This window comes from Adiantum capillus-veneris, chromosome 26 (genome assembly GCF_014529385.1).
Source record: "Adiantum capillus-veneris isolate H3 chromosome 26, ASM1452938v2, whole genome shotgun sequence".
Lineage (NCBI taxonomy): Eukaryota > Viridiplantae > Streptophyta > Polypodiopsida > Polypodiales > Pteridaceae > Adiantum > Adiantum capillus-veneris.
In genome coordinates this window covers 39164435-39236523 of record NC_140956.1, presented here as the reverse complement: position 1 = coordinate 39236523, position 72089 = coordinate 39164435, and the positions used below count along the sequence as shown (strand labels likewise).

Sequence of the window (72089 nt, the reverse complement as noted above, 5' to 3'; positions counted from 1 at the left end):
CATATGGTCTTTGACATGGGGCTTCTGCATAGCGTTAGGGCTATGTTTCCGAGTTGATTTTCGCGAGGTTTGCACCGAGGGTGAAGATCGAACCGAATCTTTGTTTTTTGTTTCCGTGGATGGTGCTTTTGGACGGGGTCCAAGTATATGACTTACAGGTTGCCCACAAATGCTAAACTCATCCATATTTTTCTCATTGGCTATTTCATAGTGCCTACCGTATTTGTTGACCACAATGACATCTTGACCTGATCTTCTACATTTGGCATTGTGAATTTCCGGTGGTCTCTCGTCTGGCTTGGCATCTTCCAATGCTTCTTGAAATTCCACTTGGGCTCTTGAAAAGGACACTGCTTCTTGTAAAACTGGACTTCTTAATCCCACTCTTGAAGAGATAGGGTCTCTTTGTTGAGTTTGAACCCCCCCCATCCGAGAGGGTTCCATATCTGATGTTTGCATCTGTTTAATGCTTGATGATATGACTTCTTGTGCTTTGTTAAGTAGCTCTTGAGACCGAGCTAGTTCTTTTTGAAGTTGTGCTATCTTCATAGCTGGTACTTCCGGCGTATTCCCTGTTTGTGCAATTTGGTGTGTTTGTGCTTTGTCCTGTGCTAGTGTGGTGCACGAGACTTGTGCCGTGTCTTTCCATGTTGTGCCTTGTGTTGTGCCTTGTTGTGTGTCATGTAGTGTGTCACTCATTTGTGCATTGATAGCTGTAGGTGTCAATTCTTCCAGGTGCGTAGTTAGAGGTAAACCCATGACGAGATGGTATACATTACCACCTTTAGACATGTAGTCTTATCCTTTTGAGCCAAACGCTTTTGCTGCAAAATAATGATTGTTTTCTACAGGAACTTCATGACTTATGATAGCCCTGTAGTATCAACCGTCTTCGTCTCCATAGAGGGTACCAATTTTCTGTTTTCCATCTTGTGCTTTGTATAGAAAACTACTTGGAGGATATGTGTAGATATCTGTAAGTTGATCTTTGTACAACATTTCTATCTCATTGTCGATGTATTTTCCGTGCCTCATGTAAATTGATCCCAGACATTCTTCCATGAAATCTAGATGTGGGTGTAGTACATTCTTCATTGTTTCAACTTCCACATATTAAGATGTCCGAGTTTCCTATGTATCTTTCTTTGTCTTGATGTAAAAATTCCGATTGACATCCTCATAGCATGGCAGTCCTTTGTAGTGGCCAATCAGATAGATCCAAATTTGCTCTCTTGTAATTTCTGTGGATGTACTTGAAGCTTTGTCTCGGCTGGTCTGATTCCTTTGAGATGTCATTGCTTTCGTCTTGACTCCCTTGTTGTACCTGTTCAGTGATAGCTCTAATTGCTTGCCTCAATGCTAATAAAAATTATTAGCACCCTTGTGTCGGTCTTTTTCGCTTGAGGTCCTTCAGGTTTTGTGGATGCCTTAATCTCTGAGTTTTCTGAACTAGGCTTTGCTTGCAATGCTTGAACTTCTTAGCTCCCTTGCTTGCCAAGGCTGATACTAACTTGTTTGGCTGCTTGCTTTGCCTAGAGCTTTTTAGCAGAGCTCGATCTATTGGAAGCACTGTGATAAGTTATGCAACTTACCACTATACTGCAATGATTTCTCCCTTCGTAGCGATTCTTGAGTCGAGCTAACCTGTGTTCACTTTAGCACACAATCTGCAAAATTCTATTTAGCTGGTAAACTTTTTCACAATGAAGCAAAAATTCTTGATGTGCCTTTGACAGCCACACCTATTCCGTGGGCTCCGAAGTGACTTCAATTTTACACTAGGCCGCGGTTTGCTTTTACACCTTCCAGCGGGTGACCAATGGTTTTTCCAAAAGATAATTTCAATCTGCTAACTTTAGCAGCCTTTAGTGGTCAATTAGAAGGCCTAGAGACCAAATCTGGTTTCAAATTTCAGCTTCCCGATGATGAAAATCTCACATGCACTCGTGTCCACTCTAGGTCGATTTGAGCGGTCTGTTCCAGAGCTTGGGTTGACTCTAGCCGATGACCTTGCTTATGGCTCACTAGCCCCTCTCCTAGGCAAAAGTCAAAACTATGTTCAAAACCGTGACCGTTTTCTCACAATTCTTTCAAACTGTCGGTTTTAGACACTCCTGACTTCCGGATGCATTTTGAGGCCTTAAACGATGTTTTTTTTTTCAAAGTTGACCTAAATGGTTGTCAAAGTCATACATTTAGTTCAAGTTTTGCTCTAAGATCTGTAGTGTCGCTCTCATGCTACGTTTTGATATAAAAACTTTTCCAATCCAATACCATTTGTCAAAGTTATGGCCAAAATAGTGAAATGCAGTTTAGATAGGTTAAAATGAGTCCAAATTCAATTTTAAAAGAAGAATTGGGATCTCTGTGACACTGTGAACACCCCTGTATGGTCAAAATTACAGTTGGACCCTAAAACTGGCCTGGAGACATCCTACGCCCAAATTTTTTTCTGCTTAGAATGAAGCAAGATTTGGTTTAAAGGTTCCCCTTCAGTCTAGCAACACAGTGGTTTGCTTAGAATTTCATTTGAATGTCAAAATAACTCCAAACAAGCAATTTATGAATTTTTCGCTTTCTGACTTCGCCTTTTGACTTTTGGACATAAAAAACATGGGAAAACACTCAAGTCAACATGTTCCTACGGTAAAACCTACCCTTTGAACACACTGGTGGTGTCAGAATTCCCAAATTCCTGCCCAAAAACCCCCTGGAGACATCCTACGCCCAAATTTTTTTCTACTCGGAATGAAGCAAGATTTGGTTCAAAGGTTCCCCTTGAGTCTAGCAACACCTTGGTATGCTCAAAATTTCATTTGAATGTCAAAATCACTCTAAACAAGAAATTTATGGATTTTTCGGTTTCTGGCGCCGCCTTTTGACTTTTGGACATCAAAAACATGGGAAAACACTCAAGTCAACATGTTCCAAGGGTAAAACCTATCCTCTGAACACACTAGTGGTCTAAGAATTCCCAAATTCCTGCCCAAAAACCCCCTGGAGACATCCTACGCCCAAATTTTTTCTGCTCGGAATGAAGCAAGATCTGCTTCAAAGGTTCCCGTTAAGTCTAGCAACACCTTGGTATGCTCAGAATTTCATTTGAATGTCAAAATCACTCTAAAAAAGAAATTTATGGATTTTTCGGTTTCTGGCGCCGCCTTTTGACTTTTGGACATCGAAAACATGGGAAAACACTCTAGTCAACATGTTCCTAGGGTAAAACCTATCCTCTGAACACACTAGTGGTCTTAGAATTCCCAAACCTGCCCAAAAACCCCCTAGAGACATCCTATGCCCAAATTCTTTCTGCTCGGAATGAAGCAAGATCTGGTTCAAAGGTTCCCCTTGCGTCTAGCAACACAGTGGTATGCTTAGAATTTCATTTGAATGTCAAAATCACTCCAAACAAGCAATTTATGGATTTTTCGCTTTTTGGCGCCGCCTTTTGACTTTTGGACATCAAAAACATGGGAAAACACTCAAGTCAACATGTTCCTAGGGTAAAACCTACCCTCTGAACACACTAGTGGTGTCAGAATTTCCAAATTCCTGCCCAAAAACCCCTTGGAGACATCCTACGCCCAAATTTTTTTCTACTCGGAATGAAGCAAGATCTGGTTCAAAGATTCCCCTTGAGTCTAGCAACACCTTGGTATGCTCAGAATTTCATTTGAATGTCAAAATCACTCTAAACAAGCAATTTATGGATTTTTCGCTTTTTGGCGCCGCCTTCTGACTTTTGGACATCAAAAACATGGGAAACACTCAAGTCAACATGTTCCAAGGGTAAAACCTACCCTCTGAACACACTGGTGGTCTTAGAATTCCCAAATTCCTGCCCAAAAACCCCCTGAAGACATCTTACGCCCAAATTTTTTTCTACTCGGAATGAAGCAAGATCTGGTTCAAAGGTTCCCCTTGGTGTGTTGAATCCCTAGGTATCCGCACTTTTTGTTTCTGACACCTCTAGGCTGGTCAAATGCTCAAGAATCTATTTCAAAAGGTGGATACTCTATCAGCTGATTTTTCAAGTCAAATGAGCTCCAAATTGGACCAAAATTGATTGGCAGGCTTATAAGATGCTATGAAACACTTTGGTATTGTCAAATGTTGGTCTAGGGTCCAAAATCATGCAGGAGACATCCTACGGGTAGGATGTCTTTTTGCTCAGAATTGAATAAAATTTGAACCCTAGATTCCTCTTGAGTCAAGCAACCCAATGCTATGCTCAGTTTTGAGTTTGGATGTCAAAAGACCCCAAAACTAGCTATTCTTGCCTTTTGTCTGTCCAAAAACGCTAAAGTTTGTTCAATCTTCACTTTCACTGACCCAAATGAGATGAAATTTATCACATGCACTCAATACAACATTTAGAACATGCCAATGGAGTCATCCTATGGTTTGGTCTCAAAATTAGGCCTTGGACACAATTTGGGTAGGATGTCTGGCAATTCTCGTCTTTTGGCTTTAATCTGTCAAAATTTGGTCAAATTTCCACTTTCCAGGTGAAAATAGGGTAGAACCTACCTTCTAAACACACTGGTAACCTCAGGTTTTCAAAAAAATGTCAAGATCACCCTATAGACATCCTACGCGTAGGATGTCTACTACTTTTTTTTTCAGACTAAAGTGTCCCTGATGCTTCCTTATGCTCTTAGCAAGTGCAAGTATACTTCACAATTGCAAAAACATGCAAAAATCACTCAATTTAAGCCTTTTCTGAAATTTTACGTTTTCTGACTCCGCCTTTTGGCTTTGGGTCAAAAAAATAGGGAAAAACACTCAAGTCAATATGTTACTAGGGTAAAACCTACCCCCTAAACACACTGGTAACCTCAGTTTCCCCAAATTCCCTGCCAAAAGTGCCCTGGAGACATCCTACGCGTAGGATGTCTACTGTCTTAAAATGCAAATTTTTTCTGGCAGTAGTACTCCCTATGCTCTGTAGAGCTCTCAACAATAATCACAGAAAATTTTGGACTTCAAATCAGCTTCCAAACACAATTTACCATCTTTCCTACTTAGCGTTTTCCACTTCTCTGATGAGCCTAACAACAAATAAGACATGCATAAAGTACTCTAGATCAGCAATCAAGATATCCTACTTACCCTACTCCTACTCATCATGAGATGGTGATTTTGATGTCTTGATTGCTTCCTGGCCTCACACGGACTCTCAAGTCAACCTACCACCACATCTACCACTCCAACTCCTACTCTCTACACCACAACCTACTACTACCTAATACTACCTAAGACGAAGGATCTAGGCGAGACACACGCTCCCTAGACTCCCTCTAAGACCAAAAGAGTCCACCACTCTCCAATCCTATCTAAAAGAATGAATATACTCTGGCAAGCCACAAGGATCTCTATCCTCAAGGACTAGTCTCGATCACCTACTTAGGGTCCTTGTCCCCGGCAACGGCGCCAATGTTGGCGGATACGCCGTGACGGACGTCAGCATAGCGAGAACTCACCTAACATATAATGTCAACTGAGGATGGAGCTCGACCCACAGGTGCGTGGAAGCAAGCAAAGGGTGTCAACCTCTACTCGACCGACTAATGACTACTTCCTACTGAGATATCAAATCTACATGCCATCGGTTCTGTGAATGTGAGAGTCTCCTATGATGCTACCTCAAGTCAAAAGCCCATTAGACATTCTTGAAATGTTACAAAACTTGAGGGATATCCTATCAACACCAATAGGCCACTCTCCCTAAGGTCCGTGACCCAAAACCCTATCCAAAAACACCCGGTCCACAATCGCGTAGGATGTCTAATAGGTTTTTGCATATCAACTTTAGAAAACTAAGATGCCTAATGTGTAGCTCTACTTGCTCTGATCGCGTGGATATGCTGAAATGCAAAAACGGACAACGTTTACTCACCGAAACTCCAAAAGTAGCTCGCGGGTGAATCTGTCAAAACACAGACGAACGCACGTGATGTAAGCATCAACGTGTAGCTCTCCTCGTGGGCAACACGCTGCTGCTCTCCGTTTGTGATTCCGACCACCGTAGCTCTTGTAGCACACACACACACACTCTCTCACTCTCGCAGTCTCCCAATCGACACAGAAGATAAGATTCTTAGAAGTCTCCTTACAACGCTTTAGGTTTTGGTTTATATACTAAACCTTAGAAAACCTAATGTCTGGCCAAAATGACTTGATTTGTCCCTAAGCTTCTATAGAGCTTAATTACAACATCGTGATTTGGCTTTGCTCATCCAACAAGCATCTGCAACCAAAATACAATTGCTGACTTAAAATATGAAGTTCCTATAAACATTACAAAAGTGGCCTAATGGCTCAAAATGATAATAACAGGATATTCGATGTTGTCCATGAGCTTGTATCTTCACATTACAGCATCCATCTTCATCTTCATCACGTCATCAGCATCTTCATATGGAATCTTTAGAGAATCTTTGAGGAATCTTCATGGAATCTTTGTGGAAGCGTTGTTGAAAGGTTGACCTGTCAACATTCTCCATCTTCATTAATATGCTATTATGTATGCTAGCAAGAAGAGTTATGATAAACTTGAGGAACTAATTCTTTCTCCTATGAAATGTTTCTTCTTCATCTTCCCTACCCTCATTCTCTGCTAGCCCCTCCACCTTCGAAGGTGTTTGAGGTCTTGGGACTGAGGCTTGGGATAGTTAAAGCTTTCTTCAAATTTTATGTTATGCTTGTGATGCATGAAGCTTTCAATCTTCATTGCATCACCTAGGTCACAAGGAACACAAAGATTGTATTGTAACAAGTCTCTCTTCATGGGAGAAATCATAATACAAATGCCTATTGGAGAGGGGACCGGCTCCACATAAATCCGGTCCTCAATTGTTTTCATGTTCTCTAAATTCTCTCTCTTGCAAAAGTATTGTTCATGCCAAGTTAACTAATTGCTATGTTTATGTTGCTATATTCAATTATGTTCACCCGCTATGCTCACAAAGTAATTTCTCAAAAGTACTCTCATTAATTTCCGCTACTCTCAAGTTGAATAGACCAATTCCATTACACTTTCTACATTTTCCACACTTCCACACATACTCACACACTCATCCTCCTCCTCCATCACCAAAACCTTCACCTTTCATGCCTCTTTCATCTTATTCACCATTTCAATCTCTCCTTTACTCCATAGCTCAAAAATTATCATCTCTACACATATATAGCTCAATTTCTCTCTCTAGAATCAAACTCATATTACCATAACCTCTTCATCCTTTCACAAAAAGAGAAAAAATCAGCAAATAACCAAGCTCAAGCTCTAAAAAATGAGGATTTTGATCATGGGGAATTCAACTTTTTCATGGTCACAAGAACTACACCGATAGAGTTCTACAACCGCTTCATTCATTGGAGGAGATAGTTGGAGAATTCCCTTTCCATTTTGTGGTTTTCATCAAATTGTGTATATTCTCATCCTTCTCTTACTTTTTATCATTATGTAAATCATGTAATGCACCTTGAGTACATATGCCATGTAATTTTATCCCATCCTACTAACTACAAACTACTAACACTAATGACTAACCCTTCTTGTAAATTGCACCCTCTACTATCTACTAGAGTAGGTACCTCCAAGTTACTCACCTCTCTCTCCTTTTACTCTCAATAATTCTTCCCCTTGAGCCCACATCCATGTGACTCAAGGGATAAGGAAGACCCACTCCCATTTTGCAAATCAAGAATATTTCATAATCCTTTGTATTGATAATAAATTTGATTAGAGCCCATTTCTCTTTGTAAAAGGGATCTCTACACTATTGCTCACTACTTTGAGCGTACCATTCTCCATCTTAGTTGTAGGGAGAGAGAGTGAGCTCTCTATACACCATTACTTGTGGTGTATAGGAAAGCTTCTTTGAGCTAGTTGTAGCATTGCAAGGGAGTGAGTGATTCATAACTTCCAATCAAAGTTGTACCTACTCTTTCACATCAATTGAATCAATAAGTTGGATGCAACCGTGGTTCAAAACTCTCTTGAGTCTCTCCAACTCACGCTTGACAACCTCATCTCGTTTGGTTTAAGGTGACGCTTTTTCATTTTGAGATTCTTGTGTAGTATTTGGTTTTATGTGACTCAAGAGCTCTTGTGTTTGTTTTGCTGCTTGAAAAAAACATTATAAGAGGGTTGTATGGTGAAAAGGTTCCCATAACCCTAAGATAATGTGTAGATCACAACATCATCAAACTTAATTGTGTCTCTTTACTGTCCTCTAAGCTGTTTTATACATCTGTATCAATCATTTAAATTGAAGCTTAACTCTTGCACAAATCTCTCTCTCTCTCTCTCTCTCTCTCTCTCTCTCTCTCTCTCTCTCTCTCTCTCTCTCTCTCTCTCTCTTAATGAGGTAGTTGGTCACGAGCAGTATATTGTGTGTGATGGCTACTCAGGTTACTTTCAAATAGGTATCACATTGGAGGATCAATTAAAAACAACCTTCATCACTCCTTGTGGTTGTTATGCTTTCAGAGTCATGCCATTTGGCCTGAAAAATGCTACTGCAACTTTCCAACGCTTCATGAACATGGTGTTTCAAGCATTCTTTGGAAAGTCCATTAGGGTTTTTATTGATGATTTTTGCATTATAGCTCAAAATCATTGCATCTACAAAAGGTAGAAGAGGGTTTGAAAAAACTCTACGACATGGGAGGTCAGCTCAACCCGACAAGTGCCACATAGGTGAGGATGAAGTGATTTTGCTTGGTCACAAAGTTTCTTGTAAAGGCATTGCAGTGGATCCTTCAAAGGCAAAGGCTCTTATTGAGTTACCATCACCCAAGAGTCTTAAGGAGGTCATCTCATTCATTCAAAAGGTGAAGTATATGTCAAGCTTCATTCACTTAGCCTCGGAGTTACTTCACCCCTTGCAAAAATTGACACAATAAGTCGAGTTTGTTGGTTTGATGAGCTTGAAGGATATTTTTGTAACATCAAAGTCATCCTGTCAGAACTACCAACACTTATGCCTCCTTGTTGGGAGTACACATTCTTTGTTAGCTCTAGTGTTGGAAAAGAGACAATTGGTGCAGTTTTGTTACAACAAGATCCCCACAGTACCAGAATGCGACCCATCTACTTTGCTAGTAGGGTCATGAATGCTTGGAGAGAGGCTACACAGAAGTAGAACTCATGATGCTTTCTCTAATTTTTGAAGTGAGACACTTTAGCTCCTATGTGCTACCAAAACCTTTTGTACTTCCCATTGCAAAAAATTTGTTCCTATGGGTGTCATCTCAAATGAATCTTAGTGCTAGGATCTCTAAGTGGATTATGGAGTTGCAAGAGTTCCAATGTTCTTTCAAGGTAGAAGATGGTGTGCATACACAATTGGCAGGGATTCTACCTTGTAGGGTGCATGAAAAGGAGATTAAGGTTCCTGAAGTAAATACCCTACCATTTTCACCACCAAAAAGTATTCCTAATGCTTTTACCTTGTTCTTTGATGGAGCTTTTTGACGAGCCACAGGAAAAGCAGGGGGAGGGCTAGTGTTGCGCTTAACCCAAGTGGAGAGGTGGTCATGAAAGAGAAGGTCAATCTACCAGGTTCAACTAGCAACAATGAAACAGAGTATGACATACTACTTCATGGTTTGAAGATGTGCATTAGTCAAGGTATACAATGTATCATGCTAAAGGGGGATGCACTTCTCATTGTGAAGAAAATCTTAGGCATTTAGGCATGCAAGAATGAAAGCCTAAGGACAAAGATTCATGTCAAAGGCTGATTTACTTGCACAACAAGCAATTACATGTGTTGAGAAAGAAGTGTAGGTCATCATGGTGGCAGCTATCAAGCAGCCAAGATACAAGGGATTGGAGTCATTGGCTCCCATTATTGGCTATATTTTGGAGGGCGAGTTTCCACAAGACTTCACAAAATCTTAAAAGAGGAACACTCCTATCGTACTAATCCTACCTACTCTCCATCACTCGAGTGATGAGGATCAAAGTAAGTGGAGGTTGGAGAGCTCAGTCGGTAGCTCTAAGGCTAAACCGCCATCCTCATCATCAAGGTAGGTGTAATCCTCTTTGGTAAGTCCATGTGTCTGGTCTATCCAATCACCATTATCGTCCTCGTCCTCTTTCGTGCGTGCATAATAGTATTAGGAATGTCACGAGGCGTGCATACTCAGCTGGGCAAAAGGGTAAACTTGGGCAATTGGAAAAACTTCCTAGATAGAATAGTGACCCATCGTAGTCAAGAGGCAGACCAGCCACTCTAACTCCTCAACATTTCTCTCACAAGCGAGTGTTTCAACCGAATCCCATTCATAGGAAATATGAATGGGATAACATAAATGCATTACTTGGGACATGTAAAACGAATATTCGTAAGAATCAGCCATATCTGTGAACACAAATAGAGGATGGTTAGGTGTTTGATGACATAGGTTTTTGTTTCAGTGTACTTGATATGACATGTGTAGGTCTGTTTGGATAAGTTACTATCCTCTTCTTGGATCCTGGCCATTGTGGATCATGACGATCTTCCTTGTTGGTTTCTTTCTTAGTGGTCGTTTTGGTCTCCATGGTTTCACCTGAATCAGAATCCTCTTCAGCGTCGTTCATATATACGGGGTCGTCACCAGTCCTTATGTTGGTCTTTGAACTGGGGTCTGACTTCGTTGCTTTTTGCGATCTCTTTCTTCGTGTTTTCTTTTTCTTTTGAGATTGGGAAATTGATGCCGTGTCTCTTTCTTCAAGAATATAATTTTGTTTTTGGAGCATTAATCGTGTGAGTACGTTTACTGGTACCACAAGTGTACTTTGTGATGGCTCCTTGGTAACCTCGATCAAGTTTAATGGCGTGATCTTCGGTGCATTTGGATTATTCGGACATTGGGCAATCAAATGATCTATGCCACATCGATTACACATGAATATCGGCATTGTAGACATGCTCGCTTGGTTGGTTTGCATTAGTGTTCCATTGTTTTGTAGCCTAATAGGACACTCGGCCGCACGATGTGGACCTCCACACTCATAGCATTGAAGAGGTGGTCTCTTGGCAGTGTAATTGATATTTTGGCCTCTTGCAGCAAGAGTAGCTACTTGATAGACGGGTTTGACTTGTCCCCAATAGTCCTCCATGTAGTATTGTGGACTTTCTTCAAGCGCATCAATCCCATAGGAAATATTAGGGTCTATAGCTTCCTCACATCCTTCCAAACAAGCAATAGATGACTCACAACTCACTTGATTCACAGAAGTGATTCTCGGATGTGGTGGTTGTGGTCCTAGCACTAGAGGTGGTAAGGGTTTTGTTTGAATAACATTTTGGGCCCTAGGGACCATGTATTGTGACGTTTGTTCAAGAGGTGGGTCCGGCATCAATGCATGCACTCGAGGTGTGTCTGTCCATGCTAAGGTTGGTCTATTGGCTATCACGCACTTAAATACTATGCAATCCTTAGCTTGATGACCATACCTCCCACAGGCATTGCGATTCCCATTGAATTTTACTCTAAAAGTAGGGCATTCACTGGTACTATGCGGACCATAGCATACTTAGCACCATTGTTGCTCCCTTCTTGGATACATATGATTGTTTTGCGGAGCACGATTGTCTCTAAGACTCTCTTGAATTGCCTTGGTGAGATCTGCTAAAGTCATCTTAGATATCTTTGGCTCCTTAGCAATAGGCTTTAGGGTCATTAGTTGATGCCCCGATGCTTGTGAGCTAGTGGATTTAGGCTCAACAGACACTATTTCTCCTTGAATCATTAAATTATCCTCCAATTGGATCGCATTGGTGGTGACTGCTTCCCAAGTGGTGGTGATACCTCTAATGACTAGGCCATTGTAGATATCCTCATGTCGTAATCCCCTAATGAATCTATCATTCAATTGATTATTATTGAAGCGCTTATTTGGATTACAACAAGAATTCAAATGCTTCAAGTGACTAATAAAGTCTCTCACCAACTCTCCTTCCTCTCGTTGGGCTTTTTGGAGCTGAGAGGCTACACCCCAAAGCACTCCCTCTTGTATGTATTCTTTCAAGAACAGTCTCCTAAGAGTAGAGTAAATCAACTTTTCTTCCACCCTTAGGGTTCTATACCAATCCCCAACCTTTCCACTTAAGGTTAAGCTTAAAGCATTACTCCTATGCAGGTCATTGTGTTCTCCTAGAGAATCACATATATGTTTAAACACTTTGATATGCTTTCTCACATCCTCGTCTCCACTAAATTTTTTGTGAGCTTGGCTATTTGTACTGCCTTACTTCTAGGCTCTCTATCAGGCATGTTACGCATATTCTCAGCAATAGATCAACCGATGGTTTGAGCAAATGCTGCCAAATTTCCTAAATAATCAGGTATAGTGGCCGCAGATGCAGGTGCTCCTGGAACTACATGTGGGATGGGAGTTGACCTTGGCCTTGGCATACGTGCGGTCCTCGGGTCCCATACCTCGTATGGTGGTGTACCACGTGGTGATCCAAAGTTCCTAGGTGTGGCCCTAGGCATAGCCGGTGCCGGATACGACATGTTATTGATAAATGGTATGGCCCCACTTAAATAAGAGCTTGGATAATGCCATTGTGGAGTGTGAGCCCTTGGCATAATTGGGGGCATGGGAGCTACATGGGCATGAAGTGCGACAGGTACATAGGCTTGATGCACACATGTAGGTATTGTTGGGGGCACTGTGCTACTAGGTAGCGGTGCAATGCTAACAAACAAGGTCCCACCAGAGTAGGTATCTATCCATTGTGCCTCCGAGAGATAGATGAGCTAGATTTGGAAAAGTAAAACTACTACTTGTGGGTTCAGACTGTACCGAAACTCCAGGCGACACAATATATGAAGGGTCCATTGGACTCACTAAAGGAGTTTCCACCTGTGATAGTGTTAGTTCTCTGGCCTTGCCCGTATCAAGAATCTCATAAGGCCCGTTGAAGGAATGTTAATCCCTCGGTTTTGCCTCTCCGATTGGATGATGCTATGGATGACATTGCAGACTATCTGTTGCCGCTCCTCTAGAATTGTGGCACTAGAAGTAGATTGTACAACTTCTAGCCAACCTATAATATGGTATGTGTAACCCGTGTACATGTCAGTCAAGGTTTCAGTTTTTAGGTCATATTCCCAATTTTCGTTGATAAATAACCCTTCTAGCCCCGGCGTACTAGAGGTTTCCCTTGAGGTGGAAGCATTGTTGTTCCCTACAGTTTGACCCACATTGCCTACTAACTCAGGAGCACTTGATTTCTTGATTGCTATGCCTGTTGTCCCAGGGGTCTTTCCCTTCATGGCTTGGCATTGTTCTAGGAAACTCTCCATTACCCTCTCCCTAGCCGCTTGCATATAGCGCTCAACTTCTTGCACCTCCGCAAGACTCCTACCATCGGGTAGTAGAACTTCGGGGGGTGATTGCTTTGCATGGTCTTCCATGAAAGCAGGGGACAGGATATCACCGTGGACACTCTTGGGGAGTATAGGCTCCCCCTGAGATACCAAAGGCGAATCTACCTCTCCCTCACCTTCGTTAACTTCACTAGCCGCAGGTTCAGAGCGAGTAGCTCTACTAAAGGTTTCTATAAAGCGACTAAACACACTAGATCCAGATTGTGGGGCCCAGACAGGTACATTTTTGTTTACTTGCTCAGAGTTTGGTGTAGGATTCCCTTCCATAATATTGTAGTTAGATGAAGAGTCACTAGCCGCTATGTTTGGATCTTGGGTTGTACTACTTGGGTCCTCGCCAAGGGTCGGTAACCTAAGGTAGGTGGGTATTGAGAACCCGTGTAAGTTGAAGTGCTCACTAGTTACTCGGCCTCTAGCACACGACCAGAGCACAGATGCATGTGCCTTTGGCACCCTACAAGTGTCGACGAATACTCTCGAAGGTTAACCGCTTGATTTTTTAGGCGTTTTGCATCCCATTTTCACTCGTTTTTTTTTTTAAATGTCTTTTTACTTTTGGTTTTTGGATTAGAACATGTGATATCTCAAAACGAGCGTATTGCTCAGGGGGTCGTGGTGTGCTTTACAGCACAGCATTCGGTTACCCGAAGCTCCGGTGGTCCTCAAAAGGGTCGATTTTTACTTAGGCGTGAGGATAAAATAAGTCAGTCCAAAGGGTGACTGAGGCCTGAGCCTAAGCTTGGGCTTGAGGAATGTTCTCGATCCCGGTCCTTTCTTTTAAATATATATATATATATATATATATATATATATATATATATATTGAGGATAAGGTCGTTGCGGTCGTGCCGCGCGCGCACACACACACCTAACCTACCTACTTGCAACTAACAGAGCTACTATTACACATTGTTTAACACAGTACTACAACAACTAATTAACTAACAAATCTACTTACTGCACCTTACAGATCTATCATTATAGATCTAATACCTTAATCTAACACCTTATGAACAGAAAACAGTACATTGCAACAAAAGGGTCGATTTTTACTTAGGCGTGAGGATAAAATAAGTCAGTCCAAAGGGTGACTGAGGCTTGAGCCTGAGCTTGGGCTTGAGAAATGTTCTCGATCTCGGTCCTTTCTTTTATATATATATATATATATATATATTGAGGATAAGGTCGTTGCGGTCGTGCCGCGCGCGCACACACACACACCTAACCTACCTACTTGCAACTAACAGAGCTACTATTACACATTGTTTAACACAGTACTACAACAGCTAATTAACTAACAGATCTACTTACTGCACCTTACAGATCTATCATTATAGATCTAATACCTTAATCTAACACCTTATGAACAGAAAACAGTACATTGCAGCAAAAAAAATCTAACACCTTATTAACAAAAAACAGTACATTGTAGAAAAAACAAAGTTCACAAATCCTTCTCAACAGCCACACACCTTCTTTCTCTACCTTTCCTACATCTCACATTGCACCACAAAGCAACATAGAGTGCTATTCGAGCTTAGTGTAGGGCCTCTCCCCGGAAGTGGCGCCAAAAATGTGTGCATCTATCGCACGTGTCAAAGCAAGGGACTTGCCGTACAGTGTGTGTGAGCCACAAATGGCTCCAAGCCCACAAACAGATTAATCTAGCAAGCTCAAGAAAGCAAGGGTGTTTCACTCATCGCCCTACGCTCGCCTTCGTGGTGGTGGAGGTATTCCTTGCCGCAAAGAAAAGGGGAGCTATCGCCGTGCCGCGCTCAACCGCCTCGCCGCCGTCATGCTCACAATGCTCTCTCTCTCTCTCTCTCTCTCTCTCTCTCTCTCTCTCTCTCTCTCTCTCTCTCTCATGCATACACACACACACACACACACAAGGAGATGAAGAAGAAGATGGAGATGGAGCAAGAGCACTCTTCAATTGCACAAATGAGAGATAAGTGATTTTTAGGTTTAGGTGACTTTTATATGAGCTCGTCGATTCACACTTGGACGCCCATGCTTAGCCAACTAACCCTTGAATGTTCTAGTTAGAGTGTGCCTCTTATCGACGATCACTCTTACCCTTTTCCTATTGGACCGACAAGCCCGGCCCATGACTACTAGAAGTAGACACCAGTGGCTAACAATTATATAAAGTACAGCAAAGGAGTTTCCATAAAACAAGAGAGAGAAGGTTAGCTCTATAGGTATGATTCTACCTTGTTGCCTCTTTTGTTTAATGCTAGTTTATGTGTGTGCGTGTGTGTGTGTGTGTGTATGTGTGTGTGCATGTGCAGTGGGTCCCGTATAAGTTGCTTCCTTGTTGTCTCTTGTGTTTAACGCTAGTTTGTGTGTGTATGTGTGTGTGTGCGCGCGTGCACGCGCAGTGGGTCCCATATAAGTTGCTTCCTTACTGCTAAAAGGAAGATCTTATGTAAAATTTTACAATGAGGCCTCCATATAAGTTGGGTTATGCTTGTTATTGCTTGTATCAATTTGAGCCATGTCAATATATACAGATAGCAATTGAGATAAGTGATATTGCAGATAGTGAGAACTACCTCTATACAGGCACTTGTACATAGTTGGGTTTAGTTTTTACAATGGTAATTATGATAGTAACTATATCAATGCACAATTAACAGTATAGACACCTATAAATAGGATTTACTAATTTCATTTTGGGGATCGCTATCACTCCATTAGGCTACCTTGAGTCTTTCTAAATTGTAATTGTTGAGTTGTTGCTCTTATTGCCAATACGCTCTATTGTAATTAGCACTTAGTGCCAATTGTACCTCTATTTCATCATCCAAAACTATCAATTCTAGTGTTGTGTGTCCACATATGAGTTTGTACTCTCAGTTCAATTCATATTTGATTTCATATGTTCATTTGAAGTTTGATTCTATTTCCTTTTTATTTGATCTAAGATCTGACTCTAAATCTCCAACTTGGAATAGCTGTAAAAAGCAACGAGCTCATTCCATTTTGGCAATCATGGTGGTAAGCTTAACCTCTTGACAAGAACCTATCTCCCAATTGGAATTTGGAGTTACCTGAACATCCACAATGCCGCCTAGATATTCAGCAAGAGGGAGGAGACCTACTACAATCTTTGTTGATGTGCATGACCATATCAACATGGTGGCTAAAGAATCAGAGCAGAGCTCTGATGATGGACCTGAATCCTAGATTGAGGAGACAAATTTCAATCCTTGAAGGAGAGGTAATGAGGGGCTTGGAGAATCTCATCATTTAATTCAATCGAGGAGGAGGAGGCATTTAGAGATGATTTGAAGGTGCTCTCATTTGCGTGGGTCTCAAAAGTGAGACCTGAAGGGAAAAGTGAAGGTTCAAACCAATCGTAGTGATGATAGCAAGAGAATCAAAAACTCAATACACATCAAAACCAAATCGAAGGAATGAACCGAACACTATAATTGAAATAGATGATCAAAATAATGATAGAGGAATGAGATAAACACTATAACTAAAATGGGTGATCAATATAATGACAGATGGGATGCTAATACTAACCATTACAACAAACATAGGCACAAGGAAAGAAAGCTTGATCATAAGAAAGAACCCAGACACACAGAATGAGACCAGATTATCACATGTCCATACCATGGGGAGAGATTGAATGACTTGGCGATCTCCTTTCTGACCGTTAAGGGTGAAAGAAAGGGTGATCCATATGTACATATGCAAGCTTTCAAACAATATGTGGATTTGGAAGATATTGATGAAGACACTTGGGGTGAGTACTTTCTAAGGACTCTTAAGGAGGCAACCAGAAAATGGTATTACCATTACCCAACAGGCAAACTTTGGACTTATAGCAAGTTGAAGAAGGAATTTCTTTTGGAATACAATGAAAACCATGGGGATGGAGATACTCTCTGTCTCCTTTTTGTGAATTGGACAAGATTAAGCAATGCAAGTTGTCGATGAGAAGCTATGTGGAAAAGATCAAAGAGATCACTAGAAAATTAGACGGACCGCCTTCAAGAAAGAGGTTGCATGCCTGGTTTTCAAGTGGATTCAAAAGAAGAAGCTTAGAGAGAAAGAGATACCATCACCAACTAAGAAGTTTTATGATAAGGAAGAATAAATTTAGGTGATAGTGAATCATTGATTGATGAGTCAAGTTCCAATTCCAATTTAAGTTTGTCTAAGAGTGAGTCATAGGATCAGGCAAAGACTAAGAAGAAGGGATCTTGGACAAAGAAGATAGAAGCAATGTTGAAGCAACTTTTGGAGATGTCAAAGCAGGTGGAGACTTGGTGTATAACGTGTAAGCTGAAAGAATGCACGTTAGATGAATGTTGCTAGTGCACTTATTACAAAGCACTCGGGCATTTTTGGATAATTGTAAGATTAGAATCCATCATTTTAAATAAGGCAAGGATGTATCTATGATAGCATTGATTAACCAAAGCTAGCAAAACAAGAAGGTATGTCAGGGGCTATGGAAAATGAGGCCAGTAGTAGTAATGTGCCACGAAGAGGTGGACATCAAAATTTTGCTAGTAGGGGGTAAGGTAAAGATGACTTTGCAAGGTGTAATTTTAAATACTACACATGTGGCAAGTATGGACACTTTGTAGCTCAATATCCAAAAATTGTTAAAGCTAAAGTGCATGAAGGAAAAATGGAAGACCCATTTCCGATGTGTGTAATCACTAGGAGCAATGGCATTGTCATTGGCAACTTACCACATGAGCCGGTTGAAGGAAGCAGAATGAAGAGGCTCAGCGATGGGAGAAGCAAAGGCCATTTGGAAGGCCAAGGAAAAGGCCAAGGAGGTAGATGAATGGCAGGAGCAAAAGACTTCGGCAGCCAAGATCATGGAGGATATTGCTAAGAAGATTCCATAGAAGCCTGAATACTTGGATACTAAGACTATCCAAAGGCTTTTGCCAAAGATTTTACAGTTTCTAGAGAGGGGACTCCCAGAGAGTGAATCTAGTATGGTAAAAGTTGAAAAGGGAACTAAATTACTTGTGAAGGACTCAAAGGAGTTCCTGGAAGAAGATGTTTGACAAATTAGGTATAATTGGTCGAAGATGATAAAATGGATCTAGGGACGAAAAATGTTTAGCAGCAACAATTTGATTCCTCACAAATGGGTGCATCAACTAGGAGACAAAGGAGGCTAGCAAAGGCATGGCATTGCAAGAATAGCTATTTGAAGGGGAGACCCTCCACTTTGGATAACAGCTTTGGGAATGAATAATACTAAATCTATGTGAAGGTTTGTGAATGAATTTGAAAGCTCATTGTGGAGTTGGATGAGATTAAATGTACCTTACCAGAGGTTGCTATGTTTATCCAAAAAAAAAAAGGAATCAGATGCCATGGTGATGGATCTGTGTGAAATTAAGAATGATGAAGTACCAATCATTTGGATCCATCACAAGATTAGGAAACAATGAGAGCCACTATTTGGAGTGATACTTGATGGTAGGGTTGGAGTTAACATCCTCATAGAGACGTTAGGTAGAAGCTAGGGATTCAAGAGATGAAACCAACAAAATTAGGATGGTGGATGAGAGAATAATCCAGGCTAGTGGCTTAGTCGAGAATTTGCAAATCAGAGTGGGATTTGAGAAATTTAAAACCAACTTTCTAATATGAGATGTACAAGGATCCCACAACATGGGATAGACTTGGCTCAAAAGTGCAGGAGCTATTCATGATTATGCAAGCTAGATGTTAACAATTTAGGGATCCGATATGAGAATCTAGGTAAAAATGAACAACACTAGAAGTTTGAAGAGGGAAATGAGGCTAGAGGATTTGTGTAGGAAATATGGCACGAAAAAGATCGAATGGATGTTAGCATCTATGAATATATTTCCTATAGTAGAGATAGATCTGAATGCGGTACTTCTGGATCTAGAGAGATCAACGGCATCAAAGGAAACACTATCCAAAGAATTTCACTAAGTCTAATCCAAGAAAAATACGAATGAATTTGGATGCCATGCAAGTAGAAAAATTAAGTCAGACGGTGGAGGATTTCAGACCAGAGGAGGACCATAAGTAAACTAGTGCAGACACATCTAGTCAGAAAAATGTACAAATAGATAGAGAGGTAGATTTATCAGGACTCAAAAATCCATTCAATGAATATGGAGTAGGTATAAGGACTGATAAAGAAGCTAAATCTTCGACAAAAAGCAAAGGTGGTGAACCAAATTGGTTGCTGCTAAATGATCAAGAAATTGAAGAGAGGAATCTCTATTCATAGGAAAATACAAAGATTGTCAAAATCAACAAACATCTAAAATTGGAGATAAGGGAGAAAGCCATGCAACTATTCTAGAATTATAAGGATGTATTTGTCTGGGAGCGTACGGACTTGAAATGCATAGATCCAAAGGTATGCCAACATCGGATACCACCACAACTAGATGTACGACCAATAAGGCTCTAGAGGTATATAATGAATCCAAACTATGCTAAGAAGGTAATGAAGAAATTGACAGTTTTCTAAAGGTAGGATTCATCACTAAAGTAGCGAGCAATGACTGGTTGTTTTCGACAGTGGTTGTCCCAAATAAGAATGGAAAGATGAGAGTCTATGTTGATTATCAAAATCTCAATGCTTAGACCATTCAGGACCCATTTACTCTTCCAATTAATGATACATATGATGTTGGATGACATTGCTGGCCACGAGATGTACAATTTCATGGATGAATATATTGGCCACAATTGGCTAAGGATAGCATTAGAGGACAGAGAAAAAATGGCATTCATCACTTACTGGGGGGAGCTTTTATATACTTAGTAATTCCATTTGGATTATGTAATGCTCCAACCATTAGGAAAATTTTGAAGTCATGTTTTAGCCATGTAAGGACTTGCCCAATCATCACTATCATTTCTCTTGCTCAAAACAATGATATGTGACCTCTCATTGTAAAGATCTCTTCAAGAGCTTTCAAACATGCCAAACTCCACACAATTTGAAGTTCATTTGTAAAAGATGTGGCAAACAAAAACCAAAAAATTCCGTAATGAAAGCCTCCTCCCCATTGGCCCTCATGGCATATTCCCAAAACATTAGAGCACAAAAAAAGACCTCAAACCTCCCCTAATGAACCTTTCAATGGTGTATGATGGAAATTTTTAGTAAGTTTCTACACAAGTTTTTGGCAATATTTGTGGAGGACTTTATCGCGTTTTCAATTGACTACATGCGTCTCCTCTTCTTGAAAATCATATTTGAGAGATGCAAAGAGGAATGGATTTGTATGAATCCCTTCAAATCAATATTTATGGTGTCCAAAAATGAATTTGAAATGGATGAAGAAAAAGTCCGATGTTTCCAATAGGCAAGATCACCGACAAATGTGTCTAAGTTAAGCTAATTCCTCAAGTATATTAACTTTTATAGAAGATTCATTCTTATGTTTGCAACAAAGGCTATTTCATTATATGAACTGATCCAGAAGGGAGTGAAGTTTGTATGGATCCCATAATGTGAGGTAAGTTTCTAGTAGTGTCTGAAACACGTGGACGAGTGTCTGGTTTCTAGGTGGACTTGTCTATGCAAGGGCAGCCACACATGGGTGCATGGGAGAGTTCAACTTGGACTTGTCTACGCAAGGGTGGCTACACACGGGCGCATGGCAGAGTTCAATTTGGACTTGTCTACACAAGGACGGCTACACACGGTTTTCTTTCATCAAAGGGGACAACCCTTGTGATCTATAAAAGGAGGCCTCTTCTACACACAAAATGCATTGTGATTGTAGATTGTGGAGTTGGTGAACAAGGTGTATGTGAGGTGGTGAGAGTTAAGCAAGGCAGGAGTTCCATTAAGGGTATAATCCCTTTGTAACCTACTTCAAGATTGAAGTGCAAAGCCATTGAGTGGCTGCTTTTCGGTGGACGTAGCCCACATTGGGTGAACCATGTATATTTCTCTCTCTCTCTCTCTCTCTCTCTCTCTCTCTCTCTCTCTCTCTCTCTCTCTCTCTCTCGTGTGTGTGTGTGTGAAAAATATTCTCTCTCTATTAAGTAAACCACTCTAATCTCTACTTAGCTACGCCTTTATTCTTAACAACTGATATCAGAGCAAAGTTTGCTCGTAGCTAAAATACCTTAAGGAAAGGATTGCTTGAATTGAGTGAGAGTAATGATAGAAGAAGGTAAGCTCAAGGTCAAGAAGTTCAACGGCAAAAACTACCAAAACTGAAAGATGCAGATTGAATATTACATCTACCAAAAGGATCTTTATTTTTCACTAGGTAGTCTTGCAAAGAAGCCTACAATGATGACAGATGAATAGTGGATTATCCTTGATAAAAAAGCATTAAGAAAAATCCAGCTATGTGTGGTATCAATGGTGGCCTTCAACGTTTCGGAGATGAAAACCACGAATGACTTGATGAAGTCACTTGATAACCTCTAGGAGAAACGGCATCTAATAAGGTATTTCTCATGAAGCGTGGTTAAATCTAAAAATGGCAGAGAGTGGTTCGATTGCAAAACACATAAATGACTTCAACACCAACATAAGTCAACTTCGATCGGTGAAGGTCAATTTCAACGGCGAAGTGCGAGATCTCCTTATACTATCATCTTTACCAGATAGTTGGGACAGCCTTGTGATGGTTGTAAGTAACTCTGTCTCTGACACAAAGACTCTTAAGTTTGATGATGTTGTGGATATTCTCCTAAGTGAGGAAATGCGAAGGAGAAGCACAGGTGAATTATCAAGTGTTGCACTATCAACGAAAATGAGGAGAAGATCGAAGGAGAGGTTCAAAAATCAAAAGGGTCATGATCGTTCCAAGACAGAGCAAGTCACGCACAAATTTAGTTCTCAAGTGTTGAAACTGCGGCAAGAAGGGCCACGTCAAGAAGGATTGTTGATCCAAGAAGAAGGAGTTGGAGACTCAATACAACAAGACAACATTGGAGGCCAATGTGGCAAGTAAAGTACAACAAGATGCTCTAATTCTTTCACTAGACAATGTGTCTAATTCTTGGATAGTCGACCCCAGAGCTTCATTCCATTCGACACCACATAAGCAATATTTTCAAGATTACACCAAAGGTAATTTTGGATATGTATACTTGGGAGATAATGAAGCTTGTGAAATTGTCGAAAAAGATACAGTTTGTGTCAAAACTGCAAATGGATATGAATGGAAGCTTAAAGATGTTAGGCATGTTCTCTCTCTTTGCAAAAACTTGATCTCTACTTATCAATTGGATTATGAAGGTCAAAACATTGTATTCGAAAACAAACATTAGAAGATCTTGAAAGGATCTTTGGTGGTTGCCAAAGGAGATAAGGTTGGTACACTTTACTTGTGTATTGTCAGCACACAATCTTCAACTTGTGTAACAGCTACAGAAGTTGACGGTGTGGTGTGGCACTATCGGCTTGGACATATGAGTACCAAAGGAATACAAATAATTCAATCAAAGAAGCTTCTATCAGGTTTGAAAGAAGTGGACTTAGAGTTCTGTGAGGATTGTGTTTACGGTAAACAAAAGAGATAAAATTCATAAAAGTAGAAAGTAAAAGAAAAAATCAAAAACTTGAATTGGTTCATTCTAATGTTTGGGGTCTGCGAGTACACCATCCCTCGGTGGTTCATTGTACTATGTAACTTTCATAGATGATGCAACAAGAAAAACACGGGTTTATGTAATGAAGAATAAATCCGATGTGTTTTTCATATTTCAAAGGTAGAAATCCTTTGTGGAAAACAAAACAAGCACTAAGTTTAAACGACAATGGAGGCGAATATTGCAGCCAAGCTTTTGAAAGCTTATGTGCTAGCAATGTCATTCAAAGGGGCAAAGGACATCTCAACAAAATGGATTTTCGAAAAGAATGAACAGGACAATCATGGAATGAACACGAAGCATTCGGCTTCATGCAAGCCTGTCACTTGAGCTTTGGATGAAAGCAATAAGTATGTTTGTGTACTTGGTCAACCGGTCACCCTCAAGAGCGCTGGACGGAGGAGTTCCATAAGAGGCAGGAACAAGTAAATCAGTGAATTATGCATTTCTCAAAGTGTTTGGATGCGAGGCTTTTATGCACATAAATAGAAGCCTGAGGTCAAACTTACATGCAAAGCCCAAAAAGTGTTTTTTCATTGGCTATGGAGAAGCGAAGTTTGGTTATCACCTATAAAATCGTGCAGATGGTAAAATCTTTAAGAGCAGGGATGTAATTCTTAACGAACAAAATATGTGCAAAGATTACTTTGAAAGAAAACAAACAAAAAGTACAAGTGATAAGTACATGAAGCTTGAGGATGGTAAGACTCAAGGAATGCAAGTGGTGATAAGTTACAACAATGTCAACCAGATAACCTCAACCTATGCCCCAAAGATCTACAATAGCAAGTAGGCCTCTAGAAAGATTCATTCCTTCTTTCAATCATTTCTTGGTCTCGGACTCTAGAGAGCTAGATTCATACGAAGAAGCTATGCAACATGAATCCAAAGGAGAAACGACAAAGAGAATTCAAGCAGAGATGGACCATTACATCGTAACCAAACATGGGAGTTGATTGATTTTCCTAAAGGTAAGCGGACACTGTAAAACAAATGGATATACAACTTGAAGAAAGAAGAAGACAGAAAGAAAAGGTACAAGTCCAAGCTTGTGGTAAAGGGGTTTTCTTTTTAAAAAAAGGTATTGAGTTCAATGAAATGTTTTTTCATGTTGTTAAAATAAATTCCATTAGCCTTTTCTTAAACCTTTTGGCTGCTCATGACTTAAATCTTGAGCAAATGGATGTAAACACGACGTTCCCTCATAGTGACTCGGAGGAAGAGATTTGCATGCTTTAATTGAAAGGGTATGAAGAAAAGGATAAGGAGAAAATGGTTTACAAGTTAGAGAAGAGCTTGTATGGTCTAAAGAAAGCATCAAGACAATGGTACTTAAAGTTCGACCGATGGATCACGGATTCAAAAGATGCAACTCAGATCACTACGTCTACACGAAGAATTTGGATGAAAAGTTCATGAAGAATTTGAGAGATGGGGAATTAATCATGCTAATGTTGTATGTTGATGACATGTTGATTGCAAGTGCTAACATACAGGATATCAAAGATCTAAAAGAGGAGTTGTCTAAATCTTTTTCAATGAAAGATTTATGTGTTGCAAAGCGGATACTTGTTGGTATGAAGATATCAAGGGATAGAATGAAGAAGACATTAAAACTATCTCAAGAGGATTAATCAAGAAGATACTAAAAAGGTTTACAATGCAAGATGCAAAACCGATTTCTGCACCTTTGGCTAGTCACTTTAAAGTAACCAAAGATTTGTGTCCAAAGACACAAGAGGAGATAGTCTACATGTCTAAAGTTCCATATGCTACAACAATAGGTGCTCTAATGTATGCCATAGTCTGGACAAAGCCAGATATTACACATGCAGTGGGAGTTGTGAGTAGATTCATGGATAATCCAGGTAAAGAGCATTGGCAAGCTCTAAAGTGGATACTAAAGTATCTAAAAAGGACAACCATGAACGTTTTGTATTTTAGAGACATTGATATTTTCTTACAAGGGTATGCTGATGCAGATAATGGCACGTGACAAAGATACTCAAAGGAGCATTATTGGCTACGTCTTCATTGTTGGAGGTACGACCGGTAAGTTTGGCTTCAAAGTTAAAGAAAGTGGTCTCACTTTCCCCCACGGAAGAAAAATATGTAGCTCTCACGAAGGCAAGCAAAGAAATTTTGTGGCTTCACAGATTCTTCGAAGAGCTTCAATACAAACAAAACAATTGTGTCTTGTTTAACAACAGTGAAAACGCCATTCACCTTGCGAAGAATTCAGTCTTTTACTCAAGGACAAAGCATATAGAGATGAGATATCACTTCAGAAGTACTCTTTTGGAAGAGGGACATCTAAAGCTTGGAAAAGTGCACACAAGCGAGAATCCTAGGGACATGTTAACAAAGGTGGTTAACAAGGAGAAGTTGAGCTTTTGCTCATCTTCTATCGGCATGCAACTATAAGAAGCCATGATGGAAAGCAATCACGGGTTTGGTGTGGAGATCAGTCTTCAAGTGGGAGATTGTTGAGTATGGAGCCTGATTTACCCCTTGTAATTTTTATTCTAAAAAATGTACATTTATAAGGCCCCCCCTTATGAGGAGAAACCATCGTGCATGAGAAAAAATGACTCGTCGAAAAACAAAAAATTCACGCCCAATCGAGAGCTTTGCTCGAGACCGGTTTCGTCGAAATATTCTTTTTTATCAAAATTTTATGACCGGACGGCAGTTGAAAAGTGGGCGAAAAATGCCCGATCGGTCGGCCGGTTGGTCAATGGCCGGTGGTAGGAAGTCTTTGGCCAGTGTATGAGTTTCAGGCGGACTTGGCTATGGCCACACATACACGAATGGCCAATTTCTAGGCAGACTTGTCTACTCAAGGACGGCCATACATAGACGCATGGGAGAGTTCAACTTGGATTTATCTACACAAGGGCAACTATACACGGTTTTCTCTCAGGAAAAAAGGCAACCCTTTTGGCCTATAAAAGAAGGCCTCTTCTACACACAAAACGCATTGTAATTGTAGATTGTGGAGTTGGTGAAGCAAGGTGTATGTGAGGTGGTGAGAGTGAAGCAAAGAGAGAGTTCCATTAAGGATATAATCTATTTGTAACTTACTTCAAGATTAAAGTGCAAAGCCATTGAGTGGCTGCTTTCTCGTGGACGTAGCTCACATTGGGTGAACCACGTATGTCGTGCTCTCTCTCTCTCTCTCTCTCTCTCTCTCTCTCTCTATATATATATATATATATATATATATATATATATATATATATATATATAATCTCTCTTGTGTGTCAAAATTATCTCTCTCTATTAAGTAAACCACTCTGACCTCTACTTAGTTACTCCTTTATTCCTAACAGGAAGGAGGGGGGTCCTTAGCGTCACTATGTTGTTGGTCGATCCTTTATTTTGATACCATTTGTTTCTCTGATACCATTGTTGCGAGCCGACGATGCGAAACATAATCCATAGATATTGCTAGCATAGAAAACAAGATGAGATAGGAGTTTAGTCGCGCCCCATGCACAAGGGAACACATCCCACGGACATTTACTTCAACATTGAGAAGCACTATGTTTAAATAACAAATACAATCCAAGTTCGGTCAAAAATAGAGTTTTGTTTTTTGAAAATGTAATCCATCAATTTCAAACACTTGACCCCTCAACACATCCTAGCACTCTAGGAAGCGTATTTCCATGCGTAACTTTGAAAAAGCTAGTGTCACTACTTTGAATGCATCTTCAAATAATGTACATCATCACAACTTAAGGATCCATTACAAATTCACTCTCGTTTTAAAGAACCCTTCGGACACTCATCTTGACATCATGTAATGACACCCTTTCCTCTCCATAAATAGTCCACTGTCTATTGATCTTGTGCCTATACACACTTGGGCATTCTTTCTTCCTATGTGCTACTTGTGCAAGTGTGAGATCCTTTCTATGTAACTCTTGTGCATATCCTTTAGTGTGCTACTTGTGTAATTACCCATCCTTCAATTCTTGAGTCATGATTTTCTTTTCTACTCATCGGATAGAGGCTCGACATAGTCTCATGGGCTATGCTCATAGACTCATGCTTTTCTAAGTCACAGCAATTCATAAACCTAGCTAAGCATAGCCTTTCCTATAGTTTCATCAAAATTTTAATGATTTTCCTATTATCCATAAGCATACTCCAAAACATTGTCTTTTGTCTCCTATCCCTATGAGACTGCAATTGAGTTAATTTTTCACAATCATATTTTCCTTCCTTATAGAGAAGAAATTTATCATTAATGTCGTCTACTTTTTAATTATTTACATATTAAGAACAAGTTCTTGTTTTGTAAGATATTTTGCAATCACAAATAGTTTGAATCATTCACTTCATAAGTTAATAAACAAAAGTTGTACACTTCCAATAGGATGTAAAAATCAATTTTTAAAGACAGAGAGAGTCTGCTTTGGTGCCTGCTGGCTTACTTCCATCTTGTAATGTAGGTGTTTTCTTAGGCCTTGCTGGTACCAGTGTTATAGTCTCTTGTATTGCGTTTCAGAACGTCATCCAGCTTCCCAAACAAGCGCTGTAGCAAGACAATGCCACATGATTCAAGGAATGACAAATAGATGCTGGATGTATATCTAAGTGAGTGAGAGGTGTGTATGTGCAAATGAGGTGGATTAACACGTCCATGGAGGTGTGCATGTGGAACGAATGATTTCCCAAGGCAGTCACTCATCAAAAGTTTCTTATGTCACTTGCATCCAACAGACTATCTATAGTTAAGCAAGAGTGACATCATACACAGCTTGAAAAGGGACAGGATAGGGAATGATCCTTGAAGGGACGGGATAGGGAATGGTCCTTCAAGGACCTTTCCCTGAAGAACCATTCCCCGTAATATGTGCGACCACATGGCAACTGGCTGCGACCGGCAGAGGCCGAGAGCCATGGTGGGAGCACATATTACAGGGGAATGGTCATTCCCGGCCGTCACATTCGGGGCATATGGAGGCCAATTACTGTGCGTGCTGGTGACTGCAAAAGCGACAGAAACTGCACACAGTTATTGCAGATACTGCACAATATTCTGTCTGCTGAGATGGCGCAGATCGGGCAGCTTCAAAATTCCGCTCGCTAACTTGGCATAGATCAAGTGCTGCACTGATTCCTGACGCAGGCTGAGTTGACATGATGTCATTGGTAGCTGTTCATTAGTATTCTGGCTACTGACTTGACGCAAATCCAACAATTGCTGGCAAGTATTATGGTGAGGAATGGACACTGAACGGCCGTGCAGATCCTCTGCCCCCCCCCCCCCCCCCCCCCCCCCCGGACTGTGATGGCCCGAGAATGATATTAGAAACAACGAGGTTATGATAGGAAAACCAGAGGAGACGGCCTTGAAAGCATCTCTTTTTGCTGATAAAAGGAATGCTATTAGCCATGTGAAGACCCATTTTTTCTGTATTCAAGAGATATGAGGTCTAGTACTCATTCCTTGTACCAGCTAACCGACAGAGATAAATGCAACTAAGTACACCTCAGGGCATTAGCATAATGGCATAACTCATTTTCTGTACCTTGATCCCTGTTGGCCAACACAATCATTTCTATGCATGATCCATTTTCAAGCTTCCATTCCCCGTTCCCCTCCCAACTTCCCGTTCCGAATCCGCATTCAATGTTTTATACGTAATTTTATACGTAACAAGGAATGGCAATTCATGCCTGTTTCCGCTCCCCATTGCGGGTTCCGATTTTCCATTCCTGGTAACTATGTCATCCATGCAATTGCCTAGTAATCCTTTCGAACTCAATGCCCTTCTATTTTGACGTAAGACACCCGACCCAGGAATGGTATGCTGCAGTCCAATTTCTGAAGTGGTGGCCTTGCCCAACATAATGCACAAGTAGCTCTCAGTTTGGCGACCTTGTCAATACCTTTCTTCTTGCCATGATATATCCTACATCCACCATTTGGCCATTCTCAACAAGGTGATGAATAAAAGCCTCATGCAATGTACCATAGAAAGACCTTGTATATCAAACGTGCTTTTGAAGACCAAAGAGACAATGTCCTGTGTTGGCTTCGAATCGTATTCACACCACCCTAAACCGGAAATAGCATTTTTCCCCACCGGTATTTTGATAAATTGTCTCCATTTTCCCTGTATTTTGAAGAAGTAAAGAGATAGGTTGACCTTGAAGCTTCGCCTGTCGATAGAAACACACTTGCATTTGGTGACAGCAATGACAGTTGCAGCACGAGGCTTATCATTCAGCAATGCTAGTTCCCCAAAATAATCACCGCGCTTGTATTTCTTCACAACATTACCCCCTGTTTTTGCCTCTGCCTCTCCCTGTTCCAAACACATCAGAAAGTTATTACACAATCACTTGAATCTTACTGGACTGCAGAATTTCCTTCCATAGTGTGGGTATAGTTATTCACTTCCACACAACCTAAGTGAAATTGACCTCCAAAGCACACTAGAGGAATCTCACAATCATCTCCCACATAGAGAACCCTACAGGAAGGGTGGAGTGAGACACACCCCTGTGTCTCAACAACATGAACTAATGGACAAAGAGCTGAAAGAAACACCTATGGGATGGGAGTTTGGCTAAGGCCTGGATGTAAGGGTTGTCAATGGAAACATCTTCTTAGGGATTGCCCAATTCTTGCATGATGTATAACCAAACAGCCTACGACACATGACTTAGACATTGCAATATTTTGTTTTCTTGCAAAATGAACAAAAGCTTTTATCCTTGAATGCACAGACCTCAAGGCAAAAGGACAAAGCCAAAGCCGGATACAACAGTCGAAAAGAAAACAATCCAAGGCTTAATACTTGGATTTCCAATCTCCTAAATTTCTGAGGTTCTTTGCTTCTCACTTTTTAGAAGACTCAAGTTTGCTCGTGCTCTTGATTGGTTCTCTCAGTTCCCTCGTGGATAGATCTCTGAGGTCTCTTAAGATTGCTCCTACAACATTAAGAACTTCTCTTCTTCTTCTCATTCTCTTCTTAGGAAGGAAAATGCTCTTCAAAAGAAGTATGTTCGGTTACGCTACTACTAGGGGTCGAACAACCAGATTGATCTACAACAGCAGCAATAGAGGCTTGGCTCTGCTGAAGCAGACAGGATATTTGGAAAGTCCACTAGTATAGATAAGCCAAGGCAATTCTGACTGCCTGAATTTCTTGCATCTCCTTTTCTTGGCCTCTCCCCTTTATAATTCTAGCCTTTACTTGAACACCTTTTACATATTCAAAACATACCCTCTATGGTTAAGAAAAGAGAGCTATATTCACTATCATTCAGACTTCTCCCAACAAAATGCTGTTGTTACGACTTATGTTATTTCTTGAATGCTATGCTAAGACTCCGAAAAGCTTTTAAAAAAATGCTGACCTCTTCGAGAAGATAAAATTTTTCTCCAGGGTGACCTTCCACCAAAATTTCCTGGCCTTCCTCAAAGTACTCAGCCTCCAAAACGTCAGCTATTGCTGCTTTCTCATACTTGTCAAGGGTCTGCAACATTTCATAATTTTCAAGTGTTTATTATATGCTGAATATACAAATTTTCCTTGCTGCCCAATGCTCGCATACAGACACACAGACCAAATTGACCATGTGCAGCAATTATATTTACAAACATGTATGCAAAAACAAAAACATATACAAAGATCGCTTGCTTACACAAGACTGTTCGAAGACTGTGTCGACTTGTTCAACTAATTCAGTATTCGGTAGGACACTGACGTGTCAAGAGGACAATTGTCCCGAAACAGCCATAAACAATTTTTTCCCTTTTCAGCAGAAATAATCTGGTGTGGTTGAGAGTATCAACAGTCACAAACCAATAACCAAAATCCGAAGATCGTTCTTCTCTTAGCTCTATAATATTTAGAAACATGAATAATGAATTGTCAAATTCTGGACCATCCATACACCTCATAGATCTCTTCAAGATTTATGGCTTCTCTAGTGCATGTCAAGCTCAACACATGGTACGCCTAGATGACTTCTCGCCTATCAAAAGTATATTTTATCCCTGCTTTTAACTGTGGCTAGTATTTTGTACCAAAAGATTATCTTTTGTATCTATCATGACCAAAAGCTAAAAGAACAACTTCTAAAAGCCATCAGAAATAACATTGAAGTGTTTTGGTACCAAACTAGTGCTAACCTTGAAGAGAGGGACATCATCCAGGAACTTTTCATACAATTGCCTCTTCTGACTAGTGGTGTGCAGCAAAATCGTTCGAAACGTCATCCTATCCATAGCCCAGAGCGTACAGTTTGAGCTTGCCTAGCAAAAACAAGTTAGGATTCTTGGGAAACAATCAATTTGTAAATGAGCTGAGCCCTTTGAACAAGGTCCACCTTAACAGTTGCTGCGCGTGGTGCATTGTAAAGCAAAGCAAGCTCCCCAAAACTGTCACCGGCTGTGTATTCCTTCACCATGTCTGGTTCAGTTTTGTCAGGTCTTTGCAAGTATACTGCACAGCTACCCTCCTGTGCAAACAAGAAGGTTGAGAGAGTTGACATTAGTCTTTACATGCCAAGCATGACAGCTTGTTTTACAATGTGAATGCATCTACCATTAGTAAATGGGGAGTGGCAAGTCTTTCTAAACAGGGTATGCTGATGTTTGGATCAAGAATTAGTAGTTTTTTTACCAATAACAACATCACACTCCACAGCCAATGCAAAGTTCATACAAATCACCTCCAGCAGATAAAAATGGTCACCAGGATCACCTTGCTTGATAATCACATCATCCTTGTTGAATTTTACTTCCTCCACTGCATCATTCACCTGGTAAAAGGTAAATGGATCACAAAACACCTTGCAAAATAAAAGTAGCGGCAGGATAAGTTTGAGACTACAGATAAAGAGCTATAATGGCAAGGTACTCCCTTATAGTGCTGTTGCCTCGTACGAAAATGGATTGCATGCATGGGCAAACATAAATTTCAGGCAAATGCCAAAGATTTTATTAATGTGTCTCCATCTGTGGATTTGCACAGACATGCCCTTGCTCGCAAAGCATCGCTATTTCCCACACTTGTCGAGCAAAGACAGCCATGGACAGTGATGGTAGCTTCCTTGTGTGAGCATGTGGCTACCTCCTCATTTGGACACTGGCAATCATCTTTTTGGGAGTTTGTGTTTGGGAAATTGGATGGACGTATTCCTAGTTGTCCTTTCATCTCTGCTTTGATATCGGACTGGAAAAAGGTCAGCTTACATTTGTCATGGGCTGGCCACACAGAGTTGGAAGGCAACTCTTTGAGGATGGAGAGTATTCACTGGAGCAGGGCATTCCCGCTAACTTTGGTGGACATTTCCCACGACAGGCTTACTTTCTTTCTCGTCGTGGGCTGCATGTGGTTAATGATGTCGTGGATTCAAAAGGGAATGTGGTTCGTTTTGATCAGACTGCACGCCGTTTTGGCTTAGGCATGCATTATCGGCCTCTCTGGAGATAGCTGCACCTCACCTTGGCTGACTTTCTCCCCATTACACCTCTAGCTGATGGATACCGTCTTTGTAGCACGGCTACATTGTCATTGGCGCAGGACAGGTAGTTAGTTTCACTTGGGTCACATTTGGTTAGGAGTTCACACTGGACGGACTCTCGCCTGGGCAGTGACACGTGGCAAGTGATACCGATGGTGGTCTACTGGACACCGTGGCTGGATCACCGCCACCTCAGTTTGGAGATAGGCTTAGCTCGATTGGGATATCCGCTAGCCGTTTGTGGCTCTTTAGGAGATATACATGTGTGGTTGGAGATAGCACTATCATCATCATCATCTACTTTGTATAGTCGAGCGTCTTGAGTCTGGCGTCTTGAGTTCATGCACAGCACGTCTGCACCATCCCTGCACATTTGAGCCTCGACACCCCCATTGTACCCGTGACTTTTGGGTGTGGAGCTGCGTGTGTTGCCATGCCAGAGTCTATACTGGTTCTTTTGAGTTAGTCGAGTCCCAGTTGTTCAGGTTCTACTGTTGAGTCGCTATGTTCACTCTGTTACAGTATTTTCAGTGTTTCTATGCTTTTGGAGTGAGATTTCACGCACATTGCACTGAGGAGCACCCACTATCGAGAGCGCGACACATTATCTCCACTACAGTCTTGTGGATTGTTGGCGACTACAGCATCTGAGATTCACTACTATTTTTGCTCGCTAAGTTTACAATATTTTGTTGCCTGATCCCTGGCTTGCAGACTACTACAATGCTTGCAGACTACTGCAATGCCCTATGGTCATTACAACGTTCCACAAAGTGGTGGCAAAAAGCCATTTGGAAGAGGCACTTGCCTCTCTTAAGGAACGTTTGTGTTTATGGTGTTGCTTGATGGATGGGCTACTATACTAGTTGGTTCTTTTTTGAGCACCCGTAGCATCAGCTTCTCGCGCTATGTTCGGTGCTCCGCTTATGAAGAATCTATCAAGCACTTGCTTTGGGATTGTCATAGTACCAGAGCTTTTATTGCTCGGGTTTCTATACTCATGCGTCTCCATTTTCCCTCAACGGTGTTTCAAAAGAAATTCTGGCTTTTTGGATTTATGTCACTGACACTTAAGCCTTTTGCTGCTTTCTTCACATGGGTCAAATATTGGACCTACTAGAGTATTTGGCACCAACACAATACCCGCATGTTTGACCGCATTGCTATGGACCCTTTCCCCTACTTCAAGATGTCACTACGGCAATCCTTGCGCTTTGCCCTCGATGCTGGGGATTTGTCGCATGGGCTCAGCATAACCGCGAAACGTTTCAAGGCCGAAACGTTTCACCTTGCAACGTGGTGTTTCACCACGAAAAGTTCAGTCCAAAATTAGAGCACACTGAAACGTGAGACCGAAACGTGCATTTAGCAGCTTTGAAACTAAAACTCAGGTAACTTGTTGTTAGTGAAACGGCTTGTGTTTCACTTGCTGAGCGAAACGTTCCAAAGCCCGAAACGTTTCACCTGTCCCGACCTGTTGAAACGCGTTTCATGGGGACGCTGCCTCGGCTTTATCAGCTTTCCTGTGTTTGCTTTTAAAGTTTTTCATACTTGAACACACTAGTGTTCACCCTTATGTATGGGTTTTCCTCCTTTGGAGGTTTCCCACTTGTCAATTAATCATATGCAGTTACAAAAAAAAGTGTTTGTGTGTCCATGTGTGCATCCACGCTCCTGCACGTGTGAGTGTGTGTACGTGTTTTGGTTGGCAAAAGGCCGTTCAAGCTTAGGAGGAAAATTTGAGGGGTCTTGCTTTCATTGTGGTAAATTTAATCATATGCAGTCTGGATGTCCACAACCGCATTAGGGCCTCCAATCCCACTTTTGTTGTGCCCCAACAGGAACATCCTACCTCTACAAAGTTGCCATTTGATCCAAAGGCTAAACAAGGTGACACTATTGCTGAAGCACATGTAGCTTTGGACATAGGAAAATTGAGGCAACCACCTCATATTAACTATGCAGTCTCATCTCCCACATGCTGTCCTTAGAGAGAAAGCTAATACAACGATCAGTGATAAATTGTCTATTTTTATGGTCATTTGACACCTAAAACAATTTGATGTTAATGTGCCTATGGGCACCTCTCTTTGATTTCTTGATTTGCTCACTCTTTTATAGATATTGTACATATGCGTTGCTCTTTAAAAACTGTGTGTGGGTTATGCAATCATGACAAGTTGTACATATGCATCGCTTTAAAAGTTGTGTGTGGGTTATGCAATCATGACAAATGGAGGCTAACCTGGCACTATGTGCATACATGTAAGGCTGACATTGTCGCTATCCAAGAGCATAATCATAATGAGTTTGCAGGTCAATTCTCATACTTCGCAGGTTATTGGATTGTGCATGCTGGCTGTGTTGATTCTTCGGGTGTTCTCATGATGATGCACAATAATCTGTAACCTCTTGATTATAATGACCCAACAGGCAGTGTCCAATGTCACATACCACATCATGTATGCGAATTTACCAAAGTGTATGCAAATACTACATTTGTGGAGAGAGGTTGCTTTAACAAGTAATTTTGGCTAATCTTGGCATTCAAATGCCTTCTTGGCTTCAGATTTTAATTAAAGCAGAGTCTAGCAACTCTTGGTCACTTGAAATCTGTTAGATGGGATAGTCTTACAGTTCAATGTGTTGTGGAATTTTGGGACATAATCAACCAATTGTTGTTGTTGATGACAAATCAGACATGGGATAAGCAATCCTTTCCTGATTCTTAGAAAGAGGGGCTTCTTAAGTTTGTACCCAAGCAGTCTATATGTGAGCACTTCTCCCATTGGAGACCCATTACTCCCATGTCTGTTGTTCACAATTTGTTTGCTAAGATGTTGGTTAATTGTATTACAGACTGTCTACTTTTAGGTTTCCATGAGGCACAATGTGGGTTTATTTCAAGAAGGAAAATTGTAAATAATTTGGTGAATGCCTTCGTAAATGTGAAATATGCTGTATATTTGTGTGAGGAGGATTGTCTCATTTGTTTGCACATGTCATCGTAGTTCAGAATTTCAACATTTATGCTCAAAAGCATCTCTTATTCACGATAACTGGCCCAAAAGCAACACTAGTTCAAAATCCCAACGCAGAAAAAAATGCAACGCTGTTACGCCAACACCGATATGGCGCCACATCAGCACCCGCTATGCCCGGATTTTGCTCCGCAATTTGTGGATCTGCCACGCCATCTTTGGGCTCTCAGGTCTGTTCCAATCAGTGGTTCGCATGCCATGTCATCGGTTTGTGACACCCATACTTGCATACTCACCTCCTTCAATTTCTTCTTGATTGTTTCCATTTTGGAGACATCTCAGCTCAGCATTTTGAGATCTTCTATGGCTATCTCTAGCCTTCTTGCATGGCTTAACCTATTTTGGGTGGCTGTCTGATACATTATTACAATTAGTGGAGGTTTTCACTAGAAAATTATGTGTGTGTGTGTGTGTGTGTGTGTGTGTGTGTGTGTGTGAGAGAGAGAGAGAGAGAGAGAGAGAGAGAGAGAGAGAGAGAACACAAACCGTACAATTTGCGCCTGCTCCGGATCCAAAAATTTAAACAAATAGTTTTCTTTTAAAGCTTGTTGTATGCGCTGCTTGGCTTCTTCACTCTTTAGAATGACCTGACATAGATTGAAAGAGACCCATATTTCCATAAGGCCTTAAAGTTTCTAATGTGAGTATAGGGGGTGAACACTACTCTATTTTGTCTGAAAATGTCATCACTTTTCACAATTCTTTTCCGAAGCAATAATCATTTGACTAAAGGTAGAAACTGTAAAGCTAATGCTCAAGTACGGTAAATAACAGAACCAAACAGAATACCTTGGGACAAAATGATTCAATTTCTTGCATACTTGTTACTTCTGCACTCACGGCTGATCTCCGTTGAAGGAAAGTTTTCCGCCTTCGAAGTTCCTCCTGATCCAATGTAAGGCTGTGTTTTGCTTTCTAACAAACTGATAAACCTTCCTTCAAATAACCAAGCGAACATAGAGAAAGTACCTCTTCACTTGATGCATTACTTTTGCCAATACTGAAGGTGGCCATTTTCGATACAATTCCCTTGGCTCCACCTTCTTTGGAAGAAGACATCTCTTGTCTAGAAAAGTTTGTAAGTCAGTCTAAGTGATAAGTTCGTTCTAAGTGCAAAGAACTAAAAAAGCAGATTCTCTCTCTCTCTCTCTCTCCTTCTCTCTCTCTCTCTCTCTCTCTCTCTCTCTCTGAAAATTTGGCACCCATTGTATCAGTGATCACACATACCCCACACAGTTCGAGCTAGTAGCACTTCTAGATTCATTTCTTTTTGGTACCCAGACACGGTACCAGAATCACGAGTTTGTAACGGATTCAAAATGACCTTTTTGAAGACGTTAATATATCATTGTAACTTTGTGGTCTCATAGGTCACTTTGGCCTTTTGAAGACGTTAATATAACATTTCATTTCATTTCATTTCTCTCTCTCTCTCTCTCTCTCTCTCTCTCGCTCTCTCTCTCTCTCTCTCTCTCTCTCTCTCTCTCTCTCTCTCTCTCTCTCTCTCTCTCTCTCTCTATTAGATTCACTATTTTGTAACTGATTGGTCTCATAGGTCATTTTGGCCTTTTGAAGACGTTAATATAACATTTCATTTCATTTCTCTCTCTCTCTCTCTCTCTCTCTCTCTCTCTCTCTCTCTCTCTCTCTCTCTCTATATATATATATATATATATATGATGTATGTGTGTGTGTGTGATTTACAAAAAAAAGTGTGTGAGTGAGTGCTTGTGTGTGTGTGCGCGCGCGCGCGCGCTCTTGTATCCTCAGAGCACTTTTGCAGGTTTGTTGGGTGGTTCTCTCACAAATGCATGGGCTCTAGGACGTTCTATCACACAAGGGTGTCCTCTTAGTGCTTTGCTTTATGCAATTGCTTCTCACCCCTTGCTCTTGCATCTTGAGGCCCTCACTTCCTCAGGCCGTTTGCATGGTCTGGCTCTACCTTTTGGAAAACACTTTATAGGACAAGCCTATGTTGATGACTCTTTTTATGCCCAGAAACGATAAGGAGGATGTACAACAGATTGTGTATGCTCTGCATTTATTTGGCTTGGTAGTTGGACGGACTCCATGTTAATTTTTGTAAATCCAAGTTGCTGCATCTAAATGAATTCAATTGGCACAAGCTTCTATGGCTAGGAGAGGTGGTTCCCCCTCAAGCCATAGTACGCCACCTAGGATATCCGATCAGTTGGAATCAAAAACTCGGCTGGGTACTCCCCTCAAGGTAACTCACTTCGGTTGGAGAGTATCCACTAGAGTAAAGGATTCTCTCTTTCTCTAGGTTGGTAGTTGGACTCCATGTTGATTTTTGTAAATCCAAGTTGCTGCCTCTAAATGAATTCAATTGGCACAAGCTTCTATGGCTAGGAGAGGTGGTTCCCCCTCAAGCCATAGATGATAGTACGCCACCTGGGATATCCGATCAATTGGAATGTGTTTGCGGCACAGAAACTCGATTGGGTGCTCCCCTCAAGGTAACTCACTTCGGTTGGAGAGTATCCACTAGAGTAAAGGATTCTCTCTTACTCTGTTTCAGCGCTCTCCTAGACAAGCATACTTTCTTTCGCAAAAAGGGATTTGCCAAGTTGACAAGTGGTGAATGACTCGGGATAGGTTCTTTCTTTTCCTGCTGCTGTTCTTCATTATGAGTTGGGACCTCATTATCGACATTTGTGGCAGCAAATTCAGCAATCACATGCCGATGTTTCCCTAGTACCTCCATTACTTGGGGACTCTCGCCTTTCTGATTTAAATCTCGACCCTACTAGGCTGGATTGCATATCAACTGGGTCAGTTTATGCTTTGTTGCAATCAGATGCACGGATTGTGTCTTATGGAAATCAACTAAGGTCACTCTCCAAGTCTCCATTGTGGTGGCAAAAACGTTATCTCGCATTTGGAAGAATCACCTACCACTCAAGGAATGCATTTTCTTATGGCGATGAGTAGTGGGTGCTCTACTAGTTTGTACTTTGTTGCATGTGCAACGCATTGCCTCCTCTCATTGTGTCCATGTCATGGGGTTGAAGCCCGACGAGCTGTTACGCATTTGCTTTGGGATTGCCGCTGCTCTCGGATTTTCATCAGGCAAGTGTCCTCTGCTCTGCGCCTTCGTTTCCCATCCGGAATCTTTCACAGACGGTTCTGGATTTTTGAAGTCCTCCAACCGCCACAATCTCCATTTGAGGTCTTCTTCAATTGGGTCAAATTTTGGGTTATGTGGACCATATGCCACCAACGTAAATCTCAGATGTTTCATGCACTAGAAATTGACCCTTTCCCTTACTTCAAGTTTTCGCTTGGACAAGCTCTACATGCTTATGATGTGGGAGACGTCACTCCCGAAGCCTATAGGATTTTTTGTGATTGTTTCTAGCTGTCGGAGCATCATGATGCTCCATCTTTTGTACTTCTTTATTGTGGGTTTTCCTCGCTTTGAGGTTTCCCACTAGTAAATTAAATCAAGATTTACAAAAAAAAAAAAAGTGTGAGTGTGTGTGTACACCGAGCTTGGGAAGGGCCTGCTCTTGTCATGGAAGTGTGCATTCTTGTGCAGGAACTTATGGACCCTGTTCCTCAATATGCCCTGAATGCGGTGATTTTCTTCTTCCCGGGCAAAATGCCTACAGCTCAAGATGTAGGCCAATGGGTTGATGTCCTGCTCAAGCAGCAAGCAATCTGGGGGGTTAACTGTGGCACGAGATGATTTTATGAAATCTTTTTGGCAGACATGGATGTTAGGGATGCTTTGCTTGAAATGTCTCCTCCCTTCTTCAATATGCAAATGACTCGGCTCTCACCAAGGATTATCATAGCCTTATTCGTCACAAGTGCCCTGTTTGGGTTGAGGTGGTGGACTTTCCTTGCACTTGGCGTCACGTTCTTCCCTTGTTGGCTGCCGAGTTGGGCAAAGTTATTTGCCCTCCTAAGTTGGATGCGAACACAAATCGTTTTTGTATTCTATGGGACACGGGCATCCCCACACCAACAGGCATTCCGGTCGATTCTAGGGATGCAGTGGTTGGAAAGCGCCCATTCAAACTCAAATGGAGGTAAATTTACAAACTCTTGCTTCCGATGTGGCAAAGTTAGTCATATGCAGTCCGAATGTCCAGAACCAAACCTGCAACCACCTCCCCTTCAATTGTTCCTATCCCTCAGCCTCCCTCACCTCCGAAATCTTCTCCTGAGGTACAAACCAAAGGTGCTTCAACTTCTTCCTCGACAGTTGGGGCGAATAACGGCAAAGAGAAGCAATTACAATTGCTTGCACTTCCTGCTTCTCCAAATGTTAAAGACAAAGGGAAAGAATAGGTCTCAACCTCTCAGGCTTGGATAGTGCCCAAAAACATCGTTAAAGCCCGTATTCCGGCATCTTTTCGCGACTATGTGCCTCCATTGAAGAATGTTACTCAGAAAAAACTCCCTTGTAACGACAACACTTCTTTGGTTGAGGCCTGGGACAAGGTTGTTCGCTCCTACAAGGAAGTTGTTACATGGGAAGCCTCTTCATCGCAAAGTGACCTTATTTTCAGTCCTCCTGGTGCAGGTTTTGACCTGTCTCCTCATGTACCCACAGCTGAGAAGGATGTGCCAATGGGCACTAGTACTTAAGTCGGAGTCGGCAGTAGTCTCCACACTGGGATGCCCTTCGGACTACTTTGGTTCTTGGTTTACAATTGCTCGCTCTTTTACCCCAAGGCAGCTTCTACCACATGATGAGGTTGCGCTTCCATTGGCTCTTGTTCCAAGGCTTCAGCCAGGGATCAAGAGAGCTCAGTATTGATTCTCAGTCTTGTAGCCGTTGACACAATTCATGTACGCCTTTGAGGGTTTGGACTCATCATTGTTTGACACATGGATTTTGCATATTGTCAATTGGAATGTCAACGGTTTGCATCACACTAGCATCAGTGGTGCCAGACAAAATCTACTTCGTAGAGGTTTGCGTTCTCATGTAGACCAAGATGTGGATATACTCCTTGTGCAGGAGCACAGATTATGTATAGACAGTTATCGTAGATGTGGCAAGTTGTAACCTAGGAATTCTCATACATTTTGGGAAACTGCGATTAGATGGCAGTATTCTAGCAGTGGCGTATACATTTTTATGGGATCTTGTTGGCGTCGGTGTCTACATGGCCATTGTACTTTAGTACATGGTAGAGATGTGTGGACTACTCTAGAGATTGATGATACCTTGGTTGGTGTGTTGTGCATCTATCCCCCCACTTCAACTCATGAGAGAGCCGAGTTTTGGCAACAGATTGTAAATGTATTGCCTATTGTGGATTCATGGGTTGTTGGCGGGGATTTCAACAATGTAGAGACCACTAAGGACTGGTGAGCCATTCAGCCCCCATCCTTAGCATATATAGCACCGTGTGAGAGAGATGCTTGGAACAAATTCCTTTTTGCAATTTCTTGTATAGATGCCTGGCATACGTCATCTGTGACTCTCACTACCCAAACATTGCAGTTTTCGTGGGGCTTTAGAAGGCAATCCGGTCGTCTGCTCAAGCGATTAGATAGGTTTTATGTGGGCCCTTGGGCAGCATCTCATGGTGGGACAGTTACGATTTGGATTGGCACAATGATCTCTGATCATGCCCCAGTTTCTTTGTATTTGAGATTAGAAACCTCCTCTATGCCTAGACGAGGATCGTGCATACCCGACTTGGTATTACATGATGCTTCATTGTCTTAGTTGATTCAGGATGTTTGGACACACACTGGTTCTGCCGATCCTTCTTCTGAGGCTTATAGACGATCAATTGCAAAGAGGAGACGAGGCCTGTTCCGTAGGGAGCGAGTTTCAAGACGTTTGAGTTGCATGCGCCGACAACTCCAAGAGTTTCTAGGAGATGAATTCCTAGGAGAGCGTGAAGTTGACACCAGAGAGACACTTAGTCACATTCAAACTAAGAAATTCGAATTTGCCTATCATGCTTCGATCTCGACATGAATATCCAAAGTAGAGAGGATGAATAAGGATTTCTTTGCACACTTCCGAGAACGTCCCAAAGGGACTTCCATTAGAGCCTTACACGATGCTGCACACAGGTTATATACGGATCCTCATGAGGTCCTTGAAATAGCTTCAAATTATTTTGAGCATTTGTTTACTGCTGAGCAGCTTACTCATGATATTTTGCGTGCAAGAGAAGAGGTTTGGTCTCATATGCAGCCAGTGGTTACAGAGGTTATGTGCCATAAGTTACTAGCCCCTTCTCTATGCAGGAGAGGCCTGACGCAGTGCTTGGCCTCGACAGTTTCTCTTGTCTTGGAGAAGATGGGTTGACTAGACAATTCTTTTTACAGTTTTGGGATACTCTTAGCCCCTTTATGCTTTCCAATTTAGAGCACATATTTGATATTGGACAGATGCCTGCCTCTATGTGTTCGAGACTTATTTCTCTTATACCCGAAGGCGGAGATACAACGTCCCTACAACAGTGGAGACCGATCATTCTCATGTCCTCCGCGTATAAGATCCTTGCACGCATGATCAGCATGTGCTTAAAACCCTTTATGCGCAATCTCATCTATGCTTCACAGACCGTTTGTGCAGGACCACTATATTTTGGATAACATCTTCACTTTCTATGAGGCAATTGAATGGGCTCGTCGGACAGAACAGCATATAGAGTTCAAGTGTTCGGCCGATTTAAGTTTTGTCATTTAAAAGCTAAATGATAAATTCCCTATTGTCCGGCTGTTTATTGCACATTGGCCAACAAGAATTTATAGGCAACAAACCTGTCGACCGAAAGGCGGAGCAAAAATTAGTGCAAGAACTATTGCATATAACCATCAAAAAGATCATATGCTAGGAAGGACCAATTAAATCTCAAGCACAACCTATCCAAATAGCGTCTGAACATGTGTATTGACTGCTTGAGCATATCAAACTCTAATGCAGAGTGGTCAAAAAGAACATATTGACTATGCATAGTGAAATCTAGTACTTCTCGCATAAAGGAATGAAATCTAGTACTTCTCGCATAAAGGAATCATCATCCACGCAATCCTATCTACTCAAAGTTTCAAATTAATGTGTAGAATGAAAGGTGTCACCTGTCTCACTTAAACGAAGCCAAGACCACAAATCTTGTTTCAAAACCACTAATTTCAATGTATTCCAATCATTCTGTTTGGAAGTGTTCATAAGACCAAGACAAGATGGAGACTAAGTAGTGTCTACACACATATTGAAATCTCCCATTACCAAGCCCAGACTCTGTAACAGACTTGGACACTCCAAGTCAAGAATCTACCACGACAGCACAAATAACCACTTCAAAACAGTCCACAGTTCACAATTGATTCGACATTGGCCCGGCGGAGTTCCGTGCCTAGAGATATTGGCCCCAAAGACTGGCGCCCCTTTCGGTATTTCTTTTTGTATTAATCTGTGTTCAAAGTACAAGAGTGCGGGCAAGCGCTCACACTCAGACTCTGCATCCAGATGCTCTGAGTTGTGAGAGGCCAGTCCGCTTATTTAAAGAGTACAAGGGATGCCAAAAGTAGAGCCCCAAAAGCTGAAATCAAAAGCTTTGGAAAATAAAGCAGTTCAAACTTTTTCTCTCTGAAGCCTTAGCAAATAAAGCAAAAATATTTTTAAATAAAAGCTCTCTCTCTCTAATTCCTTGTGTAGGAAATAAAGCAGCAAAAGCAAAACTGCCCGCAGCTTTTTAGCGTCCGCAAATTCCACCGCAAACTGCGGGCTGCCACATCGGCATTGTACGGGTTTTCGTGAATGGCGCCGCAAATTGCAGAAACTGCCACGTCAACATCTCTGCCCGCATTTTTGCAATTCCCGGAATTTTCCAACAGCCATGTCCTCCTTGCCTTTGCTACAGAGTGTTACTGGGCAACCACGTCACCAGTTTGTGACATACCCCCCTCTTGAAAGCATTGTAATCGCCCTCGATTACGCCTGCAAAACAGACAGAAGCCATAAACTGCCTTAGCAAACACTGACTGTTAGTACCTCCGCACTAAGAACACACATCTAGCACATGTACCAATCGACAGCCACATCACACGACATCACTAGACATCACTAGACATTGTAGGACATCACATGACATTCAACATTCATTCGGATCTTAGACCATGAGTTATCGGCAATGTAGCTAGCAATCGCATCTAGATCCAGTCGGGACCTCATAGATGCCCGACTAACTAACCCCCTATTGCAACCATGTCTATTCGAGATCATTTGGACCAAAATGCTGCAGTCATTTCGTCTATGAGTTTCTGCACTTAAAAACAAGTCAAGAACAAATCAGTTTCATATTCTGGAATTCCATTTCATAAAGTCATACAGCAGAATATTGTCAGCTCTCAGTATCCCTGAAGCTGAAAGAGACATCAGTGACTCTAGTATTCAAAAGTTCGAGGCATCTGTTGACAAAGGAGCGGAGTAACTCCCCTCTTGTGCATCCCACTGCACCAGATCTGCGGCCAAGCTGAATTCTGGGTTCCATTTGGAGTAGACTATGCTAAACCAAAAGCTTCAAGGTAAAGGTCACAATCTGAGGAGTATCTACTAGGTCCTCCTCCTCCATCCACTTCGCATCCAATGCAGGATAGTTCTTGAACTTAACCAAGAACCACCTTCGTACTTTACCCTTATTCTTTGTGTCCTTATGTGCCAAAATCTGTTCAGGAACAAGGATCTCCTCGTTTTCTTCCACTTCGGGTTGCTCATCGGGCTCCCCCTCTTCAAGCACATCACCTCTAAAAGGTTTCAAGAGACTCACATGAAATGCATTGTGAATCCTCCAAGAGTCAGGCAGTTTCAGTCGAAAGGAGATATCATTTATCTTTTCAGAGATCTGGAAAGGTCCGTAGTATCGCATACTAAGCTTTGGAAAAAGCCTCTTCTTTCTCTTTTTCTTTCTCAGGCGTGCCTTCTCAAAACTTAAGAGCACCCAATCACCCTCCTTCAATTTCAAATCGCGTTGATGGCGATCCGCTGCCTTTTTCTGTCGTTCTTGAGATTTCTGCAAAGCCTCGCGGACCTCGGCAAAAGCCGTGTCTAAGTCGCACGTATACTCATCAGCTTCAAAAATCTTATCTTTTGTGCTTAGGAAGGGTAGAACCTTCGCAGCACCTTCAACAATCTCAAATGGCGCCTTCCCCGTCGAAGAGTGCATCATTTTGTTGTAGGCAAATTCCACCAAAGGTAGATACTTTTCCCATTGAGTCTTCTGATCCGAGATATAAGACTTCAATAAATTCAAAACCACTGAATTGGCAATCTCAGATTGCCCGTCAGTCTATGGGTGGAAAGATGACGAGAACTGCAACCGCGTGCCAATGTTCTCCCAAATTGCCTTCCAAAACAAACTCGTAAATCTCGGGTCCCTGTCGGAGACAATCGTCTCAGGCATGCCATGTAATCTGAAAATTTGGGCCACAAACAGTCTCGCTAAGTGATCCGGATTGATTGTTTTCTTCACTGGAATGAAATGAGTCTGCTTGCTAAATCTGTCAATGACAGTCCAGATACCATCGTGACCACTCTGTGTTCTCGGGAGATCAAAAATGAAATCCATTGCAATACTTTCTGTCACAAAGTGATGACGTGGCGGACAGCAAAAACCCTAATTTCTGCCAGAAACCCTAAAATTCCTGCAAACCCTAATTTTTGCCAAAAACCCTAATTTCCGGAAATCGCGGAGGCGGATTATTTATTATAAATAAAAAATGAGCGGCGCAAATCTCAGCTTTTCGCTTTGATTTGGGAGAAAGAAAGAGAAAAAGAGAACTTGCTTTTTACTGACTCTCATTGAGAGAGAGAGAATCTGCTTTTGCTTTCAAGCTTTTGGGGCTTTGCTTTTGGGCATCCCTTGTAACCTTTAAATTAGTGGTGAGGGCCTCACTTCTCAGAGTATTTGGACGCAGAGTCTAAGAGTGAAACCCTAACCACTCTCTTGTACTTTGATGATTGATTAATACAAAAAGAAATACCGAAAGGGGCGCCAGTCTTTGGGGCCAATATCTCTAGGCACGGAACTCCGCCGGGCCAGTGCAAATCTATTGTGATCTGTGAATTGTTTTGAAGTGGTTATTTGGTGTTGTCGCGGTTGATTCTTGACTTGGAGTGTCCAAGTCTGTTACACTTTCCCAGGGGCGGGTGGGCATGGGCAAAGGCTGTAACAATCCCTGTGCTTTATGCATGTCAAACTTGACCTTCTGGCATACCAAGCAACTGCACACAAACTCGTCCACATCCTTCTTGAGTATCAGCCAAAGGAAGTATCTCTCTACCCCTTTCATGGTGGTAGCAATGCCGCGATGACCCGTAAAAGGCGGACAGTGGCATTCAGTCATAAGCTTTTCCCTCAACGGCTGTGTAATGCACAACATGGTTTTCCTCATCAAGTAGCCATCCCGAATGGAATATCCCGCTACTGTCCCCCCGTCCCGTATCCGTGTGAAAACGTCTGCAAAATCTGGATCTGTGGAATATTGGTCGACCGTATCCTCGAAGCTCCTATGGTGAATCGTGGAAATAGCCAAAACCAACGGCTTCCGAGACAAAGCATCTGCCACCAAATTCTTATGTCCCTGAACATGGACAATCTGGAAGTGAAACTGTGACAAGATGTTCGTCCACCGCATCTGCTTTTCCAATAGCTGCTTCTATGACAAGAAGTAGCGTAAACTCTAATGGTCTGTAAAGACAGTAAAATCTACTACGTGTAGGTAGTGCCGCCACTGAGTAAGAGCATGGATTACCGCCAAAAGCTCTTTCTCATAAATCTGTGCTCTCAAATCCGGCCTTGAGAACAAGCAGCTCTCGTAAGCAATGACATGGCCTTCTTGCATTAAGACCACACCTAGACTACGACCACATGAATCACAATATACTTCAAATGACTTCTACAAGTCCGGCAAAGTCAAAACTGGTCCCGTAGTGAATTTCTGTTTCAATGTCTGAAAGGCAGTCACCTCTGTGGGTCCCCACGAGAAAGGGACTCCTTTCTGTCTCAAGATATGCAAAGGGGAAGCAACCTTTGCAAACTTACAAATGAACCGCCTGTAGTACGAACATAGTCCCAAGAAGCTTCTAACTTCATGGACATTCTTCAAATCGGGCCAATCACGAATAGTCTCTATCTTGGCCGGATCCATTTGCACTCCTGCTGCTTACACAATGTGTCCCAAAAAGTGTATCTATGGTAGGAAAATTTCACTTTTCTTCGCATTAATCACTAACTTTTGATCTCGTAATGCCTGAAAAACCTGAAGCAGATGATCTCTATAATCTGCCTCATTCTTGGAGAAAACAATGATATCGTCAAAGAAAGTGCCAACAAATAGCCTGTACTCTCAAAAAATCATGTCCATCGTCCGGTTAAATGTCGCAGGAGCATTGGGTAAGCCAAAAGTCGTCTGAAAGGCCGTCTTATAGACGTCTCCCGACGCGATTCGGATCTGATGATATCCACTCTTCAGATCAATCCTGCTAAAACACAAGGATCCCTGTAATCTGTCGAGTATATCATCGATCCTAGGAATCGGAAATCTGTTCTTGATGGTGATTTTGTTGAGAGCTCTATAATCAATGCACATTCTCCAAGATCCGTCTTTCTTCAAAACCAACAACACTGGAGAGCAATACGGTGAAGTACTAGGCTGGACAAGACTCTTTTCCAAGAGGAATTTCACTTGGTTCATAATCTCTTCGTTCTGTGCTCGGCTCACACGATAAGGTGGCCGGTTCGGTGGGATGCTTCCAGGTATCAGATCTTGGCAGGCCCTCTGAGAAGCAATCGGCATGAGAGTGGAGAAAATCCTAGCGTTCTTTATTAAGTTCAGACATATTTGTCCTATCTTCATCACTCAACTCTTTCATAAAGACAAACTGGATTTCATTAATTATGAAATGGCCGAAGCCGATACAATAGGGACAGGCTCGCCCTTAAGTTTAATGTCAAGTACAATGGTTCTGCCCTTCTCTGTAGTCAATGTTCCTTCTCGCGCCAAATAGTCGACCACGGCATTGTTCTTGTGGTTCCAGGGAATTCCCAAGAGAACATCACAACCTTCCAAAGGCATTATGTAAAAGTCCTCATGCCCCAAATACCCCTGACAATGCAACCGAAGTTTGCTAATGACAGGTATAATGGCTACGTCCCTGCCGGGTGCCGCTAGAACTGTCTCCGCAATTGGTCCCATCCGATCGAGAGTGATCTCGAGCCGCGCCGCCAATTCCGGTGAAATGAAGTTGGCCTTGGCTCCTCCATCGAAAAAGATCAGGGCTTCTTGGTCTTTCACTGTGCCCCAAGCTCGGCAAAGTTCCGTACTCTCGTCCAACGTGTTGGGATCGGTACCCACGCAATTTGGAACCAGTCCTGTCTTCATCTTGCCTTTTCTTCCACATTCCTCAGCTGCTCTCGAACTCTCAGGCCTCGTCGTCCTTGTCGTTTTGTTCTTTCTGTACCTTTTTAGGGCACTTCGCAGAGATGTCCTGTTTCCCCGCATCCAAAGCACTTCCCTTCCCTGATGAAGCGAGCTCTCTCCTGAGGAGTAAGCTTGGGTCGTGCATCCTTCTTTTCTGGGTTGCTCTTTCTCTTTCTACTTTCATTTGTCGAAGTCTGTTGTGTCATGATCTCATTGGTGGGGTAGGTTGGACTGCCAGAGTGAATGGCAAAACCCCCTTTCGCATGACTTATCAACTCATGAATAGAAGCTGACTTTTGTTCCAAGTAGTGATCTCGGATCTCTATAGGTAGACCCAAGGTAAACCGCTCAATTTGTTCCTTGAACGAGATCTTCTTGAATGAAGAGGCGGGTGGAAAAGAGCTCCAGAATCTCTCGCAATAAGCGCCCACTGTATCCTTCTTGGTCATCCGAAGAAGTTCGTATATCACATTCATACCCTCGAGTCAGCCAAGAAGAAATAAAAAGCCTCTTGAATTTCAGCCATTTAACTAGTGTAGTGTCACGTGACACATCCCAACCCTATGTGTCCGTGGACAAGCTACACCACAGCAGGGTTCAGTTAGTCTAGTCAGTTTAGATCAGCAGTGATCTGGCACTTTTGTGAGTCTATTCGTAGACCGTGCATGCCCAGTCACTTAGCATAGATGCATATCCTCCGGTTGCACACAGCATGATCATCGGAATTCCCATCAAAATCCATTAGCATCAGTTAGGGGAATTTTCCAACGCATTTAGCCTATTTTCCTATTTTTGGTTATTTTCACTTATTATTTTTAAGTGACTTTCCAACAAAAGTAGGTAGGGCAATTTTGCTAAGTTAATATATAAGCAAACCCAAGTTAGCACTTTCTGGCAGAAGAGGCAGCAGGAGCTTCCCGCTCAATAGGCAACTTCTCAGCAATACCCCCCCTCATGACCCCCTAGCGCCAACCTTCCCCCATCCCTGGCATTAGTGCATCTTCACCTCAGCCCTGGCGTTTTCACTCACAGCAGATCCTCGCCATCAAGCACCTTTCCTTAGCGTTTTGCTCACCAAGGATCTGCCCCAACTCAGCGTTTTTACTAACGCTAGGGACTGCTGCAGACCAGCGTTTTTGCAGCAGATCAGCAGTAGCGTTTTGGCAAGGAAAGACAGCATCAGCGTTTTTTATATTCAGCCCAAACCAGCAGCAGAGACTCGCAGTTTTCAGCCTATGACACCGCAGTAGATCAGCCCCCAGTCGGTTGCAGAAGTGCCCCCAACTTTAGCCCAAGAAAACGCAGCCAAAACAGTCATTTTCAGCCACTGAAACAATCCCCGAATTCAGCGATTAGAAGATCTCAGATTTCAGCCATCAAGTCGTCGTCGTCATCGGCATAGTCCCATTGCATCAGTCCATTGCATACGCGTTGTACACCTTTGTGCAATCAAAGTAGACCACTCTCGCCGATGAGAGTGGGGCCTTCGGAGGAGGGTTTTACAACCCTCTCGGGTGTCATATCTCTTCTCTCTCCTTCTCTCAGTCTCATTCACTTGCACGCACAATACCCACTCACTTTGTTCGTGATCATAGCACTCTCCATAAGACGGAAGGCTCTCTCCTTCCCTAAGAACTAAAAGGAACCTTGAGCAATAAAGATCACTAATCTTGAGAAAAAACAACATTCATTCCGTTGCATCTTACATTGGTATCAAAGCTTTGGAAGTGTTCTCCATTACTCAGGGAAAGAACCACAAGAACCACAAGAATTTTTTTGCTTGTTGTGATCGCACGAACCCAAGTTTACTTGGGCGTGGCGATTCCTAATCGTGTTTTGTTGAAGAGTGACAGGAATCCCAAGAAAGAAGGGCTTGTCCAGCCTCCCCTTGTGTCTCTTTTCACTCATGGAGAGCGGACCGTGCACTTAGCGGCCGGCCAATCGACGTGAGGTGGGAAAAAGCAACCTTGGTGTGAGCGCAAGGCTGCCAAGGGGTGCGCCCGCAGAAAGGAGTAGAACTCGGGTGAAGAGAAGATCCTTCTCCAACACGATTTGCAAGCGAAAGAAAACCTCAAGAACCCCAAGAACCCAAGACCCTCAAGACTCAAGAACCTCAAGAACCTCAAGACCCTAAAGAACCCAAGTTCCTCGCGAGCTTAAGAACCCAAGATCATAGTGCATGGTCGTCACCCGAAGCGGAATGGATACTTCGCATATAGGCGATGAGCATGAGAGAGGCGATGAAGACTCGTCCCCACCCGGAGATGATTTCTTCAACCCTCCCTTCGCCATCTACGCCACCAAGTCCACCAAACCCTATGGAGGAAATGGTCAAGCAGATGATGGCCATGATAGATAGACAAGAAGAAAATCAACTTGCTCAGGAACGTGAGCGCATTGCTCTTGCCGCAAAACAAGAAGAACATCGACTTGCTTTCAAACGTGAGTGCGATGAACGAGAGGCTCAAAGGGAGATTCGTCATCAAGAATTTATTTTCCACATCCTAGCCTCGAAGACCGAACCACCCAAAGATCGTGGGAGTTCATCAAATGGCGCAAGCCACGACGCGGATTCCAACCATCCAGTTACAAAAAAGTTGACTTTCAGTAAGTATGACGGTAAGATGGATGCTACAGTTATTCATTCTTGGTTGCATCAATTTAATGCTTATTTTGCGACAACTAAGAAGACAGGAAATAGCAAAGTTTTGACGACAGCTATGTACCTTGTCGGTGATGCCATTAATTGGTACCACGCATGGCAAGAGGCACAGCTAGCCGCACACCTAGAGGCAGCCGACGATTTCATGCCCCTCTCTTTTAGTTGGGCTGATTTCCAAGACAAGCTCAAGGCGCGGTTTATGCCACCTCAGTACCTTGCACGATTGAAGGACGATTGGCGAGCTCTCAAGCAAAATGGTATGCCGGTTATGTCTTTTTCTAATCATGTTTTGCAGCTAGGCACTCAATTACGCATGTCGGATGATGAGCGCAAAGAGGCTTTTCTCTTTGGATTGGACGAGTATATCAAGTACGATGTCGAGGTACTCGATCCAATCGATCTCAACAAGGCGGTAGCGATTGCTCTCGCACAGGAGATGAAGCACAACAAGGGAAAGCCTAAGGAGAACAAGACTTCCACAAGTACCTCACAGACTTCTCAGAACCCTCAGAACGGTAAGAATGGTAAGAATGATAACTCTTCTAACCAATCTACCAACAGTATCTCATCAAAGAATTCTTCCAATGAATCTAAGGATAAGGCTAACACAACTGCTAAACCTAAGCTTACTCCAGATGAAAAGGTAGCACAAGGAATTGTAGGAGGATACATCACTTCGGAAGAACAAAGCACGTATTTTAAGGAAGGTCGTTGTTTTCATTGTCACATTAAGGGTCACATAAAAAGAACATGTCCTAAGCTTGAATCGAATGAATCTAAAGAACCCACAGCACCCACTACATCTGTCAATGCAATGAATGATAACACGAGTGTGCCCAAAGTTTCTCAAGACCCTCCCATTGATGATTCTCTCATTAAATGTTATGGTCGTACGTCTGTTATAAAGTGATGACGTGGCAGACAGCAAAAACCCTAATTTCTGCCAAAAATCCTAAAATTCCTGCAAACCCTAATTTCTGGAAATCGCGAAGGTTTTTTTTTTTTTGAAAAATGATGAGCGACACGAATTTTGTTTTTTTTTATAAAAAAAGAGAAAAGACTCTCTAAGAGAGAGAGAGAGAGAGAGAGAGAGAGAGAGAGAGAGAGAACTGATGCTTTTTATTTTAAAAGCTTTTAGGGCTCTGCTTTTGGGCATCCCTTGTATCTTTAAATAAGTGGTGAGGGCTTCACCTCTCAGAGCATCTGGACGCAGAGTCTGAGAGTGAAACCCTAACCGCTCTCTTGTACTTTGATGATTGATTAATACAAAAAGAAATACCGAAAGGGGCGCCAGTCTTTGAGGCCAATATCTCTCGCCGGACCAGTGTAAATCTATTGTGATCTGTGACTTGTTTTGAAGTGGTTATTTGGTGCTGTCGCGGTTGATTCTTGACTTGGAGTGTCCAAGTCTGTTATAGTGGTATCAGAGTACGGCCGATTTCTCTTCTACGGGAAATCCGATCCCCGAGTTTTTTTTCCCGCGGCACCTATGGCTTCAGGCAATGATCAGTCGACTCCCTCTGCATCTTGGAGATGCAGAGGGATCACAACGAAGATTCAGACAGAGAGTATGGCCCGCCTCGGCCTACTCAGGCGGAGCAAAAAGAGATGGAGCGTCGTCAATTGATTGGCGATGCAACAAAGATGATACTCAATTTTGCCAAGGACCCGAAGATGGCAAAATATATGAACCAGACCTCTTTGGAAGAGGTACAGATGGAGTGGCAAAGAACAACACCACCACTCCCGAAACCCGCTCTCAAGAAACCTTCTGCCTCCAAGAAATATACGGAGAAGGAACTGGAGAACGTGGTTGATGCACGGATTGCTCAGCTTTTCGACGTGCAAAAGAAAGGCAAAAAGCACGGCAAAAAGCAGAAGAAAGGCACTGACTTCCCGGGATATTTGGGTCGTCGGTCGACATTTGACAAGGCAAAGAAATTGAAGAAGCGCGTCAAGTTTGAAGACCTACCCAGTTCTTCTTCTTCTTCTTCTGACAGTTCTTCTAGCTCTTCAAACTCGAGCGAAGAAGACAGGAAAAGCAAAAAGCGAAGCAAGAAACAACGCTTCGGAAAGGGTAAGAAAAAGGCAAGGAAGTCTAAGTCTCGCCCAGTGAGTGACACTTCTACAGAGGACTCGTCTACGGACAGTTCAGACTCTGACAACGGAAACTTTTATGCGAACAAGAAGAATTTTTACAAAGCTAACCAGTATGACTTTCTTGAAGATAAAAGCAAGAAAGTCCCAGAGTTTAAGGAAGGTGGCCACTCTATCAAGTTTGATACTTTTTCAGGATACTCAGATGCTTCGAAGGCTTTGTCTTTTATACAGCAGTTTGACATCGCTTTCGCGGGAGGACGCTATTCAGAGCACTCCAAGATTCGGAGAGCTGCCTCTTACTTTAAGGGGAATGCTCGTACTTGGTGGTCCACGCTTCTTTTAAACAAGACTGCGCCAGTTAAATGGCTGAAATTTAAGAAGCTTTTTATTTCTTCTTGGTTGACGCAAGAATATGAACGAGATATACGAGCTGCTTGGAACCATCTTTCGATGACTAAGAAAGATACAATCAATGCTTACTGTGGAAGATTCTGGAGCTCTTTTCTACCCGCCTCTTCATTCAAGAAGATCTCGTTCAAAGAACACATTGAGCGGTTTACCTTGGGTCTACCTACAGAGATCCGAGATCACTGCTTGGAATAGAAGTCAGCTTCTATTTAGGAGTTGATGAGTCATGCGAAGCGGGGCTTTGCCATTCACTCTGGCAGTTTGACCGACCCCACAGATAAGGCCATGACACAACGAGCCGAACAGACTTCTGGGAATGAAAGTAGAAAGAAAAAGAGCAACCCAGAGAAAAAGGATGCACGGCCCAAGTTTACTCCTGAGGAGAGAGCTCGCTTCATCAGAGAGGGGAAGTGCTTTGGATGTAGGGAACATGGACATACCTCCGCGAAGTGCCCTAAAAAGGCACAGAAAGAACACAATGATAAAGACGACGACAGGCCTGAGAGTTCGAGAGCAGCTGAGGAATGTGGCAGAAAAGGCAGATAGAAAAGCAGAACTGGTACCACATGGCGTGGGACCTGCACCGAATCTAATGAATGAGAGAACAAACTTTGCCGCTTTTGGGGCAAAGTGAAGGATCAGGAAGCTCTTTTGAAGGAGCCAAGGCCAACTTCTTTTCACTTGGAATTGGCGGCTCGATTTGGAATTACGCCCGACAGACTGACGCCACAGGCGGAGGTAGTTCGACTGGCACCCGGATGGGATGTTGCCATTACACCGAGCATTGGCAAACTTTGTTTGCAATGACACGGGTGTTCAAGGCACGCGAGTGACGTTCTACTCAGGATCCCTTGGTACCACAAGAACTACGTCGTGGTTGACTACCGGGCCGAGAAAGCGACTTTGATAAATGAAGGGCTTAGAGATTGTACTTGATGAACTTCAGTTTCTTACTTATTCTTTTGGGAGAGAACTGAACGATGGATAAAGGTTGAATATGTTTTGACGTGATCAAAAGAACGCCAAGATTTTTCTCCACACTCATACCGATTGCTTTTCAAAGGGCCCGAAGATCAAACCATTGATCTGATACCTGGAAGCACGCCACCGAATCGGCCACCTTACCGTGTGAGCCGAGTACAGAATGAAAAGATTATGAACCCAGTGAAAGACCTCTTGGAAAAGGGTCTTGTCCAGCCTAGTACTTCATTGTATTGCTGTGTCACAAATTGCTGACATGTCAACCCATTGAGGACCTAAGCCTACTTGCAAATCCCGGCCAAGAGGCCTAAACCCTAGAAGTAGTAGAAGTAGTACAAGAAGTAGAAGTTCTCACCAACTTACAGATCCTCGCCGAGAGGGGCTAAATACTAATAGAGTGTTACCAACTTATGGTACCCCATCCGATGGGGCCCAGTTTAGTAAAGATGAAGCACGACCCAATACACACACAAGAACGACGTAATAAATGATGACGTGGAAGCTACTGTACAGACAGGCCAAATTCTACGCTAACATGCTGACGCGGCAGACTGTACGGACAGTCTCGAAAATTGCGCTAGCAATGCCACGTGGCAGCTCTACAGATTTCCCCAAAGCGACGGCAGATTTTGGCTGATTTAGCGTGAGCTTTTTGAAACCAGATGCTTTGCATGTACTGCTTTTGGAGAGACCAAGGGCCTATAAATAAGTGCCTAGGCTCTTCCTCTTACATGCTTCCTAGCGGGAGATGCAAACCAGAGTTTCAAGGGTTGTACTTTGTTAAAGCAATATAAAGAAATACCGAAAGGTACGTGAGGGTTTGGGGCTAGTGCTCTCTTGGGGGGGACCTCCACCACTCCGTGTCTCATATGTCATGCATCTCTTTCACTTCAATTGTTTTGAAGTGCTAAAAGTTTGTTCAATCTATTCTTTTCAGTTGGCACGTGGTGTCCTCCCATTACAGTGAAGAGCAGTTGAAGAGTGGGAGTGTGCATATCATCAGATGATACGTGCAACAGTTGAAGTCGTTGGACTTTTAGCATGCTTATGGAGGTACGGACTCAAGGGTAACTACTTGAGGATGGAAGGATTCCGATTGAGACAGACTTAGACACACAGTGTTCAACCATAGGCTATACCTTTACTCTTGGTTTAGGAGTAAATTCACAGCGTAGCAAGAAGCACCCTATTGTAGCCTCATAAGTTATTTTCCACTGAGGCACAGTATCATGCATCTAACTCCTTTTATATGGAACTATGCTTCTAATTTCTTTAGTATGTACTGTTGGAAGTTGGAACTTTATGGTGCAAGTCCCAAGAGTTGGAGACTAAGTATGCTTTAGTCTTTGACTCTTGATGTGATGACTGATAATTGATTGCTACGAGCTGGACTTTGAATGGTCAAGTGTATATAATAATGAGAAATGTTACGCATTGCAAGCATTCAATACAGGCTACAACACATCTCTCTATATTACACTAGTGATTATCTAGTCTATTTATATATTTATCTATATTTTGCCCTTTCCTCCCAGGCCCAGCACTCAATTTCACCGGTTTTCTGTCCGTTTCCGTTTCTTGGTTTCCGAAACTCCTGGCAACTATGCTTGTAATCAGAGCTTCCGTGGGCTGCCCAAGCTTTCTGAGAGCGAGTTTCTCCACCACCATGTGACTGTTCTCTTTTGCAGGCTGATTCAGAGCACTATCTACGACAGAGTTCAGAGCACCTCCAAAGTCCAACATATGAGATGATACGCTACCACCACTGCCTTTTCCGCAAAGCATTTGAAACAATTGTCAACGATAAGCTTCAAATACATAGGCTCTTCATACTTGAGCTTAGACACCATTGAAAATTCCCCCTCAAGGACATGAGAGTATCAGGCACAAAGGCACCTGTCAGGTGCAACGGAAGAGAATAAGGATTTTGCTCGGATCTAGTACTCCGCAAACAAACACAAGCGACACTTTACTTCACTTGAAAGAACTGAACTGAACGAAAGAGAGATGATGAGAGAGAAAAGAGACGACACAAGGATGTCAAGTCCCAACCCTCAAGGGCTCACTTGCGCTGTTGCCAGAGCAAGTACTTTCTTTATTCTTGCACAAATGCTACTACAATGACTGGATGCTGAGATGCTGATGCTAAGGGGTACTGATGCTGTGGTACTGGGTACTGAGGTACTACAGGGATACTGAGGTTCTATGTCGAAGACGATGATGCCAACGACGGATACTGCGGGTTCTATGTTGAAGGCGGGGAGGTCGACGATGAGGTCTATGTCGAAGATGATGAAGTCGACGACGAGGTACTAAGGGTCTTTGTCGATGACGATGAAGTCGACGACGGTGTTGTGTCGAAGACAGTGAAGTCGACGACGGTTCTGTGTCGAAGACGGTGAGGTCGACGACGGGGTCTATGTCGAAGACGATGATGTCGACGACGGGTACTGCTGGTCTATGTCGACGACGATGATGTTGACGACGACAACAATGGTGACTATGACGATGACGACGATGGTGACTGTGACGATAGTGTCATCGTCAAGTCCGGGACTGCGATGACGATGACGAAGTTGATGACGACGATGGTGTCGACGATGACGACGTCAAGGCTGAAAATTGAAAACACTGGGCTGATATGGGCCTTCTTCTTTTTGAGAAAACGCTAGGGCTCCTACTGAGGTGCTGCCTGACTGCTGGGTGCCTGCCTCCTTATGTCCCTGCCTCTTTTGCCTCTACTGAGTGCCCAATGGGTTTCTCTTATAAATCTTTAGCAATTTGCCCTACCTACTTTTCCAACAAACTTACAAAAAGAATTCCAAAAGTCACTTTTAATAAAATGACTTATAAGAGGTGGTTCGCGCGGTAAAATGCCTGCATGATGAAATGACTGTTCTTGTGCAAGAGAGGGTATGCAAGTGTGACTAGCCTGGACATGCACGTCCTACCAGAGGCTCACAAAGGTGCCAGGCTCAGTCCTAAGCTAAGACTCATGCTAGACTATGGCAGAAGCGTGTCCACGTAGTGCAAGTGAAGTGCGCACGTGATAGCACATAGACACAAAGCCCTCAGAACTCTCCATTTCCAATGTTGTAGCGCCATCATCATTCTGCTTTTGCTCACAAAGTCACCATAGACAAATATTATTGCTACAATATTTTCTTTGAAATGGATGATGGGCACAAAGGCACCTAGACACAAAGCCCTCAGAACTCTCCATTTCCAATGTTGTAGCCCCATCATCATTCTGCTTTTGCTCACAAAGTCACCATAGACAAATAATATTGCTACAAATTTTTCTAGAAATGGATGATGCTACTTCCTCAGGAAAATTGTCTAATGACAAATGACTCCTCAACTTATATATAGCGCAGAGACTACTCATGAAATGGATAGACTCATAACCGGCATGTAGCCATGTCTTTCTGTATATCCAAGCGAGATAAGTGTTTTGAGATCAATAATATCAGCGTCAACACTACATCTCGGGCACTAAATGAGGTATGGAATTGCTTGATATGGTTAATACTTGCTTCTAACCGAGGCTAGTTTTTGAAGGCTTCCATAATTTCAGGAGCAAACCTTGGCCATCAAAGTAAGGGCATAATATTCAGAAGCATTTGAGAAGCTCCCAGTGTGTACTGACAAGGAGCTCCATTCTTTGGGCTCTCCAAAAACCCCTTTCCGGCCCAATGCATTCACTCTTATCTTGCAGTATGTACTTGAAAATCGCGTTTTCTCCATAAACCTCATAAAATCTTTTTCATGTGTACAAAATCATCCAGAACAAAGCTCTTCTCATCAAGGGAATGTGACCAATTAAAGTGCGACACTATAATATGAGCATTGAGTCCTCAAGTGTTTGTTTAGTACAATGTGGGTAGTCAGACTTCACATTGAACCATGCATTTGTGCAGGAGAGGTCACAAGCAAAACAAGTACGCATACACCTGTTTCTCCTTTATTTCTCTGAAAGAGCTCAAAGACAAAACTGGCACAGCGAAGAAAGGCAGGTGACCATGTATTACATGTCTGCACAAACAAACATGCATGTAAACATGAAAATGCAGAATTCCAAGTCATTACATGAAGTTTGAGAGCCCTTCCGCAGCGTGCGTGCGTGTGTGTGTGTGTGTGTGTGTGTGTGTGTGTGTGTGAGAGAGAGAGAGAGAGAGAGAGAGAGAGAACCTTGCGATTCGCTAATGGCGCCTGTTCAGAATCTGTCAAGCGCTCATATATTTTGACGACGCACTCCGTTCAAATTGAGTGTGACCCGGTAACTTTGGACAACGGTAATATTCTCGGAAACCGTAGGATGCAATGGTGCATTCACAAACTGGCACGACGTATAGGTTAAAGGGGTCAAGTTAAGGCCACCTACGCCGCGTCAAGGATAGCAGAGCACACACTGCACCGCTTTACGTAAGCGAAGCTGAAAATGAGATCTATACGTCGAAAAAGATCGGGAGTACAGAGACGACTAACGACATTGCCGTAGATTTGTAGTGTAACAAAATTGGGGGTTTGAAGTGAGACAACCTGACGGGAGTAATATGTCATTTTTCTAACAAGGTTTGATCTCGTGATCTGACGGTGGAGATTGAACATCGCCCACTCTAACCACTACCACCGGGCGCTTCATGTCCTTAAATTGGTGCAAGGTGGTTTTAAAATTGGGGGTAGCAAGGTCCCTCAACAAGACCCGGCTTTTTATTGGCCCCTTTACCCTAGGATGCCCAAACTCCTTGTTCGGCTTTCTAAACTCAAAGTCCGTGGGCCACACCCAATGGATGGACATATTTCATAAATGCACTTTTTCTGCATCGTGTCAGTAGGTAAGTGGCTAAGTGGCTGCTTTGTTTGGCTGCAACACAATCTTGTAAAGATGATTTGGCGCATTCATAGATGTCTCTAGGCTCATAGCTTGGGTGAGGGGAGGAATGTCATCCGAGAATTGCTTTGTTTAGGCGTTGGCTAAGCTGCCAGCTCGCGGGCGTCCCTCTTGTGCGTGAAGAGCTTCATCATATGTTCAGTGAGTGAGCAGTTTTCTATTGGATACGAGCTTTTTGTGGAGATTATCCACAAATGTGCTCTTTTCACCCTACTACCCTCAAAAAAAAAAAAACAATACTAAGCTATACTAGATTCCCTCCCCTCCTCAGATGCATCCCCCCTCCCCACCCTCCTTGGGTCTACTTGTGAACCCTATGTCTCCTCCACCAGTTCTCCCCCACACCTCTAGATGAAGCCACCCCTGCTTCATCCCCTATGTCTTACAGGTCCAAATGAAGCAGCTTGTGTTTGCATCCTCCAATCCATTAGAGCCATCAATCACAAAAATTGCCACTCTTGTGAGAAATCGCATGGGGTGTTGGTCAGATGGGGGACAATAATATCATCACTCCAAGTCTTGTGATGCAAGGAGGAGACCATGCATAGCTTGCATGTCCCTCAATGCTAAAATGCCAAACCATGATGAGATTTTGAGGCAATATTTGTGTGTGTGTGTGTGTGTGTGTTTGGGGGGGGGGGGGGGCAGAGAGAGAGAGATTGAAGAAGACATCGTCTCTAAAAAAGGAGTAGCTCTATAAGGTGCAGCTAGATGAAGCAGAAGGAGCAGGTGACTCTATTAACAACGATAGCGCCTACATCACAAATAGCTTAATCTCTATAACAACCAACCCAGCGCCTATAATTTTTGTAGATTGTTAAGCTATCAATGCTTTTCATTGCGCCATCTAAGCACACACGGAATTGGATCATTTGTTGCCCCCCGTCCGCTCCCGCGCGCCAAATTGTGACAACCAAAAATCGTCGTGAAGAAGACACCAGGTCCAAAAAAGGAGTAGCACTATAAGGTGCAACTATTATATAAAGCAGAAAGAGCATGTGGCCCTATTAACAATGATAGCGCATACATCACAAATAGCTTAATCTCCATAACAACCAACTCAGCACCTATAATTTTGTAGATTGTCAATTTATCAATGCTTTTCATTGTGCCATCTAAGCACACATGGAATTGGATCATTTGTTTGCTCTCTCCCCCCCCCCCCCCACCTCCCCACACGCGCGGGCCCGACTGTGACAACCAAAAATGATTGTGAAGAAGACACACACCAGCTCCAAAAAAGGAGTAGCTCTATAAGGTGCAGCGATATAAAGCAGAAGGAGTAGGTGGCCCTATTAACAGCAATAGCGCCTACATCACAAATATCTTAATCTCCATAACAACCCACTTAGCGCCTATAATTTCTATAGATTGGCAAGCTATCAATGCTTTTCATTGCTCCATCTAAGCACACATGGAATTGTATTATTTATTTATCTCTCTCTCTCTCTCTCTCTCTCTCTCTCTCTCTCTCTCTCTCTCCAAAGAAATTTCTCTTCTCATGGGTGTTTGTGTGTAGGTTGCAAAAGGTACAAAAGTTGGCTTTTACTCATGAAAAAAGTACAGAATGACTAGAGCAACAAACTTTTAACTAAATAAAGTAACATTGGTATGAAATACAAATCAGGGCAAGAGAGAGGATTTCCATCTTCAGTTGAGTACATCTTTGCAGAAGTGTGTGTGTGTGTGTGTGTGTGTGTGTGTGCGCGTGCGTGCATGCTTTATAAATATTGCTTATCCACAAAAGAATACCTTTTACATGCTCAAAAGATACATGATGTCTCTAGACCTCAAGAAGATGAGTACAAAACTTCTTTTCTATTTCAAAATTTTGTACTTCAAAGTAAGAATGGCCAGTGCATTCCAATTTTCTTGTTTATCAAGAACTTAAAATTGCAAAAGTAGATGTCGTTGGTCTTCATGTTCAGTGTCGAACAACAGTTACCCTAAGCACATTTAAGAAAGGATAGAACTCTCATATGCATCCAGTCAAGCGATTAATTTTGAATACCATGAGAAATGCATGCCCTTGATCTCTTCCAAAAGTGGAAAGAATGTAGAGTCCGATCCTACAGACAATGGATCACAATCCATGTACCTTGGAGTGCAATCTGGCTAGAGAGGTGTCCTTTGCTCAAAGCAAGTAGAGAGAGGCTCAACTAGGGGGCTTGATCATTAAGAAAAGTCAAAAAGTCAAGAATAAGCACCAAAATCAAAAGGCACCTCCTCCCTCATTGCCTCCTTGCCTTGCCTTCTTTCCCTTCTAGATAACCTCTTTTGGCTCTTTCTCCTTGCATGAATTCCTGAGCATCTCGCCTAGATGTGCTTGGCTTCAAGGCTTCCCACCTCGCAAGCTCTTCACAACAGCTGTTAACCCTCACGGCTCACGAACACCCTATCACCTACGACGGATGTTCTAACCTACGGCGGACATTGTATTATCTATTTGGTAGAGTCAGGTACCGGGCTTGTCGGTCCAATAGGAAAAGGGTAAGAGTGATCGCCGATGAGAGACGCACTCTAACTAGAACATTCAAGGGATTAGTTGGCTAAGCATGGGTGCCCAAGTGTGAATGGGGCGAGCTCATATAAAAGTCAACTAAACCTAAAATTTACTCATTCTCTCATTTGTGCAATTGAAGAGTGCTCTTGCTCCATCTCCTTCTTCTTCTTCTTCATCTCTTTGTGTGTGTGTGTGTGTGAGAGAGAGAGAGAGAGAGTGAGAGAGGGAGAGAGAGAGGGAGTGTGTGGGCGATCGAGCATTACGAAGGCATGACGGCGGTGAAGCGGTTGAGCGCGGTGTAGCGGCGTCTCCTTCTTCTTCGCGGCGAGGAATCCTCCACGAAGCAAGCGTAGAGCGGTGAGTGACACACCATCGCCTTCTTTGAGCTTACTAGTTTAGGCTTGTTATGTGCTTGGAGCCATTTGTAGCTCGCACACGGTGTATCGGCAAGTTCCTTGCACTGACACGTGCGACATACGCGCACATTTTTGGCGCCGTTGTCGGGGAATGCCATACATGAAGCTCGAGTAGCACTCTGTGCTTCTCCGTGGTGCAATTTCTATTGTAGGAAAGGTAAGGAAGGAGTGTGTGTGTGTTGAGAAGAGGGATTTGGTGTTATATTGTGTGTGTTTTTTTTGTTAATTGAGTTTTCAAAGGTTCTGTGTTATTTCTCTGTGTATTAAGGTAGTTAGTTTTCTTTGTTAATAGAGATTTCAAAGGTTCTGTGTTTATTCTCTGTGTATTAAGGTAGTTAGTTTTCTGTGTACAGTAAGTAGGAAGTAGATTAGTGAGAGTTAATAGAGTGTGTTAGTGTGTAAGAGTAGGTGTATTAGTTAGAAGTAGGTAGAGAGAGTGTGTGTGTGCTCTCGCGCAAGCCGCGGCGGCCTTATCCTTTTTTTTAAAAAAAAAATTTAATTTTTTTTTTAAATTTTAAAGGTAGGACCGGGATCGGGAATATCTCCCAGATCCAAGCCCAGACCTAAGCCCAAGCTCACGCTCAGGCCTCGGCCTCAGTCGCCTTTTCAAAAAAACGAATTTTAGCTTCATAAGTAGCTAAAAATTGATTTTTGAGGACCAACGGAACGTCAGATGTCCGAAAATTGTGCTGTAAAGCACACAACGAGCCTTTAAGTGATACGCTCGTTTCGAGCTATCACACACTTCAATCAAAAAAATCAAACATTAAAAAAATATCAAAAACAAGAAAAAATCAAGTAGAAAACGGGGTGCAAAACACCCACAAAACAAAGCAAGTAACCTTTGAGGATACTTGCCGACACTTGTAGGGCACCCAAAGCACATGTATCTACACTCTGGTCGTGTGCTAGAGTCCGAACAACTAGCTAGTGCTTCGATTTACCGGGGTACTCACTATCCTTCCACGCTAGGGTCTACGCCCTCGGCGGGGACCCAAGGTAGTGCAACTCAAGACCCAAATATAGCGGCTAGCGACTCTTCCTCTGACTACGATATTATGGAAGAGCATCTTACACAAAGCCTCGGGGGAACAAATGAAACCGTACCTAGCTGGGCCCAATAACTGGAACTAGTGTTTTTAGCCGTTTGATGGAAACTTTTAGTAGAGCTACGCGCTCTGAACCTACGGCTAGTGAAGTAAACGAAGGAGGTGGGGAAGTAGAATCACCATTCACATCTCCTGTAGACCCCACACTCCCTCAGAGTGTCCACGTAGACATTCTACCTACCTCATTTAATGAGGGCCCTACCGAGCTACCACCTTCCAAAGTCGCCTCTAAGGTAGCGGTGACTAAAAGTCAAAACACGGAAAGCAACATTGCATCCACCTCACGGAAACCCTCTAGTACACCAAGTTTGGACGGGGTATTTCTCAATGAGAATTGGGAATATGACCTACATACGAAGACTTTGACCGACCTATACATGGGCTACACATACCATGCGGGTTGGTTAGAAGTTGTACAATCCACATCTAGTGCCACTAGTTTAGAGGAACAACAACACATGATCTGCAATGTCATCCATAGGATTATCCAGTCCGAGAGACAAAATCGAGGAATAAACATACCTTCGACGGGTCCTATGTGATTTTTAGACACGGGCAAAGGGAAACAACCCACTCTATCACAAATGGAGACTCCCCCAGTGAGTCCCATCGATCCCCCATATGTTGTTTCTCCAGGGGTCTCAATGCAATCTGAGCCCACAAGTGATAGCTTTACTTTTCCAAGTCTAGCTCATCTTTCCCTTGATGACACCACGGCTACCATGCCTACCCCAATGATGGGCATGCCAAGAAACACACCATGGACCTCGTTTGTTAGTAAAGCACCATTACATGGTAGCTCAATGCCTGCAATAGTACCTACAAGTGCGAACCAATCGTATGCACCTATGGGTCCACGTACTCATGTAGTCCCTACCCCTCCCATTGTTTCAACTACCTATGCCCCACAACCACAACACCCAAGTTCTTATTTCCATGGGACTATACCGGCTAGCATTAGCATGTCACATCCGACGTCTCTTATGCCTAGGACCACTCATATGAACTATGGACCACCACATGGCACAACATCGTACCCAACGTGGAACCCAAGGGCTTCCTATGCGCCAATCCCAATGCCAATACCTACTCCACATGTAGTCTCTGGAGCACCTTCACCCACGGTGCCTGCTCACTTAGGTGACTTGGCAACATTTGCTCAAGCTATTGGTCGATCTATTGCTAAGAATATGCATAACACGCCTGATAGAGAGCCTAGAAGTAAGGCAGTACAAATAGCCAAGCTTACACAAAAATTTAGTGGAGACGGGGATGTGAGAAAGCATATCGAAGTGTTTGAACAAATATGCGATTCTCTAGGGGAACACAATGACCTACATAAGAGCAATGCTTTAAGCCTAACCTTAAGTGGAAAGGCTAGGGATTGGTATAGAACTATAAGGGTGGAAGAAAAAATGATTTACCCTACTCTTAGGAGACTGTTCTTAAAAGAATACATACGAGAGGGAGTTCTTTGGGGTGTAGCCTCTTAGCTCCAGAAAGCCCAACGAGAGGAAGGAGAGTCGGTGAGAGACTTTATAAGTCGCTTGAAGCATTTGAATTCTCGTTGTAATCCAAATGAGCGCTTCAACAATAACCAATTGCTGGATAGATTCATTAGGGGATTACGACATGAGGATATCTACAATGGCCTAGTCATTAGAGGTATCACCACTTGGGAAGCAGTCACCACCAATGCGATCCAATTGGAGGATAATTTAATGATTCAAGGAGAAAGAGTGTCTGTTGAGTCTAAATCTATTAGCTCACAAGCATCGGGGCATCAGCCAATGACCCTAAAGCCTATTGCTAAGGAGCCAAAGATATCTGAGATGACTTTAGCAGATCTCACCAAGGCTATTCAAGAGAGTCTTAGAGACAATCGTGCTCCACAAAACAATCATATGTATCCAAGAAGGGAGCAGCAATGGTGCTCAGTATGCTATGGACCGCATAGTACCAGTGAATGCCCTACTTTTAGAGTAAAATTCAATGGGAACTGCAATGCATGTGGAAGGTATGGTCATCAAGCTAAGGATTGCATAGTATTTAAGCGCGTGATGGCCAATAGACCAACCTTAGCATGGACAGACACACCTCGAGTGCCTGCATTGATGCCGGCCCCACCTCTTGAACAAACATCACAACATATGGTCCCTAGGGCCCAAAATGTTGTTCAAACAACACCCTTACCACCTCTAGTGCTAGGACCGCAACCACCACATCCGAGAATCACTTCTGTGAATCAAGTGGGTTGTGAGTCACCTATTTCTTGTTTGGAAGGCTATGAGGAAGATATAGATCCTAATATCGCCTATGGGATGGATGTGCTTGAAGAAATTCCACAATACTACATGGAGGACTATTGGGGACAAGTCAAACCTGTATATCAAGTAGCTGCTCTTGCGGCAAGAGGCCAAAATATCAATTACACCGCTAAGAGACCACCTCTTCAATGCTATGAGTGTGGAGGTCCACATCGTGTGGCCGAGTGTCCTATTAGGCTACAAAAGAACGCCACACTAATGCAAACCAATCAAGCGAGCACGTCTACAATGCCGATACTCATGTGTAATCGATGTGGCATAGATCATTTGATTGCCCAATGTCCAAATAATCCAAATGCACCGAAGATCACGCCATTAAACTTGATTGAAGTTACCGAGGAGCCATCACCAAGTGCACCCGTGGTACTAGTAAACGTACTCACACGATCGATGCTCCAAAAACAAAATTATATTCTTGAGGAAAGAGACACGGCATCAATTGCCCAATCTCAAAAAAAGAAGAAAACACGAAGAAAGAGATCGCAAAAAGCAGCGAAGTCAGACCCCAGTTCAAAGACCAACATAGGGACTGGTGACGACCCCGTATATATGAACGACGCTGAAGAAGATTCTGATTCAGGTGAAACCATGGAGACCAAAACGACCACTAACATAGAAACCAACAAGGAAGATCTTCATGAGCCACAATGGCCAGGATCCAAAAAGAAGATAGGAACTTACCCAAACCCTACAGAGGAAATTGAGTGAGTCAAGCAATTAAGGAGTTTGGTAGAAGATACCCAAAGGGATCTAGAACCAGCACCTTGGAAGATCCAGATTACAGACACCGTGTTCCCTACGCAACAACAACCTCACCAAGTCCATAGACCCTTGGACATACCTAGTGTCATCCAAGAAGAAAGTGACTTAAAGTCATGGGAAAGTGGGCGTACCCACTTCTTGATGGAAAGAATGTTTACAGAGGGACTACTTGATCCTATCGAAGAAATGGAGATCCCATCTTCCCCACGTCAAGGGACTCAAGGCCAAAAGGTGCCGTTAAACATTGCCAAATTGATGGATTTCATGTCTTCAGAAGTTAGAACCACCATCATGTCCAAACTATATAAAGACCCCGAGCTAGTCTCAGCTCTTCGAGCCTTCCTCAATGGAGAACTAAAGTTTGGGCTACCACAATTTGCGCAGATGGATGGAGCTGGGGAGATGCCAATAGAGGAGGAATACATAGATCCACAACCGAACCTAGATGAGAACCTTGTTATAGAAATACCTGTTAACAAGTTGGGACAATACTTTGAGGGTGATGAATCCAATGCGACCATACCAATCACTACTAAGGGATTAACTGTGAAGGGAATCCTTGATGGTGGCGCTGGGGTTAGCATTGTGACTAAAAATTGCTGGGAAACTATGGGAAGACCTCACCTTGCGACCACAACCATAGTAGTGAAGATGGCCAATGGGTCTATTGTTAAACCTATTGGGATGCTAGAAGATCTCAAGATCAAGGTGTTTGGACATAAAATAAGGGTTACCTTCATTGTTATGGATTTCTCCAAACACACTATGGCATCTGAGATGATCTTAGGACGTCCTTTCATGAGGGAAGCAAAAATGGTGCATGACTGGTCTAAAAACCATGTCTACCTGCAGTTCCAAGATTCTGTCATTCGAGTGGATCTTGTGACGGGTCGAGCACATCCTCTAGGAAACAGGTTTATAATTGATCATAGATCTGACACCACAGTTCACTCGGCCCCATTGCAGTATTGTTATACATGTAAAGCGGACACTGATGTTGGGGAAGATTCTCCTTATATGGATGTACTACCTGGGATGACCGAGTCGGACAATGTGGATTGGGTCCACCTAGCAGCAACCATAGACACTTGGGGAAATAGGGGGACGACCTGGGTAACACTTGAGGGGGATGAAATGCCTGTACCCTTAAATATGCTACGAGCAATGCATTTAGCTTCTGAGAAGACTCATCCTTATATAACAAAAAGTACATACAAATGGGTCCCTAAATCTTCTTTAGCGACCATGGCTAGTGCTAAAAAACAGAAGTCTTGTAAGAAACGTCCCACTCGCTCTAAAAAATGTAAGGAAACGTGGCGTTGGATTCCTAAAAAACTATTGGAAGCCCAAGGCTACTATTAAGGAAATGATCAAATCTGGGTGCCAAAACGTAGATTGCGTTCTTACTTGTCACCTGACCCATGTGAGCTCAATCCCGTAGCTCCAAAACAAATCAATAATCGTGGAAAGAAAAAAATCACAGAATGCTACACACCTGCTCCAGAGCTAGTTTGGGTACCAAAGAAAGAACGATTTGTTCCACCTAGCTCAGGAAGGGGGGAGTCCCATGAAGCTTCTAGCTCCTCATGTAATGCATCAATAGAGGTAAAAGCTTCTCCACAGCCTCCACCTACAATAGTGGACCTCCTTGAAGCTACAAAAGAATCCACACCTCCCAGTGTTCAAGAATCACCTGATGAACCACTTCAAGTTCGATCCTGGGAGAGTACCTTACCACCCTTGCAACTCAACGAAGCACCTAAGGTAATAGAAAACTAATGGAAAAAATCCTCACCTATTATCGACTGGAACAATTGGTTTCAAAGGGTGACAAGCTCATTTCAAACGGTATGATCTACCCAAGGAAGGGGGGAATGTTTGCTGACGGTCATCATTCACTTGCTTCCCTCTCAACCTTCCTCCCTGACCTCTCAATCTTCCAATCTTAGGGAATGTATATATAAAGCCTTATACTCACAAAAAACAAAAATAATAAAGAGCAAGAGCAATTAGCAAACGAGTATGCACAATAAAAGTCAAAACATTGACCAGAACTACACATTCACATTCGGTAAACTGAAACAGAAACCTATTTCATTAAACACCTTTGATCCTCATCACTCAAGTGATGGAGGGTAGGTAGAATTAGTACGATAGGAGTGTTTCTGTTTTAGAGTTGAGTGATTAGCAAAGTACTTTTTCCCACTGATGTGCCTCCTAGAGGTATTCTTTGTGTTTCCTTGTGTGTACAGGAACGTGTTGCTGTGGTTAGGATTTGGACCTTCATAGAATCTTTCTCTCATCCACTTTTCAAATCAAGAGCGACCATCAACACAAACATGTGTTTCTTGTCCATTAGCATTGCCCCTTATCTTTTTGCATCGATGTTTGTCTGCTTTGATTGTGATTGGTAGCATAATATTTAGCGCATTTGCTTGGTATCAAACATTAAATTCAATGTAATTTTTTGTCATAATCACTTGTCTAGATTTAAAAATCAAGTAGTCCGACTAAGCTAGTTTGACCAAGTTAGGTGTTAGAGATCTTCTCTCAATACCATGGGGAATGCCTTCCTAATAATCAATGGTTACTTAGGTTCTTAATCCGATTTAGGTAGCATTATGTGAAATGTACTAGGGCTTTCTAGTGGGCTTGACCCTATTGACCTTTAGCTTAAGTATTATAAAGGGAGTTTACTAGTGTGATGAGCCTAGGGAGGTGTATCAGTGTTATATGACCCACCAAAGTTACAAAATTAAAATGCTGAAAATGAACAAACAAAAAATCAAAGTGCCACATTGTAAAATCTTAAGCTGGAAGAGAAATCTCAGCTTGATTGGGTACTTCACTCACATGTATCGCCTATGGTACTAGAGCCCTAGAGGTTCCCAGTGTGGGCGCTTTTCCTTGAAAAGCAAAAAACCCAAGGCATACAAAATAAGCACACACATCAAAATTGAATCACTGTGAAAAGACTTTGGGGGGTCAAAGAAAAGGTAATCAGTCAGGCGATGATTTCATGGGAAATTCCTTTTATCGTAGCTTAACTACAAGGTCTTCTAGGTATAGCCTCTAGTCAGCCCTCGAACATGAAATACTTCGCTCTCGCGATTAAACAACTTAATTGACCAGAGAAAATTAAGAAGCTTACCCATGGTATTAATAGTCGATCTCTAGTGCCTTTCGACCGTTAAATTAGCGACCCCAGACTTGTTTAATTTTTTACCTTTACATCTGTTTATGCATTTGATTACATTGCAATTTAATGTTTATTGCTGACAAATTGTTTAAAATTCTGTTACCAATCAATTTGTCTGCCTAAACTACATATGCTTTTTAATCGCTGATGAGAATGCAATTACTGTGCCAATGTTGTTTGATTTTGCAGTGACCGATGAAAGCTAAGGACATTCATCTAAAATGCTCTTCCACCTCGACGAACGAGCTTCAACTCAATAGCTTCCGAGGACGGAATCTACATCAGGAAGGGGGGCATGTTAACCCTCACGGCTCACGGACACCCTATCACCTACGACGGATGTTCTAACCTACGGTGGACATTGTATTATCTATTTGGTAGAGTTAGGTACCGGGCTTGTCGGTCCAATAGGAAAAGGGTAAGAGTGATCGCCGATGAGAGGCGCACTCTAACTAGAACATTCAAGGGATTAGTTGGCTAAGCATGGGTGCCCAAGTGTGAATGGGGCGAGCTCATATAAAAGTCAACTAAACCTAAAATTCACTCATTCTCTCATTTGTGCAATTGAAGAGTGCTCTTGCTCCATCTCCTTCTTCTTCTTCTTCATCTCTTTGTGTGTGTGTGAGAGAGAGAGAGAGGGAGAGAGGGAGAGAGAGGGAGTGTGTGGGCGATCGAGCATTACGAAGGCACGACGGCGGTGAAGCGGTTGAGCGCGGCGTAGCGGCGTCTCCTTCTTCTTCGCGGCGAGGAATCCTCCACGAAGTAAGCGTAGAGCGGTGAGTGACACACCCTCGCCTTCTTTGAGCTTACTAGTTTAGGCTTGTTGTGTGCTTGGAGCCATTTGTGGCTCGCACACGGTGTATCGGCAAGTTCCTTGCACTGACACGTGCGACATACGCACACAAAAGCCCGCTCCAACCCAAAATCGTCGCGTGTTGTTTGTCCTCCAAACTTCCTCGTTGCCCATTCAAATTCTTTCCCCTAAGCTTTTTGTTGTGCTTTTAATGGCGAGTTTGACACCGCGTGGGAAAGAAGGCCTATGACATGGCAATTAGTATTTTTTATTGCATCGAATTACCCGGGCCAACTTCAAATTGAAATTCCATGCTATCCTTGAGATTTTTCTCTTCTTGCTCGTCATGATATGAGCTTCCTAATGAGCCCACACACCTAAAAACCCCTACATTGCTCGTTGCTTTTCTCTGTTTCTTGCCGTTCGTGCACACTATACCTTTTTCTAAACATCGCAACCCTTCTCAACCCCTAGCCGCTTTCCTTGCCTGCACACCCTTAGCGTCGTCCTCCCTGTAGTGGCCACCACCTACTCTGAAGTTCTGCGCTACACTTTTTTCCCTATTCTCCTTTTCTGACACTATTTGTCCATCACAACGAGGGGGAGGGTCGTCTTGCTATGGTTAACCAAAGAACCATGGGCCATACAAAAGGTGTCCAAAGAGTCCCAATTAACCTCAGACAATAACCTCAGACAAAGTGAACAATTTTTTGCATACAAAAGTGATCATGAGACCCTAGGATGTTTATACATTTGACAACACCCTTTATCATGGCATCTTGCACTTGTGACTAGCCACTCTAGGGAGTTTGGAGCAATGGCGAACAAGGTTGGCTCCTTTGAACAAAAGCATCTATCATGTTACCATTGCCTGATACCTTGGCTAAAGCATTACCAAAGAGAATACCATCATATTTTATAGATTTCATGTTTATACCCATGTTAGCCAATGAGTCGAAAACAAAGTCCCACTGTATTTGGTTATATGTCTTATCAAACTCAATTTTATAGGAAATAAAAATTTTATTTGAAGAGTTAGGGTGTCCAAAATATGTCTTCCTTTTATGAACGCCTTATGCTCTTTTAAGATGAACTTATCCATTAATGGGTTGAGTCTACTAGATAGGGGCAGGAAAACAAATTTGTAAAAAGATGACAACCAGGTGATGGGTCTCCAATTTCCCATATTGTCTTTAGCACCTCTTTTGTGGATCTATCTATACATATATAAAGCATGGAGAGATCCCCCCTTCCACGTGGGGGTCTCTCCTCATCCGATTACTTCCGGCTTAGGATTTGAGAGAGAGAGGTTGAAGTGACACTCTCAAAGATCACTATTTGTGCCAAAAGCCCCTACAATGACTAACAAATGTGTTTTATAGAGGGTCACTGCCCATTTTTGGAAACTATGATTCTATTGGTCCTTTTGGGTGCTTCATTTGGCAAATATTAGCGCACTTGGCACCTTTGGTTGACTTTCGGTTCTCACTCTCTATGCTACACTCCCATGAGATCAAGGAGGGGAGGCGCTAGTGCTCCTAAGCTTACTTCAATAAAATGGGGCCCAATGGGCCGCGTGAACCCACCCTCGGATGGGGCTCCCACGCCATCATTGAAATCTTGCGTTGTTTGCACCCAATCTTGTGGAACAACCGCTATGCCATGATTCTTGTGATTCTCCTCATGAACAACCTCTCCGAGGCTCTGAGGTTGGGTAGCAACCACCGCTTCATAGCCCGACACACCCTGCTCAATCTTCTGCTCAATCTTCTTTTTGATCTTCCTACTCTTTGCTCGTGCAATTGCCATTGCATCATTGTAATTCTCCGGAATTTCAAAATATACCTTCTCCCTCACTTTAGGATGCAGGCACACCATGAACTTGTCCAACTTGAAGTAGTCACTAGTAGCCAATTGCATGACTTCCGCTAATTCTACCCAACATGCTTCAAAATGATCTAAAAGCAAATTAAAATCC

At 42.6% G+C, this 72089-nt stretch overlaps 1 protein-coding gene and 1 pseudogene across 3 annotated transcripts; one reads left to right on the top strand and one right to left on the bottom strand.

Moving 5' to 3' along the window:
* Window positions 1-27332: 27332 nt before the first annotated feature.
* On the bottom strand, window positions 27333-58477 carry LOC147423291 (cAMP-dependent protein kinase regulatory subunit-like). 3 transcript variants are annotated; one of them, XM_086501758.1, is made up of 10 exons: window positions 58300-58477; window positions 36504-36600; window positions 36324-36419; window positions 36026-36121; window positions 31699-31788; window positions 31354-31485; window positions 31157-31279; window positions 30379-30498; window positions 29163-29321; window positions 27333-27541 (listed from the first exon to the last, which is right to left on the bottom strand). In XM_086501758.1, the coding sequence occupies exons 2-10, from the start codon at window positions 36591-36593 to the stop codon at window positions 27467-27469; spliced, it is 981 nt and encodes a 326-aa protein (XP_086357884.1). In that variant the 5' UTR covers window positions 36594-36600; window positions 58300-58477; the 3' UTR covers window positions 27333-27466. The 3 variants fall into 3 exon arrangements, with proteins under 3 accessions (XP_086357884.1, XP_086357882.1, XP_086357883.1); XM_086501756.1 differs by having other exon boundaries at window positions 27399-29321; window positions 58300-58472; XM_086501757.1 differs by lacking the exon at window positions 36026-36121 and having other exon boundaries at window positions 27399-29321; window positions 58300-58472.
* Window positions 58478-64751: 6274 nt separating this feature from the next.
* Window positions 64752-67973, top strand: LOC147423290 (uncharacterized; annotated as a pseudogene).
* The last annotated feature ends 4116 nt before the right edge of the window (window positions 67974-72089 follow it).

Excerpts from the sequence above, each read along its gene's own strand:
- LOC147423291 (XM_086501756.1), bottom strand. The coding sequence starts at position 36,593 with ATGTCTTCTTCCAAAGAAGGTGGAGCCAAGGGAATTGTATCGAAAATG. Across the intron at positions 36,420-36,503 it reads GTAATGCATCAAGTGAAGAG|GAGGAACTTCGAAGGCGGAA; the intron begins GTACTTTCTCTA and ends ACATTGGATCAG. Across the intron at positions 31,789-36,025 it reads ATCCGGAGCAGGCGCAAATT|GTGAATGATGCAGTGGAGGA; the intron begins GTACGGTTTGTG and ends ACCTTTTACCAG.